This window comes from Adiantum capillus-veneris, chromosome 9 (assembly GCF_014529385.1).
Source record: "Adiantum capillus-veneris isolate H3 chromosome 9, ASM1452938v2, whole genome shotgun sequence".
NCBI classification, from domain to species: Eukaryota; Viridiplantae; Streptophyta; class Polypodiopsida; order Polypodiales; family Pteridaceae; genus Adiantum; species Adiantum capillus-veneris.
The window spans coordinates 101,054,864-101,126,952 of record NC_140939.1 but is presented as its reverse complement, the minus strand read 5'-3'; the positions used below and the strand labels follow the sequence as shown (position 1 = coordinate 101,126,952).

Below are 72,089 nucleotides of genomic sequence, written 5' to 3'. Positions count from 1 at the left end.
AGTTGGGCACCCTTGGCCTTTTAGATGACCTCAAACGGACCCCGAACAGGCCAAAAACTGACCTCGCAGTGCATAGTTGTCACCTTTTTTGCATCATCCGCACACCTGGCACTCAGCTTTCCCCAATAATGCATCCCTCAACCACATGAAGTGGCCCCAAAAAAAGGTCCTCATGATGAACTTTCTGCATAATTCTCACAAGCAAACACCCACGTTGTGTCCGTACTTCTCCGCGTGCAAGTATTGACCCCATTCGCCCTCCTGACGCCACTAGATGCCATCTGACGCACCAGCTTACCTCATGCCGTCGGCCCGCGGATAGCTTCCTCAAGAAGTTTTATGCGCTACCAAATCCTCATTATTGTAGAAAAAACACACTGGTACTGGTAATAGTGAAAATCGATGCACTATGTACATGCTGTCCTACTTGTACACATGTGGGCCCCACGTAACCACCTGGCTCTGGAAAATGGGAAATCCTTTATTCGATGCACCATGCATGGATATGTACATATGCACAATTCGTTGCTCCAAAAAACTCCTGACAGCGTCACCACTACGGGTGACACCCATTCTGAGTTTTCTACAGGATAGATGAATCCCGCCTCCAGCAGTTTCCTTACCTCGGCCAAGAGTGCCTTTTCTTGTATGACCCCCAATCGTCGTAGCTTTTGCACAACTGGTTTTACCCCTTCCTTCAGCTTAATATGATGTTCCACCACTGTAATGCCTGTGATTCTTTCGTAGTTGTCAATGAACAGGTTAGGAAATCCCATCAACATTTGCAAAAAACTATCTTTCTCCTCAAGTGTTAATTCCGTAGACAACATACCCTTCAACCTACTTCCTCCTAGGCCAGGTGATTTTCTCTCCTCTTCATTGGGTTTCCCTTTTGGTGATGGATCACCAGTTGTGCTTACCCTTTGTGGATCCTTCATAATGATACCCATCACATCAATGGAACTGTCACTTTCGTCGGTGGATGTGGTCTCCTCCTCAGAACTGGAAGATTCGCTAGTGGTTTCATCTGCCGATGTTTCCAGATTCATTTTCTTTTGCTTGCCAATCCTCATGTCGTAGTAGATTGTCTTCCCTTTCTTACCGGTCATGCGTAGAAGGCCAGTACCCCATTCCTGTTTTGCCTTCATGGCCATCAACTATGGCCTTCCCAAAATTAGTGGATAGCCCTCCCCCTTAGTAGGCATTACAAAAACATCTACCTCTACCTCAGTGTTGAAAGCTTTGATTTTCACGGCACTTACCACACCCACACACTTTACTTTTGCGTTGTTTGCCATCTTTGCCTTGCATGGAGAAGGCCTGTCAACCTCGAGCCCTAATCGAAGCATCATAGCTTCGCTCATTACACAGATTTGTGCACCTCCATCAATGTAGGTGTTTCCAACCCTCTTTCCTTTTATGTTTACGTCGACAATTGGAAGGATGTCATCCATGTTGCATCCCGAAATTGCTCCGGCTACCTTTGTTTTGGAGCGTCTTGTACTTACCATTTTAGACCATTGTCGCCTTACTTTTGGTGCAAGATGTAGCAGTTGTGTCCATGTAATCTTCGGTCCTTGCTTTGCCACATCCAATGTTAGATCATAGGGCTTAGAACTTTCCCCTAGCTGGAAGTCGGTGATGCCCAATTTCCGTCGTGGCCTGGATGGCCTCTTGCTAGTTTCTCCTCTCATGCTTCTCTCATCATCTGATTGTGTAGCTTTCTCCCTCCTAGCTCTTTTCACAGTCATGGCTTCAAGTGGTTCTAAAAAGGTTACCTTCTCCTTACCCTTGTCCCTCTCCTTTGCTCTGGGTGGATCCACTACTATGGCTTTTCCTTTATCTTCTAGCCTTATGATGTTTACAGGGCGATCAGGTGGTGGGGCTGGTGGAAGAGGTGGGATGGATGCTTGTAGTGGTGTCTGGGGTGGACGTAGAATTTGTGTTGGTGGGGGTGGTGCTCGGGGTGGGGGTGTTCTTTCTCTAGGGGGTGACAATTGGTTCCTCCTACCTCCTCTATTATAGTTTTGTCGTGGTTTGGGACAGTAGTACATACCGTGACCGTCTTCTCCGCAGTTGTAGCAATGATACTCCCTGTTTTGTTGTCGTGCTCTTCCAGGGTCTTGATCTCTTTCTTGACTCCTCCCTTGTTGTATTAAGTGGACAGACAAATTCTGCAGTTGGTCAGTAATATGGGCCAACATATCTTGTTGGTCATCTCTTACCCCAAGAGCCAGTGGTGGTGGTGGAATGGTGGTTGTCGTAGTTGCTGGTCGACGCGATGTTCCTGATTCTGTTGACTCGGTTTCTTTGGCTTTCATTCGCAGCTTCTTGTCTTTAAGGCGGGCAATCTCAACGGCTAACTCGTACGTAGCCGGGAATCTACCTTTCACCTTCTCCTTGAGAAGCGGCCATAAGCCATGCGTGAACCGATCTTTTTTTAGGAAATCGGGTGCAGCTTCCCCCCTAGCCAGTGACTCAACCCACCGTTCCCACAAATCCACAAATTTGGACTCATAGGTGGCATATTCTAAAAGACCCTCTTGCTTCAAGTCTCTCAACTTGTCCCACAACTTTTCTGAAGTGGTACCTCCCCCAAAGCGCCTCTTAAAAGCGGTTTTTAAGGGTTCCCAATCATCTTTGGTTGCTTGTGGAAGTGCATTGTACCATGATCTAGCTTCTAGCTTCATGAGATGCTTAAAAATTCTAACCCGGGATTCATTCGTATCTTTGTTTCTCACTACACATGCTACTTCAAAGTCATCTAGGAAGTCTGTTACCAAATCCTCCCCCTTCTTTCCTTTAAATGTTGGAAATGCTACACTTGCCATGATTAGTGAGAGAGAGCTAGAAAGACACACTGATTAACTTGCAAAAGTTTTTTTCTTCTTTACAAGGAGGCGTGTATACCCTCTTATACTAGGACATAGATTAAAACTTCAAACGGTACATTGCCTTGTACCAAAGGTAAGACAAATGGTTGATCTGATGCCAGAACCTCCAAAAACCGCTCCCCACCCGGCATGGTGTCAATGACGTGCTGGTAGTGAGCCTTCAAATCCAGTATTACCTTGATTGAGCGTACACGTGTTGGTATGTGTGATCTGTCTTGAGGTAGGTTGTACTGATTCATGTGAAGCTTAGAGGTGCTTAGTCACTGTCCAAGCTTGTCGGAGAGGGTGGTGTTCTTTCCTGGAACAAACTCAGTAGATCCCTAGTTTCTCTAGTGAGAGTGTGAGCCAATGCTTCCGTTATCTGTGCTGCAGCATCAGGTGCGACTTAAAAACTGACTGTGATAATTACCTCGGTGACTTGAGTTACCCGATTCTCAAAGTAGAATAGTGTTGATTCTCTATTGTGTAGAGCTCCTTCCATTTTGTTGTTGTGGGTTGGTTGTAGGTTGCGGACATGGTTTCGACCTTCTCCTTCTTCTTCTTGGCACTTGGCCTATGTATATCCACTGGGTTTGGCGTGTTGGTTGACTCTCCCACTGCAAATCGATTACCGTTACACCTGGCACTCGAGCTTCGATGGAGATGCGGAGTTCGTCTAGTTGTGCTTGGAGCTCTTCTTCTTCTGTCGTCCAATTAGCAAATCCTGCTAGCCATTCATCCATTCACAAAAGTTTAAGGGTTTCAGTCTTGTAAACTGAAGGGTTTCATGAAAAGATCCTCCGTGGGGGCACCCAATGACGGGAGCAAAGCGAACCCCGAACCCCGACGGCCTCTAAAACACCGGGGACCGAATGGCGCGCCTCGAGCCTGTCATGGTAAAGCAAACAGGGGGCACCACCTAGCTTCAGCGGCTAGGACGCAAACAACACACCACCATAACAAAGTTTTCATCCAAGAGAGATGGATGCTTGGGAGTAATGAAGCAGAGGAAAGGGAATGAGATCAAGTGAGAGAGAGAGAGAGAGAGAGAGAGAGAGAGTGAGGGAGGGGGTATAGCGGCTTAGTACTTAGGCACCACAAAAGGATGGCGAATCCGCACACCCTTCACACATACACAAGCTCACTCCAAAACACAAGACTAGGTGGCGATTCTGCACACCTCACATGGGCAAAACATTGCAAGAAAACATACTCACAAAACCTCAAGCTTTATTTAGAGAATTAGGCGATGAAATGGGGAGCATAGGGTAGGGGAATGAGAAGGGAGAGAGTGGTAGAGCACATGGCGGATAGGTGGGAGTTGATGGCGAAGACTTGCACGAAGATTATGGCCATCATCCTTCATTTAGTTGCCCTTCATCTTCCATAGCCAAGGGTGTAGAGGTCATGCTCAAGACAAGCATAGTGATTGCGGTGATGGTGATGGTGATGGTGATGGTGTGGGTGTGGGTGTGTGTGTGTGTGTGTGCACTAGGCACACACAGTGCATAGTGTGTTCTTTGGTGATGTTGTGTGTCCTTAGTGTGATGGTGACCCCTCTTTATATAGGGGAGGAGGGGGGGGAAATTCTAGAATTTAGAAATGAAGAAATCATTATCTACATAGGCCATGTGACTGTGGGCCCCACTTGTCTGGCTGTGTGTATATGTGCCAGAACAGCAGTCTCATGAGAGAGAGACTAAGAGAGAGAGATGGGTTGATGAAAAAAGTGAGAGGTGACATGGAGAATAAAGTAATTACAAGAGGGGAGAGAGGGGAGTGTGTTCAGAGGTGAATCTGTGTACAGATGGGTGTGAACACAAGAAAAATCAGGTAACCATCGGGTGGGGATGGGTCTGTGGGCACCTTTTTCAGTGAAACTAAGTGTGTGTGAGTGTAGGGGAGGTTATTTAGCTACAAGACAAGAGACATGGCACCCTTTAGAGAGAGGGGGGGTATTTGGGTCATGGGATATGATAGGAGAGAGAAAGAGGGGGTGGGGTATACTATTTTGGAAGATAGGGTAAGTTGCATGTGAGTTAGGGTGCATTATTGGTGAGTTATAATGCATTATTGGTGAGAGGTGGGGTAGCTTGAGGGGAGAGAGAAAGGAGAAAGGACAAGGGGAAGAGAGAGGGGGTTGACCTTTTGAGTGGAGGAGAGGAAAAGGGACACCCGGCGGGGCAACAGTGAAGAAAAAGGAGGCAAGGTGGGGATGGGCTACCCCGCAGGCATGAGGTGGCCTATTTTACCTTTCTTATATATTTACATAATCATACTTTATTTTTTTCTTACTTTTTCCAATGCCTTTTATCACTCCCTCCCTAAGAGGGGGTTTTCATGGGGTGGGGACGAGAGAAGAGGGATATGGGAGCTTGGCTTGTGAAAAGCCCCCATCAGTGGGTGTATCCAAGATCCACCACTTGTCCATTCTGACCAAGTCTTGCAGGATGTATGTAATGGTGGTTTCTCCTACACCCACCACCTTGCAATTTTCAACAAAGTTTGTGGGATAGGTAGGCCATAGATGTAAGGTCTCTGACCCGATCACAAGAGCACCCTTGTACCACGAAATGAATACAATGGAATAAGTTACTATTTTTAGCAGTTTTCCAGATTCTGTCAGTGCCATGATGTTTAGAATGTTATAAAGCTTCAAAATGTGAATTAAAATAATTTTTGTGAAAAATTCTAAAAATAGTAAGTTTTTGGTCACCCGAACCGTCCAGTCTCGACCGTCTCGAAAATCCGCACCCGTATCCCGAATTTGAAAAAAATGCATTTTCGGACCCTGGGGGGGCTGCTAAATATGGCAGGTACTCAGACCCGTACGTCTTAGATAGAGCTTAGTATAGCAATTTACGGCATCAAAATCCGACTCGTATGGCCTGTTTTAGCCTAAAACCAATTTTTCACAAAATTGTCCAATAGGCACCGGGGGCCCGAGGCTGTGTAGGAACAGGTTCCAACCCACTCCAGATCAGCTATAGCAGCTAGGGGGCGCCCTCTTGCTTTGTGGGAGTCCTATGAGAGTTTCCAAGCCAGCAACTCAGTCTCAGAACCAGTTAACCAAGCCAACCTGACACTTGGTGGGCAGGGAACTGGACTTGCCATGCTTAACTGGAGAAGCTCCCAGATGCATTTAGCAACCCAGATCGATTTTCAGCTTGAGGAGGCCTATTTAAAGACCTGCACACACACACACACACACACACACATATATGCTCACACACACACATTGCATACTCACAGACCTACACACTGGGAAGGTGCTGCCGGCACACACACAGCTTTTGAAGGAGAAGCAAGGAGGGAGGTGCTGCCGAAATTCCCATCTCGAGGATTCATTGCATCAGAAATTTAAGAGGATTCTCAGTCCCTAATCATGGTAATTATGGTTTGATTACTGCTCTTCGTAATCTCATCATTACCCACTCATAATTCTTGTCTACTATACCTACTTTTAGCTATAATTCTCTATAGCTGCTCTCTAAGTTTTCATAGCTATACTTCATTACATAATTATCATTCATTTAGTTAATTTATTCAGCCATTCATCATCCTTAATCAAGGATTAATGCATGAATAGGAAAGATTCTCTCTCTAGGCGGTATAGTCAATAAATTGTCAGCTAGTAATAGTGTAGATTTGTCAGAATTCAATCTTTCACTACTCAATAGAGTTGTAATTAAATTATACTTAATCTTCTCCCACATTAGATGCGATTAAGGCTGAAAATTAATCCGTTATTAGTCCAATAAGAAGAAGGTTTTTCCATCACACATGCCTGCGGTCACTCTGCACCTTCATATTGCTCTAGGAAAATGAATGAGCTTGCTTACTTCATATCTTTCGTGAATCAATTAGAAAAACTCTGAATTTCTTAATCATCTAAGCCAAGTAATTAACCTTAGAGTCGTTTCCCATAGGGTGGATACAGAATTACCCTTAAAAATTGCTAGGGCAAAAAAGGGAAAAATCTAACATCGTGCATAAGGAGGAGTCTTTAATAAATCTAATCTGCCGATTGGTTTGTCATGTTACTCTCGGACCTTAGCTCTTTTTTTTTTCAAGTCTATCATTTAAGTAGTGAGAAAAATGGCCCCGGTTAAGAGAACTCGCTTTGGTGGAGCCCACGACCGCGAGGCGGGAACAAGCAATGTCAACGGAAAAGGAAAGACTCCCATGGAGGAACAAATACCGGCCATCTCACGGGCCATCGATGAAGAAGGGGAAGAGGTAGATCATATTTTTATTCAAGTTGTTTAAACTAACATTGCATACGCAGTTAGGAATGCTCATATCCCCAAACATGTTGGAGAAATCCGATGGAAACCTCGGCATTGAAAGCATTGTACATTAAGTTCTAAAGTAGGAAGGAAATGATTGATGGGAATGTTGTTTGCAATAGGAAAGAATGTCTGCTAGGGAAAATTTAGCTCGGCATGTTCATTCTATTTCCAATGTTGAATTAGTCATGAACCCCCTCCTGATCACAGGGGCAGAGTTCCTGGTTAAGGGCTCTTGAATCCACGACTACTGGTTAAGCGGTGGATACCCATGTCTGCTGGTTAAGCGGTGGGAATGTCCATGTCGTGCTTTCTATACGGTGGACATACCTAGTTGTATGGGCAGCTAGGCGACAACGGGAGGAGTAAACTCTCGCTGGAGGGGGGATGTTGTACCTCCAGAACATTGGAATTTTAATGAATAAGTTTGAGTAGAATTTTTACTAGAATACCGTCTTGGTGTTGTTGCAATACTTGTTGAAGGGCTGTATTAACGAACAATGTGATTCGGAATTAAACAAGGAATCTTTATGTTGAACAACCTTTGTGGTAGTAATTAGGTCACACGAGGAAGTGTGAGTGTGGGGGTGGAAAGTGGGGGCTTGGCTCAGGTTGCCAATGCCTACGAGATGGGTGGTCCCGATTGGTCGAGAACTCTCTGTCTCCATTCTGCTTACTTCGATATTAGTAATACTCATTGCCCCTAGAGCGATGAAATCTCGAGTGTACGTTGTCGTGCTGTGACACGTACATAGTGGGAACGCATGCTACAAGATCTATCTTGTATTTTTTTAGATACATAATTATATTTCCTATAGTGTACATATGCATATTTAAGTATAATAATAAGCCTTCTATCTCATCCTATTATTTTTCTCAAGGGTAACATATCCTTACTTTACCATCAGAAAATACTATGGAAAAAGCATCAATAGCTCCGTCTCTTTAACTTGGGGCAAAAAGCATTGATTCTTTATTTCTACTATTTCATTATCATCTCACACCCTAGCTAGATCCTATATCTAGGGTAAACTCCAATATATATATATTCTATGTATTTTTTATACTTTTCTTATATTTCTTTTTAAATAGCTACTAGGAGAGAATCAAATCCTAGTGGGACACTAGGTGGCATGATTTCAAAGATACACTTATTTTAATGCATTATTGCAAGCATGATTACAAAACTTTGTCAAGGAGCAATGTCATGCTTTCATATGGCATGAGGTGTCCTTTGGAATTAAATGAAAGTCTAGGCTAAGGAGACCACATGAAGACTTTTGCTTCCATAAATGGACCCTATTTTGGTGAATTTTTTACACAAGGTTCCAATCCGAATTGGAAAACGATTTTCAAATGAAAATCGTAGCTAATGAGCTGAAGTTTCCGCCCATATTTTTACTTTTTTATTTGGAGCCACGGTTGAGGAGTTATGGTCAGAATACTGGACCCCAGTCTGCCCACATCATGATTTCAAAGATACACTTATTTTAATGCATTATTGCAAGCATGATTACAAAAATTTGTCAAGGAGCAATGTCATGCTTTCATAGGGCATGAGGTGTCCTTTGGAATTAAATGAAAGTCTAGGCTAAGGAGACCACATGAAGACTTTTTCTGCCATAAATGGACCCTATTTTGGTGAATTTTTTACACAAGGTTCCAATCCGAATTGGAAAACAATTTTAAAATGAAAATCGTAGCTAATGAGCTGAAGTTTCTGCCCATATTTTTACTTTTTTATTTGGAGCCACGGTTGAGGAGTTATGGTCAGAATACTGGACCCCAGTCTGCCCACATCATGCAGGGACAGCTCATTTCCAACTTTTCCAGTTTCTATTCACACTGGCTCGTCTCTTCTTGTGTAAACCTTTGGGGGCTCGCTTCACCTATAAAAGGGGACCTCTTCTTCTTTGAGAAGGAACTCAAGAATTCAAGCCATTGATGAGAGGAATTCTTGAGGGAGTGAGTAGTAATGCCTAATTGTACTTAGCCCCATTAACATAAGCCCAAGCCTACACTTTCTCCTAGAGGAAGACTAGCCATTCTTGCAACAAGATAAACTTGGAAGATCAACTCTAATCAAAGAAGGTCTTGCACTTGGTGTATCAATCAAAGTGGAATTATCCACTCTTCTTCTCTCTCCCATCAATAATGGTGCCGAAGGGTTTCAAGTAAGATGTGTTCTACATTGATGTTTTCTTGATTTCTTGTTGTTTTCATTTTCATCTCTAATCCAACATATATATATATATATATATATATATATGTATCTAATCTCATCTCCTTAACCAAACCTATCTCTCTCATTCTTAGTAATTCATCCTCTCCAGGTTCTCTTTGCTACAGGTACATCTCTCCCCGCAGTATCCTTATTGCCTATGGGCAAGAATAGGGCTTGGGAGAGAAACTTCTCATCTCTTCACTTCTCTCATATCTACATTTCTTACATACTATCCTAGATGAACAACCCACATGATGATCATTTCTATCGCTTTCACTCTGTACGATCTATTAGAATTAACGTATGGATTAGCCATAAAATACACTTTCAACAACGTATAGTGTTTCTCTTCGGCCCTGAAAGGCTCAATGAAATACTTCTATCACCGGATCCCATCATACTACCTCTCATAGACTATAATTTTTCTTTTGATGTAAGCGTAGTTATCTTGCTATGAACCAAGAGGATTTGTACACACAATTAATCCCAATCACTAGACAAAATATATATATTATGGTAAGCACAAAACTACAATTCCAAAGAACAATTCGTAGCCTATTTGGTCAGCCAAGATTGAATGCCATTAACTCATCCATTAACCCTTTCATATTACCCATGATACGATATGACCATAGCCTTGATGTTTTCATCTTCGTATTGTTTTGACATTCTCTTTTGCGTTCTTTTTTGTGTGTGTGAGTGCAAGAGAGAAAGAGTGAGTCTTCTTTGATTGCACTTATTTCCAAACCCTAGTCTTCATGGCATCTATGGTTTAACTCCTTCATATAGTTTTTGTTGAGTTCTCTCACAAACTCTCACAGCCATAATCCCGGTGCTTTCCTGGCAAGACCGCAATTTTCTCGACATATTTTTGGTGAACCCGACACGGATCTGCTAGGGTGAGAGTTTGTGGGTAACCATGGGTGATCATGTTGAGCAACAGGGTATGCATTTTGACCCAGCAACAATGCAAATGTTTCAAGAATTTGCAATGTTCATGCAACAACAACATGCTACTGAAAGAAGGGAGATTTCAGCAACGAAAGCCATACAAGCGGTCATCAACAGAATGGATCACTTCAATGGCAGAGATGTAACCAAGTACTTACGCGAGTATGTGAAGGAGATGGAGCTGCATCGCGTGTCAGAAGGTGAGATGATTCAAAGCTTTGAGCTAGTTGTTGCTCCAGAAATTAGGGAACATGTTAGGGCAATTAAAGATGGGCATGGGAGAAATTGGGAAGAACTCAAAGTAGCTTTAAAGGAGGAATATTTCATGGAGGACTCGGAGAGAGTGACCAAAAGGACATTCTTAGAATGGGTAGTCAAGCCAAAGCAAGGACTATCAATAACAGAGCTACTTAGGGAATTTGAGCGGCGCTATGCACAACTCACTAGGACAAAGGGCCACACTAGATGCAGAGAAGACAGATCTTTTCTTACAAGCTGCAGGTAAAGAGTTTCAAGAAAATTTGGAGCTTCTTCTTGAAGATAAAGATGCTGAGCAAGGACTAAAGACCGACTGGAATGAGGTTGAAGGTGTTGTCTCACTGCTTGCCAAACGACAAAGAAGAAGGGACAAGATGGTAGTAAACACTACGAGTCCTTCCACCTCAACTTCTGACAAAATGGTAAAGCCTACTTTTATCGCTCCCAAGTTTGATGAGTCCATGCTAGATGATCTTGTGAAGGGAATGCGTGACTTGAAGGTGAAGTTTGCAAAGCTTGAAGAAAAAGGCCAACCATCAGGGCCACTTCCTAGGCAAAGACAACAGCCCAAAGAAGCGTTTGTTAATAGATGTATTTGGTGTGATAGTACAGACCATGTAAGAAGGGATTGTGATGATTTTAGTGATGCTTTGTCAAAAGATGTTGTCTTTTTTAAGGATGGTAAAATCCACTTAAGAGAGACAGGTCTACCCTTGAGAACTAACTTTGGGAAGGGGGGAATGCAAACCTTAGTTGAAGATATGGCAACCAAGCATGCCACCTCTTCAGTTGAGGCAGCTACTTATGGAGTAAAAATTGAGCATTTTTGTGATGAAGAGGTGAGTGACCATCATGGTCAAATTTGGCCAAATGTCATGCAATTAGCTAAAAAGGGAAAGCTTACAAATGAGATTCTACATGAAGCAGGTGATTGCATACGTCTAGAAACAGGATGGAATGATCCAGTGGACTCATTGTCAGTGCATGCCTACATTACAAAATGCTAACAAAATGAGGCAATTGTAGAAGAGAAGCGCAGACGTGAGAATGCTGATGAAGGACCATCAAAAAGAGCTTCTAGAAGTGGAGGAAGAAGCGACTCAATGCCGTCTCAAACACCCTCAACACAAGGAGCATCTCCACCTGAAGTACTCATGGAGGAGTCTACAACAGGAAAGAAGAAAGTACTTGCTCCCTTCTTTGGATTTTCAAGTATCTTCTCCTGCTCTCGATTGGTGAATGCTATTATGGATAAATCCTTTCCCTCCTTAAAGTGATGAATTCTAATCTTGTAGTTACTCCACATGTGCCCAAAAGCTTTGCAATGATAGGTATGATGGCAACATTCATCAGACCGATGTTCTGTGGATTTATATTTTTTTACACCAGGTCTCTACTTTCTCCATTGGAGGTCTAGCCCTAGAGATCTCAGAGATCTGCTTGGAGGATTCCTCGATCTTTGTACTCCATGCTCCTTCTTCTTTCTCTTGGAAGTATCTTTTGACTCCTTATCATCCAAAGAACTAGAGTTGGTTGATGACTCTTTAATCCTTGACTCACTTGAATTGGGGCTTATTTTTCCTCTTTGGTCCTTCTTCTTAGCTTGATGTTCCAGTTTCAAAGTTCTTTGCACCAAATCATTACATTTTATGGAGGTGGTAGTCCTGTGGTAGTACTTTTTTGTAAGACCGCGGGGGATTGGACCATGAAACTCTCCACCCAACCATGCCATATATAGGCTCTTAGCCGTCTAAATATAGCACCCCTTGACCGCATGTTCGTCTTGGCCCTTGGTCTTGGCCCTTGGCCTGACATTACTCCCCCCTTGGGGAAGCGTTTTCGTCCTCAAAAATAGAAGTGGTGATATCTTTGTAAGAGAACTAATGTTTTCCATAGTGGCATCCCTTAATCGGTCCAATTGTCCATTTCATCGATACATAGTGTAGTAGGAGGCTCAATGAAACCAAGAAAACATCTTGATTTTCCAGTTGTTGTCCCTTTGCAAATGCTTGTATCCAAAACTGGATAAATACAATAGTATTTAGACTCAATTTATAACTCACTTGAGTACGTTCAATGAGTTACTACAACTAAGAGGTGTCTAAATTCTTAATCAAGTTTCAAAAATTTTGAAAGTACTGAAACATGCAAGAATACCTCGTCGCAACTTTCCATGGAAGTACCATGCTTGCTTAGGTCATTAGCACCGATCAAGTCCTTGACTTAATGCCATTTCTCAATAATAGGCAGCCTCATCATAACTGGTCATCAAGGTTGAAAACCTGACAATAACATACAGGGACTAAGCCCAGTCGCCGCATGCTTTGCATTATGATAAACAAACTCCATTGAACTTGAAAGGTAACCTTTGTCAGTTGGGTTGCTTCTCGCTAACGTATGCTTTTAGCATATCCTTTAGCACTAGATTATTACTAACCAATTGCCCATCTGTCCTTAGAAGAGTGGTAGTATGTATTATTGTTTTGTTCCCACCCGTTTACATACAGTCCTCAAAAAATGACTAGTAAATGTGGGTTCTCAATTACTCACAAAATTGTGATGCAATCCGTATAAGCTATACAAATTGTAATGAACCAACTTAGTTAAATAGTGGACTTGATTGAACAAATGTATACAATTTAATCAATATATCAACAAACACACATATCAAGTGTGCACCTTGTATGGTAGTTGGTAGAAACACTGCACCTATGATGCAATATGCTTTGTAAGTTATCTTTTCCATGAATTTGCATGTCGCTTCAAACAAGCATGAGTTAAACATTAGGGCCCATAACACTTAGTATGCATGCATTTGACACAAACCTATCCGAACCCGCATTTTTATGCCTAGGATTTTGACGATAACTACATGAAAATATCACATTAAAAGTTGGACCATAGTAGAATGTGAAAACTCAATCACATCTAGGTACCAACAATGAAACATTTTCATTATCTGAACATAGTCGTGCTAAATAAAAAACCATCCTTCAATGTTGTTTATAGTACTTGTAACCTCAACACATCTGATACATACTCATGTGTGTAAAAATCCAAACTATGCATGCATGCAGATTTGGTCGACTTTCAAAGATAGAGGGATTTTTTTTTAATGTTATCCCTTGCTATCAAGCATGAGAAATTCAAGGAAGAGTTGCTTGATACTAAGCTTTTCCCACGAGCCTTGCTTCCATTGAGCTTCCCTTGTGAGCCTTCCCTTTTCAGAGTGTGTCTTGCTGCTTTGCCTCGTGGGACCACCTTCATATAATGGGGGGGGGGGGGGGGGAAGGGGGGGGGGGGGGGGGGCAAAATTACGGTGCCCCAAAGCTCAACAAAATAATAATAAAACATTTGAATTGAAGGTCTGCAGCGATGGCAGACTGTCGGGGAGAGAGAGAGAGAGAGAGAGAGAGAGAGAGAAGAAGAAGAAGAAGAAGAAAATCCGCTTGCATGTCACTCTACATTGGTCCTTTGCAGGCGACCAAGTGACAAAACATGCTCAATATACAGAGATGTTCCTCTTCGGCTCCATCAACACCATGAATGTTTTTGGCCTCCATAGCCTCTTTCTCCCTATAAGGGTTGATTCCCATGGTCCACTCTGTTGTCGGCGAGACCTCCTATGTAAGGGATCTCTTCTATAGAATTTTTCTGTCGACAAACCCCTCTTGAGAGCCAAGAGACCATGTCTGTTGAATGTAGAGAGAGAGAGAGAGAGAGAGAGAGAGAGAGAGAGAGAGAGAGAGAGAGAGAGAGAGAGAGAGAGAGAGAGAGAATAGACAAGAGACCCACCATGTACGCTTCCAAAGATTGATTTATATTGAGGACAAAATACATATATATAGGTGAGACCAAGTTGAGTAGAGTAAGCCATATATAGCTCCAACACTCCCACTCAAACAAAGGTCTCTAGATTTGGATTAAAAAACCCTTGGGGAGTTCAAGGGAAAAACCCAAGCCACTACAAATGTGAAAATATGAACCAGCAATAATGATGTGAAAGGGCATTGTGTATCTATGTACAAATATACAAGTGACCAAGAGCTCACAATGTACAAGTGTGGAGTGTGCACAGTGCATGGTACCTATATGATTACAATGTCATATGTACAACGCTACCATAATAGCAGAGAGGCTAATCTAGAATGAGTGAGGCCAAAGCAACTCCAAGCTCTCAACGCAAGAGGAAGAAGCATGACTGATTGAGACCTTTGGTAAAAATGTCGGCAATCATCTAGTCACTTGGACAATGTTTAATCATGATAGTGCCTTTGCGTACTTCATACCAGACATAGTGATAATGCACAACAATATGCTTTGACTCGTTATGTTGAACATAGTCTTTTGCAAGACTAATAGCACTTTGGTTATCACACCGCAAGGGTGTGCTAGAAAGAGGATAATGACCAATATCAACCATCATTTGTCAAATCCAAATCAGCTCACAAGATGCAAGTGATGCGGCAACATATTCAGACTCATTCGTAGAAACTATAACACAACGTTGTTTCTTGATGTTCAAGGAAATAAGACTACCATTTATGAAGAAGCAATTTACACTAGTAGACCGCATAGATAAATGTGAGCTCGCCCAATCTGCATTTGTGTAATCCAAAAGAGAGAGAGACTGCATAGAGTCTGATGTCAATTTTTTTTTATATACCAAACCAAAAGTTGTAGTGTCTTTTAAGTATTTCAATACATGCTTTGCTGCAGACCAATGCTTAAGAGAAGTACTTGCAAGACATTGTCCAAGATAATTAGCAACAAACAAAATATCAGGGTGAGTATTCATGCCAACAAACTGAATACAACCGATCAAGTTAGCATAGGAGGTTGATTTGTGACAAGCTGACCACCATTTTCAGAAGTGTTCTTTGTAGAACTCGCAGGACAAGGTGTGTTAACCGAATGTGCAGGTTCCAAACCAAATTTTTGAATAGTATCTGCAATAAACTTTGTCAAAGGAACAAAATACCTTTTGTGCACTTCCTTTGAATCTGAATGCCAAGAAATAAGTGAAGCTCTCCAAGATCCACCATATCAAATGTTGAAGACAACAACTTTTTCACAAATTCCAAATCATTGGAAACAAGGATGGTATCATCCACATAAAGAGCAAGAATCACAAAACTACCACCTTGGTGCTGTGAGCAGGATGGAAACAGACACAACGCCTCTATAATCACCCGACACACACTCTTGGGATAATACACACACATACACTATGGGGCACCACTCGGCTTACACAACCCACCTAGCCAAGACAGGGAACACACTGATGGAGTGAGAGGAGAGGCTCTATCCATTTTCCCACTCAACACACACACACACACACACACAAAATGCAACTCAAAAGAGGAATATTTTTTATGTTTATATACAATTGAGCTTGGGCCAACACCAATGGGGCAAATAGCTCACACAATATGGATGAAATATGCCAGATACAATCACAAATTTGAACAGAGGCTTCGCTCATAGGAGAAAATTACACAGCCAAAACAGCAGGAAAAAGTGAGGAATTTGGCAAAATGGGCAGCGGCCATAGCGTCTGGAGCGGCACAATATCAAAGTGCTCAAATCCGACCTCGGATGAGCAGTTTATGGCCAAAGCAGGCTCCAAAAACAACAAAAACTGAGTTGCGACTGTTCCTCCTCTTTTCTCCATGTTTTTTCTGGTTTTTTCTCAGGTTTTTGTGAGTCCATACTTTACTTTATCCCTTGGGCACCTTTGGCCTTTTGATTGACCTCACATGGACCCCGAACATGCCAAAAAATGACCACGCAGTGCGTTTTTGTCACCCTTCTACGTCCATCCGCACACTTGGCACTCAACTTTTTCCAACAGTGCATCCTACAATCACGTAAGTGACCCCCAAATACAATTCTCATGATGACCTTTCTGCATAATCATCACAAGAAAACATTCCCGTTGTGTCCTCGCTTACCCACGTGCAAGTATTGACCCCATTCGACCTCCTGACGCCACTAGATGCCATCTGACGCACCTGCTTACCTCATGTCGTTGGCCCGCTGATAGCTTCCTCAAGAAATTTTAAGCGCTACCAACTCCTCATTATTATAGATAAACACACTGATATTGGTGACAATGAAAATCGATGTACTATGTACACGTTGTCCTACCTGTACAAATGTGGGCTCCACGTAACCACCTGGCTCTGGAAAATGGGAAATTCTTTATTTGATGCACCATGCATGTGTATGTACATATGTGCAATCACTTATTCCAAAAAACTTCTAACATAATTTGCCGATCCCCTAGACTGCTAGATCATTCATGATCAGCAGCAAAAAGAGATAGGAGACTCGCCGCGTCATAGGTCTCCTCATCCCTCACAGACATTACTTGTTCTGTAGGCAACTCATCTTGCTCCACCATCATTAATCTAGCATGATATAATTTAAGACGCAATCCATTTACCCTTGACTTATGTAGAATCCCATCCAGGTTAGCCAGCTGATATGTACCATTCGAAAAACACTCCACTACCTTGAAAGGGCCTTCCCACTTAATTTGAAACTTCTTTTGGAATGTCTTGTCCAGCGTACTGTTGTAGCGCAAAACCAAGTCATGTTTCTTGATACCCTTACTTTTGACCTTTTCATCTATCTTTTCTAAAGCCTTATCTTGCATTTGCCCATAATGTTCCAATGAGCTCATCCTATCCAGTTGAACCTCTTGTACTTGTAAGAGCCTCTCTTTGAATGCATCACTGGACTGCCCAAGCAACTTCTCTAACATCTTGACCGCAGGCAACTCTACTTCCACATGCAATAGTGCTTCCTTTCCATATATCAAATGAAATGGAGTAAACCCTATACCTGTCTTCACCGAAGTACGGTAAGCCCATAATGCACTAGGCAATTCCAAATCCCAATTCTTTCCTTGGTGCTCAGTCACTTTCAAAAGAATTTGTACCAACTCACCATTGAATCTTTCATTTAAGCCATTACATTGTGGATAATAAGGAGTGGTATGCTGGTGCCTAATCTTCATCTTCGCGCATAAAAAGTCTAATAGATTAGCTCTAGATCCTGGCCCCTTGTCCAAAAGTAGCTCTAGTGGCACCCCAAACTTGCAACATATTTCATCGTACACAAATGTTGCCACATCCTTTCCTGTGATTTTATTAACTGCTATAGCCTCTGCCCATCTAGAGAGATAGTCCACTGTAGTCAAAATATAGCTTTTGCCCCTGCTTGTGATAGGTAACAGGCCTATTGCATCAATCCCCCACTTTTCAAACACATTAAATGCCATAATGGTTTTTCGTAGCTGTAGCTTCAACATTCTCTTCCCAAATGCTTGACACCTATTGCAAGACCTACACCAATGGTGAACATCCTTGTGCAAACTAGGCCATACATACCCCTCTTGCAAGATCTTATGCAAGATGATCTTTAGAGCAAAATGTCTGTCACATGCACCTTCATGATTCTCTTCCAACACTCTATAAAGCTCCTCCCGCCAAGGTACACATCTCAACACGATATCAACCCCTTTCATGTATAAGACATCACCAATTAATTTGTATTTGGATGCTCTACGCACAGAACCATACTTCTTAGACTTGTGAATGTCCTTCGGAATGATTCCTGTTAGCAAAAACTCCTCTTCTTGAGCCAAACTCTCCCGGTCCTCAACACAAATAGCTCCCTAATCATGCTTTGAGCTACTTCATGTGCCTCTCCATTTAGAGCATGTTTGATGTGTCTGATGCTCCATGCTTCAAAATTTTTTAACAGTCCTTTAATTCTGAAACACATTTCTTTCAATGAGATGTTCTTTCTCTTCCACACACCCAACACTTTCTTCACAACTAACAAGGCATCACCTTTTATGCTCAACCTTCTAATCCCATGCTTCAAACAAATGTGTAATCCAGCTTCCAATGTAGCATATTCAGCCTCATTGTTACTACGCACATCCAATTTGAACCCTCTCTTGCATACTAGCTTCCCCTCTGGATCGTAAAGTGCTATACCCCCTAAAGCCGCATCATGGCTCTTTCTATATGAGCCATCAAAGAACAACACATGTGCATTGCTGATCTGTGGCACTTCTTCAACTACTCTTTTCACCATCTCTTCCTTAACAAGAAGGGGATTCTCCTTGTAAGTCAACGAATCAGCTAGGGTAGCTCTTGTACTCTTTCTTCCATGAAAAAAGAGAACTCAAACTCTTGCATCTCAATTACCCATTTATTGACCACATTTGACATGTTAGTGTCATTAATTAACTGTGGAAAAAAGGTGTAACTCATTAAGAAAACTAATGGTCGTGGTAGCAAGTAACGACGAAATCGTCGACCGACAAGCAAATATTACACTGACCATCACTAGCTCTACTTCACTCGGTTTGCACAATACATTGCCCTCATATAATGGCTGCCCTTCCCCTTTTGCAATAGCATGGCTCCAATGGAATCATCCCCTACTGATGGATTTACATAAAATGCTTGCTCCTAATCAGGAGCCTGCATGGCTGATAACCCCCCTAACACCTCTTTCACCTCTTGAAACACTTCTTCACACTTGTCATCCCATTGCAATGGATCATGCTTTGCCACTTGTTGCGATGGATAAAGGAGCTGTGAAGACAATGGAATAAACCATGCCATGTACTTCACTTTGTGTATAAAGGTTGCCAATTGCTTTGTACTCGTAGGTGATGGAAGAAGAATAATAGACTTAACCTTGCCTGGATCAGCCTCAATGCCATTTTCTGACACCATGTGGCCCAATAACTTCACCCTTGGCTGTGTTAGATGACATTTCTTTGGATTTAGTTTTCCTCCACATTCATCATATTGAGCCAATACCATTTGCAGCTTCTCATGGTGTTCAGTCCTACTGCTGCAGACACAGAAGTTGTCCATAAAAGCTTTAACACAACTACCAATGAATGGTTCCAATACCCAATTTGCTCTCTCTTGATAGAAAGATGGTCCATTTGAAAACCCAAATCGCAATACCGTGTAGCAGTAACAACCCCATGCTGTAATGAAAGCTGTCTTTGTTCGGTCTTTAAGAGCAATCTTCAATTGAAAATAGCCTGAAAAACCATCACACACACTATACCTCTCATAACCTGCCACACTGAATCCAAGATCTAACTGATGAATGGAAGAGGATATGGGTTCTTCTTAGTGGCTGCATTTAAGGGTTTAAAATCTACACAAATCCTCCACTTTCCATCCTTCTTTGGGCTGACCACTACTGGACTCACCGATTATGTGGTCTCCACTGGGACTATGAACCCTGCCTTCAATAACTTGTCCACCTCTTCCCTCAAGGCTTCCATCTACTCTTGACCCATCCTTCTTAGCCTTTGCTACACTGTCTTAGCACCTTCCTTCAACTCTATATGCATCTCTTCTCCTTTGAACCCTCTAATCTCTTCATATGACGTAATGAACAAATTAGGAAAACTAGCCAGCATGTGCAAATATATCCCCTTCTCCATAGCTGAGAGGTCTCGACTGATCATTTGTGTCATCAATTCTTGCTTCTTTGACAATTCAACCTTGGTTTTCATCAGCCCTTCAATCACTTCATAAGGCCCTTCCCTTTCATCTTCAATCTCATTTGCAAATGCCACTAAACCAGACTCATGGATTTCTTTGTCCATCAGAAGAAATGCAACATCAACATCCTCATGACTACTGGTAGTACTATCACTGTCCTCGTCAGACACTGTGGAATAGTCCTCATCACTGGACTCATCCTCATCTTCATAAAGCTCTCTCAATACTTTCCTTGTGTCCATATCATATAGCTTCTTGGCACTTGCCTTTCCATAGAGGCAAATTGTACCATGTCAAATAGCTCCCACTGCATGTAACCATGGTCTACCCAGTATAATAGGATATGCTCCCGACCCCACTGGCATCACATGAAAATCAACCACCACCTTTGCATCATACGCCTCCACTTCTAAGCTCTTTACAACACCCAAACATTTTACTTTCCAATGTTTTGCCAATCTGATCCGAAAGCCTCACACCCCAATGTTAGAAGCTGGACACGCCCTACGGAAATTGACTACTCGACAGATTATCATTTTTTGTAATTATTCATTTATTGAGAAATCTCGACATTTCACCTTGTAACTATTGAGGCTTACAGAAGTTTTCAGGTTGTATCCCAATTTTGATAGTTAGATTGAGTAGATGGTTGAATTGGAACTTTAGGGTTTGAGAATTGTATGGTATTTATACCACTTTTTGACCTTAATGAAAAAAAACCTTTTTTCATTTTAAAAAAAGAGCTTTGAAGTCTGTGAGTGAGCGTACTCTGTATGAGAGAGAGTGTGAGCTTCATCTCGACGCTACGTGTGCACCGGTGGTCGCAATCGAGTGCGGATAAGTGCAGCGTGTTGCCCTCGACGAGAGCTACGCGCCGATACCTACATTGCGCGCGTACGGTCTGGTTTTGCGAGCTCCATCTACGAGCTTCATCTAGTGATTCGGTGAGCATAAGTTGTCCGATTTTGCATTGCAGCATATCCACGCGTTCACATTGAGTAGAGCTACACATTAGGCACTTTAGATTTTGGAAACGAAGACCTGCAAATTTCGGCCAGACATCCAACGTGATTTTGCACCGGGTGTTTTGGGTTGGGGTTTTGGTTCATAGACCTTAGGGAGAGCAACCTATTGGTGTTAGTAGGGTCTCCTTCAAGCTTTGTGGTGTTTCCAGTATGTTTGATTGGTGTTCGGCTCTAGAAAGCGTTGTACGAAGTTTCCTCTTATGCACTCTTGAAGGCTGTGACTTAGACATTGGGTAGAGACCTCTGTACGAATTAGTTAGGAGTCGGTCGAGTGGAGGTTGACACCTTATGCTTGCTTCCACGCGCCTGCGGGTCGTGCTTCGTCCTTAGCTGACAAATCTTGTTAGGTGAGTTCTCGTTGTGCTGATGTCCGTCGCGGCGTATCCATCCAACACTGGTGCCGCTGCCGGGGACGAAAACCTTAGGTAGGTGACCGAGACTAGTCCTTGAGGATAGGGATTTTTGGCTTGCCAAGAGTCGCGTTTTTCATTTAGATAGGATCAAAGGGTGGAGGACTCTCTAGGTCTTAGAGGGAGTCTAGGAAGCGTTTGTATGGCTTAGATCCTTTGACTTAGGTAGATTTAGGTAGACTGAGATATTTTTAGGTATTAGTTGAGTTCTTGAGTAGGAGTTGGAGTGGTAGAAGCGGTGAGAGGAGAGCTTGAGAGTCCGGAGAGGTCAAAAAGCAACCAAAACACCGTTATCACCATTTCACATGATGAGTAGGAGTAGAGTAAGTAGGACATCATGATTCAGGATCTAGAGCACTTCGTGCATGTATACTTTCTTGGTAAATTCATCACAAGTTTGTAAAAGATGCAAAAAGACGCAAAAGTGTGTTTGAAAGCTGAAGTGAATTCTAAAAGTTACTGTGAGTGTTTCTGATAGAGCTACACAACATCAAGAGCATTTCTATCAAAAAAAAAATTAATTTCAAACCAGGAGACATCCTACGCGTAGGATGTCTACATGCTAATCTGGTAGGAATTTTGGGATTTTGAGTTGACCAGTGTGTTCAGAAGGTGGGGTTTACCCTATTTTCAACTGGAAAGTGGAAATTTGTCCATATCTTGACAGGATAAGGCCAGCTAGACTGAAATTGCCAGACATCCTACCCAAATTGTGCCAAAGCATTATTTTAAGACCAAAACCAGATGATGGCTGTATGAACATGATCTGCATGATATATTGAGTGACTGAGAGGGGTTTCATCTCATTTGGGTGAGAAAATTGGGTTCAAAGCAGAATTTAGCACTTTTGACTGAAAAAGGTAAGAACGGCTAAAATTATGGACTTTTGAAATCCAAACCAAAATCTAAGCATACCACTGGGTTGCTGACATCAATGGGAAGCTGTGGGTCAAGTCTGGGGTCAAACAGGCCAAAAAGACATCCTACGCGTAGGATGTATTCAATGTGATTTTACACTCCAAACCTAATTTTGAGCATACTAAAGTGATCAGGAACTCAAGGGGAGCCTGTGTTTTGAATTTGAAGCCATTCTGATGAAAAATTCATCCTACACGTAGGATGTCTAAAGCAAGAAATTGAAGCCAGATACTGACAGTAGGCATAGCAAGGTGTTTTATAGCCTGAGGCAAGCCTCCTAGTCAATTTTGGTCCAAATTGGAGCTGATTAGACTGATCAAGATCAGCAACAGGCTGTCTAAACAGATTTTTGATCCATTGACCAGCTTATAGGTGTCCAAATCAAAAAGTAAAACAGCTATGGACTCAGCACATCAAGGGGAATCCATAGTGCAAAAATCCAGGCAAAACAAAGCAGGAGACATCCTACGCATAGGATGTCTATTGGGGCCTACTGAAGAGAAAATTTAACTAGGCTTAGACAGTGAGATTCCATTTGGCTTAATGATTCCAGAACTTCTTTCAGAAGTGAATTTGGACCTTGTTTGTCCATTTGAAGGAGCAAAGACTGAATTCAGACTTTTTCACGTAAATTGACCAACATCCGAGGGAAGTACAGTTCCAGATTAGCATACCTAATCCAGAGCATCAACAGTGTATAAAATACAGTAGTGGTTGAGATTAACTCTCCAGTTATACCAATCATTACTAAGATAACCTCTAGCAGTTAAATGCTTTGATTCGATTGCCGAAATTAAACGCTTGTGTACGGGTATATTCAGCAGCCAGCAAAGCAAGAAGTTGTGCGAAGACTGATCCTTTGCCAGGTGAGTGGTTGGATTTGTGATAAACTACATTGATAAGTTTGATGAATTTAAGATTAGGAAGATACATTTTTAGAGACCAGAAGGTGGCAGGTGACCAAGGTAGCTTAGTGTCCACCGAGGAGAATGTAACTCAGGCAAGGCTAGATTCACTAGCACCGATTATTGAGGAAGGTAGTGATACTGACACTTCGTCAGACAAATCTTTCTTCATGATGGGTAGTCAATAGCCAGGAGGTTTCACCTATGACGGACCAATGCCAGGAGGAAGCACCTCCCTAAATCCTTTGAATGATTCCAAGATCATTGTGATCTTCTTAGAGGGAACAAACTTGAGGGGAGCCCTAGTCTATTCTGACTATCGAGGACGCAAGTGCATTTGTATTGAAGAAAGTCCGGCTCAGAGATTGGAGATAATTTGAGTCTATGATGATGGATATAGATTCCGAGACGAAAAGGGGAACCACTATCTGATAGTCAGTAACCCTGAAGATTACAACAGATATGGAGATAACGTAGCGAAAGGAAAAATGGTTTCAGAAGCTCGACAACCGCCACCAAACATTAATCGGCATGGAGCAATTTTTATGTATGATAAGAAAACAACTAGGGTTTCAACTAATAATGAGAACGTGGGAATCTACAAGCATGAGAGTGAGGGAATAGTCGCTTACTTTCGCAGCAAAGAACCATACTTAAATGAATTGAGTAAAGAAAAGGTTCTTTACTTATTCTCTCATGAAACTTCTATGGGGAAGGGTATAGTTTTTGTTGATAGATACAGGCGAGAATACCAACGTATTCTTCCAGAGGAGGTAGAAAAGGCAACAGTTCCAAGAGCATCAACATATGCCCCAGACAAAGTGCCAAGAGCCACCTACACCACTAGCAAGTCGACGAATCCCTTTTCAGAAGATTATGACGCTACCTCACATTCTACCCGACCGCAGACATTAAAAATCAAAACCAACAAGCAACTTAGCCATCATTGCAGGCATGGCTTCGACAGAGTGCAACATTGGAACAAGACCAAAACTGAGATGGTTATCAAGCCGCATGAGGGCTAAGGGATTTGAAAGAACCACCACTCTATTCAAGGTATCAAGGAGAGAGTAAGCCAAAGACTCAAGGGTCAACAGAGCCTAGAAGACCACCCATAGAACGAGTTCAAGGAGATGAACCATCTCTGGCAAGAACTGTTAGAAATTATGGCTTAGAAGCACCACTAGGAGAGGAACTAGCCTACTACAGAAGACCAGAGGAGGTATATCGATTAGGACGTGGAGATCCAATGATGAGGTTTGTAGACCATCGTAGAATTAGACCTTCTCAAGTGCAAAAATGAGTAAACAAGAAATACACAGGAAACAGAGATCCAAGAGATCATGTAGCAGCCTTTGTGCGTGTAATTAGAGCTGAAGAGGTGTTAGACTTTCCTACCCAATTTGCAAGGTTTGGACTAACCCTAGAGGATGATGCTGCTACTTGGTTTGACTCTGTAGACCATAGAGACTTTGAGTATGGAGGAAGTGTTTGACGAATTTATTGAGGAATTCTCACAAAGGGGGATAGCTCATAATACCGTCTCACAAATCCATAAATTCAAACAGAAAGATGGGGAATCTATACGAAAGGCAACCCTAAGACTCAAAAGATATGTTAAGTTCTGCCCTGTGGAAGAACTTCCAACTCAGTCCAGACTTATGCTTATATTCATCCAAGGACTAAGGAATGCGGACCTCCATAAGGACTTACATATGAAGAGGAGCACGACATTGAATGAGTTGACCAAGGAGGCTCTTTACCTTGTGGACAATTGTGCGATCTACAAAGAGGGGGAGTTCAAGGACCTTGACGACGATTCATCTCACAACAAAGTGGAAGCAAGTCTTCTACGACATCACCGAAAGGAGAAGTAGCTGTAAATCAAGAGCAGCTTGTAGAGGAAGTGCTAAAAAAGATTAACTTGTATGCCAAACCCTAGGCTAAACAGCCCAAGTGGTGTGCTATTGAACAAAAATGGACAAACCATGGGACAGAGGAATGTTATTATAACAAGGGATATGTGAGAGAGAGACCTTACATTCCCCAAGCTCAGGTAGCTTCTCCTCAAGTTCCACCTATGCCTAGGTATCAAGCAGGCAACCTACCAGGACCTATAGGTGTAGAAAGACCACAACCAGTGTTGGGGCAACAACCACCCCTACCAGGATTACGACCAGCAGGCATAAGATACACACCAACCGTAACCGAATCAAAGGAGAAGGCTTTGGTGCCTATGCATGCATATTATGAAGATCCCAATGGATATGCAGCAAACTTTGTCTATTATCCACCGAAAGAACCCTCGACACTAGAACCATGGAGCATGATATATAACAAGGCTTGGTGGTCCACAAAGAACACAAACTTATTGGCTAATAGGTAATGTCTATACTTTTTAACGGCATAGATCATTCCTAGTCCTTCTCTTTCAGTGGTGGTGTAATTCTTTTCTGCCATATTCAGTTGTCGGCTAGCATAAGAAATAGGAAAGTCAATTTTCCCATCTCCTGGTTGGTCTAGTATACAACCAATAGCAAAGTTTGAAGCATCTACATGTGCGTGGAATACCTTATCCCAATCGGGTGCTTTCAATATTGGAGCTGAGGTGAGAGCTTGCTTAAGCTTCACGAAAATTCTTCACATGCCTCGGTCCATTCAAAGTGCGTAATCAAGCTGTACATAGGTTTTGCAATGTGAAATGCTAATGCTAGCCGGTATGGTCCCATTGAAATAAGAGCTTGGGTGTTGTGGTTGTGGAGCATAGGTTGTTGAAACAATGGGAAGGGTAGGAGCTACATGAGTACGAGGACCTATAGGTGCATATGATTGGTGCACACTTATAGGTATTGTTGCAGGCATTGAGCTACCATGTAGCGGTGCTTTACTAACAAAAGAGGTCCATGGCATGTTTCTTGGCATGCCCATCACTGGGATAGGCATGGTAGCCGTGGTGTCATCAAGGGAAAGATGAGCTAGACTTGGAAAAGTAAAAGCTCAAAACGAGTGTCTTGGCTAGGGGATCGGCCGTGCTTTACAACCCCCGATTCGGCTACGTACAGCCCTCAAAATCTTAAAACTAGTCTTTTCCTAGGTGGGGAGAGGGTTAGAATTAGTAAGTCCAAAGGGTAAGTGTGAAGGGGATGGTGGAGGACTTGAGGAACTTGTCCCAAATGCCCTCCCTTCACTTGAGATCCTAGTCTTTATATATAAGGTAGTATGACTAGTATATCATAAGGCTGAGGACTGAGGCCTGGGGCCTAGGCTCGGGCTCAGGGCTTGGGGGAATGATCCCAACCCCGATCCCTTCCTAAAAGGGCTCAGACTTGAGGCTTGGGGCAATGATCCCAATCTCGATCCCTTCCTTTTAGGATAAGGTTTTTTTTAATTTAATTTTCAAAATTCTTTTTGGTCTCAATATTCCAGAGCGTTTTTTTCCAAAAAAAAAATTCCTGAGGATGATGTGGCCGCGTGGACGCCGACCCTCCACGCGCACACAGTAGCTCCTAGGAGCTCTGTGTAACTCCTTATAGGTAATTAATAGTTAATTAATTGTCTAACACAGAATTGCACACTCACACCACACAGTCAACTCTGCTGCTCATTGTTTGCTCTACTTCTCATTGTCTACACTCACTAATAGCTCTACTAAAACCTGCGCAATACAGATCTTGCAAAACTAACAAAAACAAGTACAATGCAATACTAATAGAGCTTACAACCACTAACAAAATCTGAAAAAACCTGCTTAAATTGCACATTACATTCACTTAACAGTAGTTAACAAAAAACTTGCTCATCTGCCCATTGCATCCGCTTAACAGTCCTCACCGAACTCAACAAAAAGCAGAAAAGAAGATAAAAGAAAGGCTTCCAAAGGTAGCATTGAGTGCTTCTCAAGCCTAATGCAAGGCTATCCCCGATAGTGGTGCCAAAAATGTACGCTTTTCCGTACGTGTCGAAGGCTGGGAACTTGCATGTGCACTGTGTACGAGCCTCGAAAGGCTGCAAGCTCAAAGAACAATGGTGTGTCACTCACCTCTCGATGCTTCCGTCATGAACGATCCTGTGCTGCAAAGAAGAAAGATCTGCCACTAATGCCACACTCTATCGACTCGTCACCGCCATTGATGTCACCGCAATGCTCTCTCTCGCTCTCTCTCCCCCTCTCTCTCTCTCTCTCTCTCTCTCTCTCTCTCTCTCTCTCTCGTATACACACACATATACACAAAGGATAAGGAGATAGAGATGGAGCAAGAGCACTTCTTAGCTTACACCTTAGAGAATGAGGATTTTTAGGTCAAATGGACCTTTTATAAGAGTTTGGCCCAATCACACATGGACGCCCACAGTGGCCGATCATTGCAAAACTACTGTAAAAATAAGATAAGTGGTGCGCCTCTCATCGGCGATCACCTACACACCTATTGAACTGACAAGCCCGGTCCATGACTCAATCAAATAAATAATATGTGTCCGTCAAAGGTGACAGGGTGTCCGTGAGGATTAACATGTTTGTTAAGGCTACACCTCGGAGGAGTAGGATTTTGACTTTAAAAGTGACTATGTAATGAACCTTAATATGGGGTGTGTCTTTTGGGCTCTTAAGTGTAGGGATGTTTATTTATGTCAAGGGGTGTTTGGCAATAAGCAGTTCACGTTACGATGATGAAGAAGATGTAATGGTGGATTCCTGCAGTATTAAGAAAGTGCAGAATGTTTTGTCAACACTGTTGTCTTCTTTCTCTTTTTGTATTCTCATCAATGTAGTATTATGAATGCATAATGGAAGCAGCGAGTCTTTTCAGAGTGTGTCTGCGAGTCTGTACTGAAGTTTGTAGCGATGGCGGAATTTTGTGAATGTTTAGAGTATTTGTCAGACTGTTTGTCAAAGTTGAATGATGTTTAAATGGGAGAGTTAAGGGCAATAATACACTGGCGATCACGGTGTTGGTGAAGTGTGTTCATGGACGAAGTTACAGTCTTCTGTGAGAAGGTGGAGTGCCAGGATGAAGTGGAATCGAAAAGGCATCGGCAGTTATTATGACAGTTTGGTTTTGAAGAGGTCAAGTGCCATTGGGTAATCAGTTCTGGATGATTTACCACAGCCATCACATTCTTATTTGACAAGGTTGGTTGCGAGGCAGCGAGAGTTGCAGCAATAGGAGGAACAGCCTAAAGCGGGACAGGAGAATCGTGAAGACAGAGGTGTCCAAGTGGACAATTTTGGAGGAATCATCAGAGCCGAGTACAGAGTATTTAGAGGACATTGAGCAATATGGGGGAATTTTCAATGAGGCTGAGGAGAATAGGCCCTTAGACCGAGGATATGTTGGAGGTGAAGTGTTGCAGCAATTGTTTTCGACAAGGAGAAGATTAGAATATGATCCTCTGGGCATTGGCGGAAGTATTCCACGGCAACCAGTAATACCGGGATCATCATCATCATCCTCAGCAGGGTAGTTATCTCCAAATCTGCAAAGGAATATGGCAATAGTGGCTAGAGCAGATTTACGCGTCAAATTCGGGACCTTCTCAGGGAAATCCAAAGAGGACCCTGATTGCCACGTAGCTCAATTTGAGACAAGATGACAGGCCAAAGGATTTGACGGAGTATATGATGCAGCAGCCAAAATGCGAGAATTCCAAGCAACATTGGAGGGGAAAGCCATGCAGTGGTTGAGAAATTTCAATGTGGGACATTTTGCGGATTATGATGCATTGAGAAATGCATTTCTCAACAAATTTCGAAAGGAAAAGACACCAATGATGTGCTTAATAAAGTAAGGGCATTAAGCAGAAGAAAATGTTTGTTGAGGATTATACTCAAAGGTTTAATCAGTACCTGAATAGGCTTACCTATGCAGAGAGGCCTACAGATGAAATGTTAGCCGGATATTATATGAATGGGTTGCAGAAAGAATTGCAGAATGCAGTTGTAGGTGTTGATGTTGGAGCAGGATTGGATAATTTGGTGGAAACTGCCACAAGGGCAGAGAAGAGGTTTGGAGTTGTTAACCCACGTTCCTCTAAAAAGAAGTCCAAAAAGAAGAAGAAAAAGGGTAAAAATAAGAAGAGATCAGCAGATGATAGTAGTGATGATGAGTCAAATTCGGATACGGATACAGATACAGATTCAGATTCTAGCAGCAATTCAAACTCCGATGAGATTTTAGACTCAGATTCTGATTCAGAGAAGGAGGACAAGAAGAGGAAGCATAAGAAGAAGGGTAAGAAGAAGGCCAAAGGGAAGTCTAAGAGTAGTACAGTGGAAATGATGGTAGAGAAGAAATTGAAAGAGTTGGGTGTCAAGCCGGAGTCATCTACCAAGAAGCTCCATTGTGACATTTGTGGGAGAGATGGTCATGTTACACCTAATTGTTGGTATAATCCAAATTTTCGAGGACCAATCCTAGAGAGGATTCAGCAGAAGATTCAGCAAAATTTGGCACAAGCAAGTGGATTCTTTCCAGGTGGACAACAAAAGGTATTTAATAATCTGGGATGGCAGAGAAATCCGCAGCCATTCTCAGGGTGGAGACCACCTTTTAATCAGAATCGACCATTTCGGGGAAATTTCAATCAAGGATTTCGACCAAGGTTTGGAGGATATCAGAATTTTAGGCCATGGAGAGGAAATTGGAATCGGCACAGCAAAACTGGCAGCAGCCACAGGGGTGGCAACAACCACAAAATTGGAATCCACAAGGGTGGAATCTGCAAATAGGGAATGCGCAGGTACCACAGTTGCCTGCACCACCAGCACAGCAGGCAGCAACAAAGACGCGTCTCAGAGCAATTTAGTTGGTGTTGAGATTTTTCTGGATCACGAAGCGAATACAATTTCGGTAGATTGTCCTTTAGAATGTAGTCCTTCAAAGGATATGTGGGAAGATTTGGATAGTTTGGCAGTAACACGTTCAAAATCATGTCTTAAACCACCTCTAGATTGGGAGGAAGCAAAGAGATGTAAGAGATGAAGCAGTTGAGGAAGTTCAGAAGTTGGGTCCTAATGAGACAATTTCTAAAAAGATGCAAAAGCAGATGCAAAAAGTGGTCAATTCTGAATTACCGTCAGCAGCATTGTTTGAAGAACTGTCAAATACTCATATGCACTTTACATTGGATCAGTTGCTTTCGTTGGTACCAATTTTCCGAGATAGGTTTTATTCTGCAACCAGGATGACAAAAGTCCCCATGACTTCAAATGCATTGGAGAAATCAATTGGGAGTTATCAAATTAATACAGATGATGTGGATTTCACTATACCAACTGTGCGGCTCGAGTTTGATGGTCGTGTGTTTCTAGAAGTTATGTTGGATGGTGGATCCGGGGTGAATATTCTGTCGAAAACTGAATTCTAGAAGATGACAAATGTGAAGTTGGAGCCTGCACCATTTCAAGTGCGGATGGCGAACCAGCAGAGAGTGCAGCCTATTGGAATGTTGAGATGTCAAACTCTTAAAGTGCATGGATTATCTTTTACTGAAAATTTTGTGGTGCTGAAGATGCAAGATGTTGGTAATGCTTATTCTATGTTGTTGGGTAGACCATGGTTTAAGTCAGCAAAGCTTAAACAGGATTGGGAAAAGAATGAGGTCATTTTGAAGAAGGGTAATAAGTCAATGAGGATTCTAATGAGTTCCAAGAAGCAGTTGTTGACATTGATGAAACCAATGTTGGCTTAGACTATAAATTTAGCTGAGGAAGTTGAAGATGATGAGGAAGCATGTTTTATGGAGGCTAATCCTACAGTGGTTCCAGTTTTGAAGTGGATGTTGTGAAGATTGTTGAGAAGTATGTGAATCAGGGAGAGTTGAAGAAGTCAACTAATAAGTTAGAAGCAGTAGATGCACATCTGAAGCCAGCCAAGAAGTCAGAGAAGAAGTCACAAATTGGTCACAGTAGTGCAGAAAAGGATCAGGATAATTCAGAAGGGGATATTGCACCAAAGGAGGCAATCCTCAAAGCAGAGTTTCTTTATGATAAATTGATGGAGAAGGTTTCCAGAGTCAAAGAGGATGATTTGCAGGATCTTGATTTGGGATCTCTAGGGAGTCTTAAAGTTTTCAAAATAAGTGTTCATTTGGATGATGCATTTAAGGAATAATTGTAGTTGTTGACAGAGTTTATTGATGTTTTTGCTTGGGATTATTCTGATTTGAAGGGCATGGATCCGGATGTGTATAAGCACAAAATCAAATTGAAGGAGGATGCAGTTCCAGTGATTCAGCAAAGATATAGAATGAACCCCAATTATGCTAAGCACGTTAAAGAGGAGTTGGAAAATCTTCTCCAAGTGGGATTTATAGTTCCAATTGATCAAGCAGAATGGTTGTCACCTATAGTGGTGGTTCCCAAGAAGTCAGGGAAGATCCGTGTTTGTGTGGATTACAAGAAGTTGAATGCAGCAACCATTGCAGATCCATTCCCATTGCCATTTGTGGATTCAATCTTGGATGATGTAGCAGGACATGAGATGTACAGTTTTCGTGATGGATTTTTGTGGGGATACAGATTCGGATGGCAGATGAGGATGTAGCTAAGACAGCAGTTATTACTGAGTGGGGAGCTTTTGCATACACAGTGATGAGTTTTGGATTGAAGAATGGACCCCCTTCTTACTCAAAAGCAGCATTTAAAACATTTGAACCTTATTTGACAAAGTTCATGAGGATTTTTCAGTATTTGGTGAGAAGATCAACCATTTGGAATATTTGAGGAAATGTTTGAAAAGATGCCGATTGTTTCGGATGTCTTTGAATCCATATAAGTGTGCATTTGCAGTCCAAAGAGGGAAGTTGTTAGGGAATATCATTTCTAAAGAAGGGATTTCCATAGATTTAGGCAAGATCAGTGCAATTCATAAGGCAGTAACACCTGTGAATGTGAAGGAGATTTCTAGGTTCATGGGACAAATTAAGTGGCATAATAGGAATTTGCGGTATTTGGCAGATGTCAGTGCACCTTTTACTCATTTGACAAAGAAGGATATTGATTTTATCTTGGGAGATGCTCAGGAAAAGGCTTTTCAGTGTTTGAAAATGATGTTAGTGATATCACCTATTATTCAACATCTAGATTGGCAGTTGCCTTTCCATGTGTTTGTGGATGCATATTATTGCAGTAGGAGCGGTGCTCATGCAAGAGAAGATCCATGGATGGTTCAGACCAGTATATTATGCAAGTCGCATGTTGAAACCGGTTGAGAAGAATTATACAGTTACGGAGCGTGAGCCTTTAGGAATGCAGCTTGCCTTGGAGAAATTTTGGCATTACTTGTTGGGGATTAAAGTGGTTTTCCATGTGAGCCATCAAGCACTTATCTTCTTAGTTAAGAAGCCATCGCTCCTCATTAGGCACACATCTCCTGATGATCTGATCTGCTCCCTTTCTATACAATGCTCCAACAATTATTAGAAATGGCCTACTCCTCAATGCAAACTTCTTCCTTTGATTTGATGACATATTAGAAGACAACACTCCATCTGCTGTCAAAAACTGCAACGTTTGGTCATACCAATTGTCAAAATTCTACCCCTGTAAAGAAAAAAAATCTGCATCTGGCAACTGATCTGACACTCCTGGTGTCTCCTCAAAATGCTCCAATCTGCTAAGATAATCCACCACTGCATGCTGATTCCCTGGTGTATGCAACACTCTATAATCAAACTCCTGCAACAAAAGCATCCATCTAGCAAGTCTACCCTCCAGCTTTGGCTTCTTAACTGAGCAGAAAGTGGTTTTATAGGAAGCCCATTATGGAACAGCAGGAGGACATTTTTCTGGAGAAATAACAGGGAGAACGATCATGCAAGCTGGCTTGTGGTGGCCATTGTTGCTCAAGGATGCACATCAGTTTGCAAGGGGATGTTTGCAATGTTAAAAGATTGGACAACCTACTTCAATGGATAGGATGCAAGATCACCCAGTTTTACCACTTGAACCATTTCAAAAGTGGGGATTAGATTTTGTTGGGCCAATATCACCGAAAGCTAGCAGAACAAGAGCAAGATACATTTTGGTTGCAACAAACTATGCTACCAAATGGGTGGAAGCAATATCTTTGAGGGATAATAAAGCAGCCAGTGTGGCTAGATTTTTGTATACAAACATTATGACGAGATTTGGATGTCCCATTGAGTTAGTGTCAGATCAGTGTGTGTATTTTTTGAATTCAGTAATTGTCGAGTTGACAGCTGCACATATGATTTTTCACAAGAAGTCAACTCCATATCATCCGCAGGCAAATGGTCAAGCTGAGAGTACAAACAAGGTGCTAAGTGAGAATTCTAAAAAAGATTGTCTCAGAAAATAGAAAGGATTGGGATGACAAATTGGATTCAATTTTATGGTCGTTTCGTACAGCATATAAGGTTGCCACAGGGATGACACCTTTCAAATTGGTTTATGGGATTGAGGCTGTTGTTCCCATGGAGTATGTGATTCCAAGTCTGAGATTGGCAGTTCAACATAGGTTGAGTCCTAAGGATTCTGTATTGCATAGATAGAGGGAGTTGTTGAAGCTGGAAGAGGATCGGATTCTTAGTGCATATGCAGCAGATATTGGACAAAAGAGACGACAAGCTTGGATGACAAGGCAGGTTAAGTTCAAAATTTTTTCAGAAGGGTGATTGGGTGATGTTGTACAATTCCAAGTTGGGACCACACCCAGGAAAACTGAAGTTAAGGTACTTTGGGCCTTATCAAATTGTAGAAGAATTAGGCCAAGGAACATTCAGATTGAGGGATGTTTTTGGTACACCTCTTGTGAAACCGGTCAATGGCTTTAGGATGAAGAAATTTTATGGCAAGATTCCCGAGATTCCAAGATGGATGGTAAACAAGGCTGAGGAAATTGAAGTGAAATGGGTGCAACCAGTGTTGGAGTTCAAGAAGGACTCTTTGGGGAACACTGACAGCCATACAATGTCCAGCAGTGGATTCATGTTGCAGAATGTAGTCGGATTAGGTTTTGACAAAAGTGCGGTATTGGAGAAAATCCGCAGTGGAATTGCATTGTGTGGCATTGTCTAGGGGTTATGTCATCAAGGAAGTCACCAGTTTACGACACGAAATGTTTTTAAGCGAGATTCCCCTGAAGTGAGTGGTCCAATCAACACAAGTGTGCGGGGTATTAACACGCAATTTCAGAATAAGGACCATCAAGGCCACACTCATTTTGCATGCAAGTATCCCACGTTCGTCGTCAAAAGAAGCTTTACCACTGTGCGTGAGTTCACTATCACCTTCGATGCCATGTCTTTTGAAAGATTCAGAAAATCTACAACACCTAAACAGCAGGAGCTAGGTGAGGAGGAGATGACACAAACGCGTTCAATGAAGATGGCCATTGCGGAGCTGTTACGCCCCCGTAGAGAAAGTATTCAGAGCGTGGAGGAAAGTGAGGGGGCAGAATCGGTTGGAGACGATGCTGTGGAGGAGATGGAGGTCGACGAGGTATTCGACGTTCATGATCGTGATACAGAGGTATGGCTGCGCCGGGTTGGCCTTTATGAGTATGCATGTTTACCATGGGCACTTTGGGAGAAGAATGAGTTTGCAGAGCCGCAGCTTGTTGACACCTTATGGATAATGTTGGCTGTATCATGGAGGGAAAGGACATAGTTGGTGGCAGAGGTCTTCAAGGTTGCTCACAATCCTTTGCACAAGGTAAAGAAAGTGACAGATGCGGTGATGAGGTCCGAATTTGGGCAGCCAGAAGGTAGTAGGGTTTATTATATGGTGCGGAATTGTGGCAAACTCCGCAATACTCACTTATTTTGGTATTTGGATAGGGTTTGTTTGTTAACAAAAACCGCCTATATGTCCAAAGAGGCGTTTGCCCCAATGTATCATGCAGAACGAGGGCAGAAGGTGGATTGGGCATCCTTCATTTTTGACAGACTGCAGCTTTCAGAGCCACAGGATAAAAGGAGGTCACCGTCTGTTACCAAAGTAGCTCCTTACTTGCAGGCAATTTTCTCCTATGTGCTGCAAGTACCTCTCACACCCACACCATCGAGCTTTGTCAAGAGTCCAGATGTGCAAAGCTTGGGTGATGCAAAGCATCGGAAGTGGGATATGCCTAGTGGGGACAACCTTAAATCTGCATTGCTGTAGACCCATCAATCTACACCAAAATTGTAAACTTTTGACATTAATTTGGGAACCTGCATGGGCATATTAGGAGCATATGCATGTAAATCACTGCATCATAATGCTTGTTTAGTATGATTTTATGACTGTTGCATATAAATGTCATTGAAATTTGGATGATTGGTCATTGTTTTGCAAGAAGCTTATAATTAAAGTGCCAAGCGTGAGTGCCATATTGATAGAGAGGACTGTGGGCCGCAAGGTTACTGAGTATGAAATTTAGGGAGAGAGAGAAAGTGAAAGAAGCCAACTTTCTTTTGGGCAGATAATGAGAGAGAGAGACGAGCCGTGAAGAAGGGTTTTAAGTCTCTTTGCCGAGTGGGTTGAAAATTAGAGGAAAGGTGAGCCCTGCTCTGCAGTAAATCGAGATTAGAGAAGAAAAGAGTTTTAACGTCCTAGGAAACTATCCCAAGAGACCTTAAAGATCTAGCGGACGAGAGTTGAACTCAAGATGAGAAGAAACCTGAGAGAGAGAGCCGAGTGCAGTAGTTTAGGAAATAGCCAAGAATTGTGAGCAACATGGGAAGCGAGAAAGTTTGGGGACCGCCGGGAAGTGCTGAGTCGAGAAGGAAGCCGAGTCGAGATTGCCGACAAGATTTCAAGAGCGACTTTTTGTGTGTAGTGGGAATAACGGCTTATAGGTATTTATAAAAAAATTTACAATATAGGTTTTTTTTATGGTTATTGAGCCAGGTCAAAACCTGAGAGGGGAAAATCAGTTAAAGGTGGGGTCGCCAGAGGGAGAAGCGGGGAGTCGCGAGAGCAAGAAGAGGTGAGAGAGATAGTTTTCTTGCCAGAGGGAGAGCTTGAGGAGAGCGCTGCAGTATACAAGCAGAGAGGGAGAGTTTTAGCGATGGTTTTTTAGTGAGAGAAAGTAGGAGAGAGAAAGATTACTCTTGGCAGTGTGTGTACGTCCATTTGCTTGACAGTGTATGTATTACCTACTTCCTGCATAATATAGATCGCTACACAGAAAAACCTGAGAGGGAGAGAATGAATTTGCTGTAGCGCAAGTTAGAGAGAGGGCCACCTGCAGTGGTGATGAGGCAGAGCCTAGAGCGGGGTGGTGTGATTCAGGAGGGTGATTGCCAGAGGTCGCAAGCATGCTGAGAAACGAAGGCAGAGAGCATGAACCAATTTCAAGACCAAGTAGGAAACTGTGTGTATCTGTGTGATTGATTTATTGAGAGTGTGTGTATCATCTTGAGCGTGAGCAATTAAGGAGAGGGAGAGTCATGAGCAGTTCGTAAAAGAACTGTGTGTGTGTGTGTTGCGCTGATTACCTGTGTGTAGGGGTGTGTGTATTCCCATGCATGGAGATCTGCCTGAAGAAGATGCTTCTTGGTGAGATTGCAAGCAGTTGCAAGAGAGTGTGAGGGCAAACCTGAGAGGGGGAGAGTATCCAAGAGCCTGAGAGAGTAGTAGGAGAGGCCGCGAGGCCGTTGTGGGCAGGGTACGAGATCTGTGAGAGTGAGAGAAAGAGAGAAAGAGAGTGAAATTTGGTAAACGAATTCAAAATTCTACTGCAGAGTAACTCACTTTCAAGTGAGAGGAGCCGCTGCTCGAATTCGAACGTAGACGGAAAACAAAAAACCCGAAATCAAAAGTTAAAATTCACTGGTTAGTTTTTCTTGATTTCTAAACAAATTCATAAAACTAGAAAGAAGTATTGCTAGTTTCATTATTTGCATTGCTAGCTTCATAATTGAAAACAAATCTGATCATTTGAAAATGTGTCTGCATTAAAAGCATGTTTGGAAATGAAATGCTGCATATAGTTGCGTGATTGATGGCATTTGGGAAAGGAAATTAGATCATTGACAGTTTTTGGCATTTCAATGGAAATTTACATTTTACAAGATTATTCTGTGCTTTTCATTGAAAAGTTTGCAAATCTATTCAGTGATTTTAGTTGAAATGTTCAATAATTTGAAGTCCAGTAAGTGATTGATTTGTGTTGTGAGTTCTGAAGTGTAGTTTTGAACTCTAGCGGTCAAGTAAATGTCTAAATGATTGCGTGTTGATGAATTGTGGTTAAAAATTCCATTAAAAATGTATATGGGAACTCAAATTTTAACCATAAATAGCATATTTGGAGAGCATACATGAGTGGTCTTGCATATTAGACAGTTGGACTACGAAACTGGGAGGGTAGATATATTTGGACTACGAAGCATAATAAAGTAAGTGAAATACGCACGCATAATTAGAAAATTGATAAATAGGTTTGAAAGCCGCATAATTATGGCAAATTAGTGCAAGTCTAGGCTAGTTAGGGGACCGTTGGGTTACATGAACGTTATTTAGAAGACTTGGAACGCGAAGTTCATTTGGTGCGTTAGCCGGGAGTCAGCTGATTGTTAAAGCTACGGGGCACCCCGGTGCATATATTTTGCATGCTGGTACCTAGGGTTTGGCCAATCAAGAAGAGGCAATGTCTGTGTAGTAACGCCAGGAGAGGCAAGTCTTAAATAGAGTTTGGGTTATCCCAATGCATACCTTGGTCTTGATGACCTTGAGGTTGCTAATAGAATATGTTAGTCAAGAGCCGTCTGCTAGTTTATAGAAGCTGAGAGATTCAAGCGCTTGTTAGAGCTATCATGGTATAAACAGAAAGAGAGGGAGATGAAGTTGGTGGAAGTAGACATAGGTGGGTGTGTAGGAGATCCTAGTGCACTTAAAGAAGAAAAGGATTTTCAAGTAGAACTACTTAAATAACAGGAACTAGTTGATGAGGCTTTCACTCAAATTCGGCAAAATTTGATTAGATTAAAGTTAGAAACTGGGCAAGCTTTGATGAAGGCTAGGCAAGATAGAGAGTCGGCCATATTAGAATATAATCTATTTCAACAAGATATAATACGTTTTAACGAAGAAATAGGAAAAACTTGTCAAATTTTAGATAAGCAACCTAAATCACATGTTGAGGAAATGAAAACCATGAGTGGGTGCATTAATACAATGGGAGAGGAGCTTAATGAGTGTAAGCAGCTTATATTTGGATGCCAAGTACTTTCCAATGATGAGAGGCCACGTGAGAGTGAGAAGCCTATGACTCCTATAGTCAATAATGACTGTTGTATTGACAATGTTAACAAATATATAGATGTTTCTTTTGATAACTCATGTTTACTGAGAGATGTAGAACGGGAGGAAAGAGAGCTAGTAGATAATAATATATCTACCTTGATAGATATCGAGAAAAGACAAGCCTTGTTAGAAGTGGGTCTTGATAGGGAGCATTTACAAATATTTCAGCAAATTTACTTTGAAACTTTAGTACCCTATGAATTAAGTGGTGCATGCTATAGTAAAGAAGAGAGATGTACTTTTCTTTTGATGGAATATAGCATAGAAAGTATTCTTACTTATAAGGATGCATGTACTAAGCACTTAGCATGTGAGCAATACTTTGAGATTGAAATTGAATTAGGTTCATCTAACTTTTAAACTAGACATGATTGTGACGAGTTAAATATAGAAAAAACTTTAATTTTGAATGAACCTGAGAGATTGAGAGAAAATCATACTCAACATGTTAGTGGGAATGGTGAGGAATGTAAGAGACATATTAGATATGAATTTCAAGTAAATGCAGTCATTTTAGGGAATGAGATTAGGCAATGCGTTGCATATGTGCAAAAGGGAGATGAAACAAAGAGAGGGAAAAAAAGTAGCATGCCTAGGAGACAAAATGTCCAAACAAAGTTTCCAATAGAGCCTAGAAAAGGCTGGATAGAGAACAAGGATAGTAAAACATATGAAAAGAGACAATCTGGATATAAGTATTACGGTGTGATAGGGCATATTGCAAAGTTTGGTGAAAAATTGAAATCAGTAAACCAAATTACCTGAGCTCAATGATGAGAGAATCATAGGAGAGAGTAAGTAGTGACTGTTTTGGTTTAGAAAAATGAAAAATAAAACCAAATATTTTCTTGTTTGTAATATGGAATAGCTAGCTCATTTTGATTGAGATACTCTTAATTAGAGAGATGTCATTTCATGTCATATGGAAGTGAGTGTGAGTTCTAATGTACTGTCATTTATGTGTGAATATTTGGGCTACACTGAGGAGTTTTTGTTGTTCCTATTTGGATGTTTAGTGATTTTATGTGTGTGCAAGATGAATTAGAATCATGGAAGTTGACTAAGTGGTTAAGTTATTGTGTGAGGACAGAAGTTAAAAAAGAGATTGTGAGTTGAGAGAGAGTGAGAAGTGAGTAAAGAGTAGGAGTGAGTAAGTGTGACTTGAGTGGTGTGAGATAAGATATAGTTGAGGAGATGGTTTCTTGTTTATTATTGCTCATATGAAAGTTATTTTCATTCATTGGTAGGAAGAATGATGAGTTTCAGTGAAATCCAAATTCAAACATATTTGGCAAAACTTTGGTGTTTGACCAATAGAATTTTAGCAAATTTTACCATGAGAGTTGACCAAATGAGAAAAATTCAATGAATAATTCTATGACAATTCAAATAGGTACTTTAGACTTAGTAGATGCCATGTTTGGTGGGATCTGTGTTTTAAAATTGAAATGCATATGTTAGTGCAAGGAAAATGTGTGTTTAAGGATTAGATGTGCATGAGAGTAATGCAATGCAAAAATATTATTGATTGTACCTAGTGAGTTATAATACATGATGTTACTTTATTTGCATATACATTTTTTGAAAAGAAGGAATTTTTCTTTTAAAAATTTGTGTATTGGATAGGGCATTATACAAGTAGGGCATTGTAGCTTTCTAGTAGAAAGTAGGTGTCTGTAGCATGTATACATGTTTGGAATCCATAGCATAATAGAAGAAAGTGGATAGGGTTTGACATACATATAGGGAGTTGTAGCTTTTTGGTAAAAGTAGGTTTCTGAACCTTATATAGATGTCTTTAACTAGGGCATTGAATACAAGTAGGATTCTGAAGCTTTTACTCAGAGTAGGCAACTGGACCATGTGTGGATATATGTAGTCCATAGCGTGCAGCACCTTTTGGCTTAGCCAATGCACCTGCACTATTCCGTCATATGTGGCGAGATGCTTAAAAAACAAGAACAACAAATATAACCACAAAAATACAAACAAATAAAAAATTTCATAAAAATCCAAAAATAAATGTTTCCTTTTATGTTTGATTTTCTGTTTCATTCAAAACAAAACACTAAAAAAAAAAAACAAGAACATCAAAACAAAAAAAAACAAATAAAACAAAAACCCATTAAAAAATTAGGAGTAGGATAACTACTGTAACATTTAATGGCCTAATAACTTATGTGTAGCGGAAATTAGCATGAACATAGTGGGCATTTCATTAGAATAGATTCCTAATGAGAATTACAAGAGTGCTTGGGTGGAGAGAGCAACAAAAAGCATAACACCTAGTTAGATAGCATCGACAATACTTTCAAAAGAGAGAGAAATTAAGCTATTGACAACAGTTGAGGACCGGATTTGCATGGAGCCGGTCCCCCCTCCAAAAGGCTTTGTATTATGGTTTCTCCCATCAAGAGAGACATTGTACAATACAATTCTTTGTGTTCCTTCAAGACTAGCTAGTGCAATGAAGATGGAAGCTTCATGCACTAAGCAAAACACTTAATCAAACACAACTTGAATTATCCCCGTTCTCAGACCCAAGACCTCACACACCTTCGAAGATGGTGAGAGCTAGCAGGGTATGAGAGTAGATTGAGAGGAAGAAGGAGTATCTTACGAGAAAGATGTACATCTCCTCACATAATCACTCATATTAGGATAGCTTAGCTTAGTAATTAGCTTGGTAGAGAAGATTAGCATGCATGGAAGCTTGGCTCTTGGTTGGATTTGCATCCACATGCCAAGAGAGTGTTGATGTAGGCTTCTATCTCACAAGCTTGGAGTAGGTGATAAGCTCTCCATTAAAGCTTGGGAGGAGATAGAGTATTCTTTCTTCACACATGGTCAAGTGTGAGTGTGTGTGTGTGTGTGTCAATGCCAAGCAAAAATCAGCCCCCTCTCTCTCTTGGGCGAGCCCTTCCTGCTAAATTGGTCTGGCTTTTGCCTCATTGGACCTCCCCAAGTCAAGCCAATGGGTGTTAAGCAGCATAAGTGATAGCCTTCTGACATGTGTCCCCCTTTCCCCTTTTGTGAGAGCTTTAGGTAATTAAATAATTAAACTAAACTCTCATTGGACCCCTTTGCCTTCTGGCCAATAGGAATCAGGCAAGCCATTGGGCTCCTGAATGCTCATTGGACCCCTTGGGAGACTGCCCAATAGTCTTCTAGGAGACTTAATTCTCATTGGTTTCTTTTATTAAATGTTTTTAAATTAATTAAACTAGATTTACTCTAGATTAATTCTCATTGGTCCACTTCAAGGGTCTTCCAATAGGAATTGGGCACACCTTGTGGGCATCTGGCCTAGGGAGCTGACATGTGTCCCTCATTCCCTTTGTGTAAAGGGAGCCTGTGTGTGTGTGTGTGGCTTTCTCTCTCATCCCCTACCTTTAGGGCTCGCCCCCTCCCATATAGGGATGTGCAAAGACTTTTAGGGCACACACAAAGCATCCAATTTTCCCTAGGGTTGACCTTTGGACACAACCTTTGAATTTTGGAACCTTAGCATTTTGGAAGTCTTAATGGGCTGAACCTTAGGGTCTTTTTAGCCCATTGTTGCACATGGCTCTTTTGCAGATGTCCCCCCCTTTGGATCCCTATTTTCCCTCGTTTGGATCCCTACTGTGGCCGGTCTGCTAGCTTAACCAATATTCTAGCTTTTTCTCCCCTGGCCTTCCCCACATTAAATGATCAGTTTAATATGAGAAAATCATTTAGGAGAATTAGATATTGATTATTATGACATTACCTCTCTCTTGAAATCATAGTCGTCCTCGACTATGGTGTAGAGAAGATAAAGCATGTTCATGAGTCCTTTTCTTCGCGGGTAGAGGATCCCTATGTTACCCTACGACATCATTCCACAATGGATGACTAGTCCATTTGGCGCTTGAGAGCCTGAGGCTGCCGCAAGCATGTCTGCACTTTAGTCCTATCAATCTTCCATAGTAGAGTGACAAGCTCTACTTGGTGTTTGGGAGAGGTCGTCTCCGCAAACTTGATCTAAGCATGCATACTACTTCATTTTTGTGCACAAATAAAGAAAAAGAGAGTCTTATAAGACAAAAATTTTGTTCATTTTCAACATTTTGTACATTTGCTTACTCTTGGGAAGCATTGTAAGCATTGACAAGGTTTAGGTTATCCTTTAATTGTATGCCTTGCATCCATCTAGCATCTTCAAAAGGATTCCTCTTAAACTTAATAAGATATCGTCGGATAGTCTTACCGCCTCTTTGTACCTTGTCTTCATGTCGGAGAATGGACTCGGGCTGCAGCACCTCTTCTTGGTCCTTGATCTCCAGTGGGTCTTCAATAGTTGGTTCTTGAGGTGGCTCTCCTTTGTAAGGCTTTAATAGGCTCACATGAAAAGCATTGTGTATGAGCCAATGATTGGGCAACTTGAGTTGATAGGCCATCTCATTGATTGGCCTAAGAATCTGAAAGGGACCATAGTACCTTCTTGCTAGTTTAGCATAGTACTTTTGGTGGCCCGTAGGATTCTTGCCCGTCGTGTGCCTCAATCGAGCTTTGGGAAACTTTAACAAGACCTAATCGTTTACTTTAAAGGCTTGGGCTCTTCTGTGCTTGTCAGCAGCAGCCTTTTGCCTTTGCTGTGAGATAGAGATAGCATCCTTAATCTTTTGAAAAGATTCTTGTAGGTCTCGGCTATAATCAACTGCAACGAAGATCTTCTCATGTACATTAAGTAGCAAGGGACTTTTTGATCTTCCCTCAATTACCTCGAAAGGTGCTTTTCCCATGGAAGTATGTACAGTGTTATTGTAAGCATACTCCACTAAGGGTAAGTACTTCTCCCATTGGGATCTTTGATCTACTTCCGTTACATAGGCTTTTAGTAGATCGAGAATGGTTAGGTTAGCTATTTCACTTTGGCCATCAGTTTGTGGATGATAGGCCGAAGAGAAGTTTAGCCTTGTTCCTAAATTCTCAAAGAGACCCTTCTAGAAATTACTGGTCATTCTAGGATCTCTATCCGACACTATGGACATTGGCAAGCCATGGTATTTGAAAATTTGTGAAATGAAGAGGGTTGCCATTTGATGGGCTTTGATAGTCTTTTTGACAGGTATAAAATGAGCTTGTTTACTGAACCTGTCTACTATCGTCCATATTCCCGTATTCCCATGGATAGACTTAGGCAATCCAAAGATAAAATCCATGGATATGCTCTCCCATGGTGAATTAGGGATTGGCAAGGGTTGAAGCAATCCAGGTTGCTTCCCTCTATCAAATTTTGTCTTTTGACATACCACACATTTGGAAACATACTCTTGTATGTTCAATTTCATGGTAGGCCAATAGAAATATCTTTCAATTCCCTTTAAGGTAGACCGAATCCCTCTATGCCCCGCATACGGGGGAGCATGAGATTCATACATTACTTTCTCACGCAGGGAGTTAGTAACGCATAGTCTATTGCCATAGAGAAGATAACCATCTTGTAAAGTAAATGGTTCTTCTTTCTTCCCTAATGCAAGGGCTGAAATCACATCTCTAAAATGGGGATCAATAGCATACTCATCTATCATTGAAGATAGATCATTGTGAGTTGCTATGGAAACCGCATTCACTCTCGGCTTTCTTGAGAATGCATCAGCTATTTGATTATGCTTGCCAGCAATGTGAGCAATATGAAAATGAAATTGCGAAAGGAAATTTGCCCACCTCATTTGTTTGTCGGATAGCTTGGTCTGCGTCATGAAGTACTTAAGACTTTGGTGATCGGTTCGCAGAATGAAAGGAGTCCCCAATAAATAGTGCTTCCATGAGTCTAAGGCATGTAGAACTGCAAGGAGTTCCTTTTCGTATATGCCTAGAGCTTGCTCAACAGGGTCGAGCCTTCGACTCTCATAGGCTATGGTGTGCCCTTCTTGGAGCAAAACAGCTCCAAGGAAATCACCACAGGCATCACATTGCACCTCAAATGGTTTTGAGAGATCCGGTAGTGTAAGCACAGGTTGAGAGATAAGCTTTTCTTTAAGATTTTCGAAAGCATTGTTCTCCTTAGCAGACCATGCATACCTAACGCTTTTCTTTGTTAGGTCATGTAATGGTCTCGCAATTTGTGAGAACTTTTCTATGAAGCGTCTATAGTATGCACACATACCTATGAAGCTTCTTAGTTCATGAAGATTCCTTGGTTTAGGCCATCCTTTTATTACCTTTAACTTGGATGGATCCATTTGGATGCCATCTTGAGAGATAATGTGACCTAAATACTGAATCTCTTGTAAGAAAAATTCACTTTTCTTTCAATTAACGTAAAGTTTATTCTCTCTTAAAACTTGAAATATTACCTGGAGGTGTTGCTTGTGTTCCTCCAATGAATTAGAGTAGATGATAATATCATCAAAGAACACTCCAGTGAAGGTTCGATGAGTCCTGAACAGCTTCTCCATCAAGAGGTTGAATGTTGTTGGTGCATTGGTCAAGCCAAAAGGCATGACAATGTATTCGTAAAGACCAAATGTAGTACGAAATGCGGTCTTTACAATGTCTTGATCAACTATCCTTATTTGATGATAGCCACTTTTTAGGTCAATCCTACTCAAGTAGGTCGATCCTTGTAGCTTATCAAATAGGTCTTCTACCCGTGGAACGGGCAACCTATTCTTGATAGTGATCCTATTTAGTGCTCTATAGTCGACACACATACAATATGTGCCGTCTTTCTTTTGCACTAATAGCACAAGTGAGCAAAATGGAGATGAGCTTGGCCTAACCATACCCTTCTCAACTAACTCATGCACTTGCCGCATAATCTCCTCTTGTTGAGCTTGAGAAACTCTATAAGGAGGTTTATTAGGCGGTGAACTTCCTAGAAGAAGTTCAATTGCATGGTCATCATTACCTCGTTTAGGAGGTAGCTCACAAGGGATGTCGTCAATAAAAACATCTTGAAACCCCTTGAGAAAATTGGATAACTCTAATTCCTTTTGGTTGCTTTTATTTTCTTTTGTTAAAGCATTAGCTTCATTTTGAGAATCTTTAACAAAAATCATGTACACGGAAATAGAGCTCTTTATTGACTTATTGAAAGCTGGTGTATGTACAATGGGGATGGTGTTACCCATTTCCTTAGCATCTATATACATGTCTTTTTCCCTGAACTTAAAGGAGATTCTCCTTTCAGGAAATTTAACATCGGCAGCCAGGCGGTCAAACCATGGTGCCCCTAGGATTACATCCTCATGCTTGAGAGGAGAGATAAAGAAGTCCTCTTTGTCCACATAGCCTTGGACATGAAGCCTCAATTTCCCAATTAAGGGAGTGACTGAAGCTTCTTGCCCCTTGAAGGCACTGTCTGCGGGTAGGACATCTCCCATCTCGTAGGATTGTATTCCTAGCTTGGTGGCCAACTCTATAGATATAAAATTGTGAGTACAACCAGGGTCAAAGAGAATAAAAGCATCATGTTCTCTTACCTTTCCCCAAGCATGGCATAGAGGAGATCCTTTGTGGTGAGTTTGGTGAGTCTCCTCCTCTTGGATTTCAACCAAGGAAGCTCTAGGAGGATCTTGGCGGTTGTTCTTTTGGGGACAAGCGCGGTACGCATGCCCTTGTTCGCCGCACTTGAAACACCGGTTATCCTTACGATAACGCTCAAGCTCTTCCGGAGAGAGTTTATTCTTACCTTTGTAAACTCCCTTCTCTTTAGCTTTGTTGGAGTTGCCCTTAGGAGACTTTTGGACATTGTCCTTCCCCTTAGGCTCATTGGAACCCTTGTTTTCCGGGGGCTTATTATTTCTTTTTGCCCCCATTTGGAAATTGATTCGAGAGGCGACCATAGTGTGGTGTATTACTGCCGATATGGTACGTGGTCTTTGGGAGTTGACATACTCCGCCATTTCTTCGGTTAAGCCCGCACAAAATTGTTGCTTTTGCTCTCCAAAATCCAACCTTTTGAAGACAGTGGCTTTGAGTTGTAGGTCCCAAAACTTGTCTACATATTTGTGGATGGATTCATTGGGAGAGAGCTTTAAGCTTCGCCATTCGCTGAGTACTTTATCTTTGGCATCGGTGGCCAAAAATTGCTTCATAATGGAACCAATGTAACATTTAATGGCCTAATAACTTATGTGTAGCGGAAATTAGCATGAACATAGTGGGCATTTCATTAGAATAGATTCCTAATGAGAATTACAAGAGTGCTTGGGTGGAGAGAGCAAAAAAAAGCATAACACCTAGTTAGATAGCATCAACAATACTTTTAAAAGAGAGAGAAATTAAGCTATTGACAACAGTTGAGGACCGGATTTGCATGGAGCCGGTCCCCCCTCCAAAAGGCTTTGTATTATGGTTTCTCCCATCAAGAGAGACATTGTACAATACAATTCTTTGTGTTCCTTCAAGACTAGCTAGTGCAATGAAGATGGAAGCTTCATGCACTAAGCAAAACACTTAATCAAACACAACTTGAATTATCCCCGTTCTCAGACCCAAGACCTCACACACCTTCGAAGATGGTGAGAGCTAGCAGGGTATGAGAGTAGATTGAGAGGAAGAAGGAGTATCTTACGAGAAAGATGTACATCTCCTCACATAATCACTCATATTAGCATAGCTTAGCTTAGTAATTAGCTTGGTAGAGAAGATTAGCATGCATGGAAGCTTGGATCTTGGTTGGATTTGCATCCACATGCCAAGAGAGTGTTGATGTAGGCTTCTATCTCACAAGCTTGGAGTAGGTGATGAGCTCTCCATTAAAGCTTGGGAGGAGATAGAGTATTCTTTCTTCACACATGGTCAAGTGTGAGTGTGTGTGTGTGTCAATGCCAAGCCAAAATCAGCCCCCTCTCTCTCTCTTGGGCGAGCCCTTCCTGCTAAATTGGTCTGGCTTTTGCCTCATTGGACCTCCCCAAGTCAAGCCAATGGGTGTTAAGCAGCATAAGTGATAGCCTTCTGACATGTGTCCCCCTTTCCCCTTTTGTGAGATCTTTAGGTAATTAAATAATTAAACTAAACTCTCATTGGACCCCTTTGCCTCCTGGCCAATAGGAATCAGGCAAGCCATTGGGCTCCTGAATGCTCATTGGACCCCTTGGGAGACTGCCCAATAGTCTTCTAGGAGACTTAATTCTCATTGGTTTCTTTTATTAAATGTTTTTAAATTAATTAAACTAGATTTACTCTAGATTAATTCTCATTGGTCCACTTCAAGGGTCTTCCAATAGGAATTGGGCACACCTTGTGGGCATCTGGCCTAGGGAGCTGACATGTGTCCCTCATTCCCTTTGTGTAAAGGGAGCCTGTGTGTGTGTGTGTGGCTTTCTCTCTCATCCCCTACCTTTAGGGCTCGCCCCCTCCCATGTAGGGATGTGCAAAGACTTTTAGGGCACACACAAAGCATCCAATTTTCCCTAGGGTTGACCTTTGGACACAACCTTTGAATTTTGGAACCTTAGCATTTTGGAAGTCTTAATGGGCTGAACCTTAGGGTCTTTTTAGCCCATTGTTGCACATGGATCTTTTGCAGATGGCCCCCCCTTTGGATCCCTATTTTCCCTCCTTTGGATCCCTACTGTGGCCGGTCTGCTAGCTTAACCAATATTCTAGCTTTTTCTCCCCTGGCCTTCCCCACATTAAATGATCAGTTTAATATGAGAAAATCATTTAGGAGAATTAGATATTGATTATTATGACAACTACATTCCTTTAGGGGGAGTGTAGTCTAATCTTTTTGCAAAATCGATCAACTTTGTGCAGAGAAGTACCTGTTACAAATTGGAGTTGCTGACTGTCAGAGCTATTTCTGGGGAAGTAGCTCTAAAGTGGAGCATTTTCAAGCAGATTAAACAGGTGGTTTACTTCTAACTATACTGTTTAGTTATTTAGTTTTTATTATTTGTATGCCTACTGTAATAGATGTGTCAGTGACAAGTTAGTACAACAGTATTCATAGTTATATTAGACTTGTTAGCTTAGGGGGTTTATATGTTCTTTTTAACTTTCCTTTATCTAGACTTAGCAATCACTGACCGGTGACCAAGCTGTTAGTGGCTGAGAAAGGTAGTCAAGGTGATTATTTAATAGAATCACTTTAGCTAAACTAGTTTTGGGCAATATATTTATGCTCTTAATGGTGATCTAACGATCCCTTAGAAGTGATGTAGGTCTCTGTGGTTGGGAGTATAGACCTTTAAACTCTAGATTATGATCGGTATGCTAGTTAATTTACACTAGTGATGAGCCAAGGGAAGAATAAAACAAAACTTATATGTTATATGTTGTGTGACCGTCGCCGTACAAGTTTGGTAGGCGGGTGGGTCCACTTTGTCTCTAGTGACAGAGACACGAGCCGTAGCCAGGGTTTGTACGGGGTGGAAGTGTAAGTGCTAATAATTCCTGCTCGATGCAGCAGTGAGAGTGGAATGTGTGCGAAAAAAAAACAATCAAGTCTGATGTGACTTACTAAAAATCAAAATAAAAACAAAAACAAGAAAAAGAATGCATGAAAAAAAAACACTAAAAACTTGGGAATTCAAAAGAAGGAAAATAGATTAAAGGCGATGACGTCCACTTAGATGTGAATACTGTATAGTTTCTATAATATAGGGGTTAATGGGTTTACCTCTATAGAGCTCTAGCGCCATGGAGAGGGGTTGTTCTTGCTATTAAACAGTAATAAATTTATGGTCTTGCCTAGGGCGGTTTATAGTTATTCCATTAACTAATCACTTTATTATTAATTTTAGTTGCTATTGGTGAGGTTTAGGTTTGTGATTTTTAAATCTTTGTAAATGCTAGTTAGTGGGGGTATATACATTTCCTGGGCCCAACAAGTTTATATAACTATGTCTAGTGTTTATTAATTTGTCACTGAGTTGTCACTGATTGACTGATTATTGGTTTTATTTATTGAAACAGATCTAGTTCTTGTTTTAAATCAAGTAAAAATGGACAAACTACTGGTGTTAGTGTCATGTGTTTGAGATTTTATGCTCACGAGGGAGTTCGCAGTTAAGGAGAGGAGCCAGTTATTTTTCAAAGTGTGGCTGCCAAGCTGGAAATGTTGCAGCAAGTCAAGAAGCTTTTTGGCAATGTCCAAGTTATTTCCTTTTTCGTCGAGGACGACTTCAAATTTTAGTGTGGGGGGAATGTAGACCCATAAATCTACACCAAAATTGTAAACTTTTGACATTAATTTGGGAACCTGCATGGTCATATTAGGAGCATATGCATGTAAATCACTGCATCATAATGCTTGTTTAGTATGATTTTATGACTGTTGCATATAAATGTCATTGAAATTTGGATGATTGGTCGTTGTTTTGCGGGAAGCTTATAATTAAAGTGCCAAGCATTGTGAGCGGGATGAAAACACACACAGCGCCTCTATAACGACCCGGCACACACTCTTGGGAAGATACACACACACACTATGGGGCACCACTCGGCTTAGACAACACACCTGGCCGAGACAGGGAACACACCTCTGGAGTGAGAGGAGAGAGACTATCCACTTGCCCACTCCACACACACACACACACACACACACACACACCCAAAAAACTCAGCTCAAAAGAGGAGAATTTCTGATGTTTAGATACAATTGAGCTTGGGCCAACACCAATGGGGCAAATAGCTCACACAATATGGGTAAAATAAGCCAGATACAATCACAAACTAGAGCAGAAACTTCGCTCATAGGAGAAACTTACACAGAAAAATAGCAGGAAAAGAGTGAGGAATTTGGCAAAATGGACAGCGCCATCGCGTCCGGAACGGCCCAAAACCCCAGTCTACAATGTTAAAGTGCTCTAATCCGACCTCGGATGAGCAGTTTACGGCCAAAACAGGCTCCAAAATGAGCAAAAACACACCTGCGGCTGTTCCTCTTCTCTTCTCCACGTTTTTTCTGGTCTTCTTTCTCTTTTTTCAGTTCCCACACTTAGCTTTATTACTTGGGCACCCTTGGCCTTTTAGATGACCTCAAACGGACCCCGAACAGGCCAAAAACTGACCTCGCAGTGCATAGTTGTCACCTTTTTGCATCATTCGCACACCTGGCACTCAGCTTTTTTTCAATAATGCATCTCGCCACCACGTGAAGTGGCCCCAAAAAAAGGTCCTCATGATGACCTTTCTGCATAATCACACAAGCAAACACCCACGTTGTGTCCGTCCTCATCTGCCTGCTAATATTGACCTCGTTCGCCCTCCTGACACCACTCGATGCCATCTGATGCACCTGCTTACCTCATGTCGTCGGCCCGCGGATAGCTTCCTCGAGAAGTTTTACGCACTACCAACTCCTCCTTATTGTAGAAAAAACACAGTGGTACTGGTAATAGTGAAAATCGATGCACTATGTACACCCTGTCCTACCTGTACACATGTGGGCCCCACGTAACCACCTGGCTCTGAAAAATGGGCAATTCTTTATTTGATGCACCATGCATGTATATGTACATATGCGCAATCCCTTGATCCAAAAAACTCCTGACATAATTTGCCCACCCCCTAGCCTGCTAGAGCATTCATGCTCAGCAGCAGCACTAGTAGATGCTCATTCCACCTGGATCAAAAGGCCAAAGGCATATTGCCTGATTCACAAGAAGCATCATAACACCACACCTACATTTGTCAACAATCAACCAAAATTCACCATAGGCATATCCAACTAACACATCCGCCTTGTCTGGAGTTCCAAACGCATAAATATTGCATGCCACATTCAACGCAACCGATAGAGACAACTCAAGTGACTCATCACCTGGCATCTTGGCTTCACCAACCATAGCAACAACCTGCAAATCATGCACCCAAGTAGCTAAAAGCATTGTGTGAAGGTAAAGTTATTGATATCCAAAGCACAAAAGTATCCCCGCAGCACACATATCCCTAGCATAGGCATCCACATAGCTGAGATTGGACTCATATATGCCAAACCCCTTCTCATCATCATAAGCATACTCATCATCACACATAACTTCATCCACATCATAATCATGGCTATCACCACTATCCATAGCTTCTAGCATGGGTTCATCAATCTCCAAGAATACAGATCCTTGATCTAAACCACAATCATGCTCATAAATTGGTTCAATCACTGCACATACATCAAAATATGGCTTCAAAATAGGCTCCACATCCAACAAATCCACAAAATGGCTCTCAACCTTGCCCTCTACCCTAATTTCCAAGGAACTAGTATCCAAAGATACGTGCTCATCATCAATAACCTCAACCTCACACTCACACCCAGAATCACAAGGTACACAAGTAGCCAATGCATCCTCTTCAAGACTTTTCAATCCTATATCCAAAGCATTACTCACCTCTTTAGGCTCTTCCATAAACCTGTCAACCTGCAAGACCTCTTTACGCTTCACAATAGACCTTGGGAAGAAACGAGAAACATCATAGGATAGGCTACTTTTCACCTGCTTAGGTTTAACATCATCTTCCATGTCAAATCCATCTTGCACATGCATACTTGTATTGATACCATGTTCCTCAAGACGCTTAAACTTCCATTCCTTGTGCTTTGCAATGCATACCGCATCTTCAAAAGACTCGGGCCTCTTCAACTCAACCTCGAACCGCAACCAAGGTGACAAACCATCAACAAAAAAACTTTTCTTCAATGAATAAGGGGGGATCTCATCCTTAAGAGCAACACACCAACGAGTCCATAAATCTGTAAAACCTTGTACATACGCATCAACACCTTGACAAGAACCTTGCTTAAAAGCATTGAGCTCATTCCATACTGCATTTGCATCTTCAAAAACCTAGAAACGCTCTAAAAAAGCTTCTATAAACTTGTCAAGACTCAAACCATAAGAAGAAGCCACTGCTTCTTTAGCTTCCAAATCCATGAACCAAACATGGGCCTCATCTTTCAAAAGCAATCCAAATAGCCTCAAAATCTTGTCCTCATCACACATTTTGTTGCTTATGCATGCCACCTCGACTTGCTCCAGAAATTCTTCCGCATCTTCACCACTTCTTCCATGAAATTCCAGATAAGAGAAAGCCATGGCTACCCAAGTTACAATGCTTTGAGAACCCCTTCGAACACACGTGCAAGAACCCAAGACTTTGGACTACCCAATCCCCAGAAACTTCAATGGATCTCAGCTTTAGATAAGGACAAACACATGCACATCAAATGAGTTTTCATAGTTGATCATCGGAATTACAACAGGCAAAGGACATTCCAGGATCTCTCGTAATCTTCTTGGCCCGAACATAAAGACTATGCATTGCTGGAAAAAAATCTTCCTGGACACATAAACATTTATCTGGATTCTTTGAGTTAAATGAAATGGAGTGAATTGAGGTCCATTTTGATCATCCATTAAAGTCAACCATACATCTCCCAAGAAAGCACACGTGTCTTATCCTCTGATTTTGCCAAAATTTCAGCAACATAACAGTATAAATGGCTCAAAAGACCAAAAAACCAGCCATCACAACTCGGAAAAATTTTGGCAGAGTTTCCCCAGAAGTAGAGCAGTAGGAACCCAAAATATAGACTGTATATGTATGCATAAACTGTCAACCATAGAACCCGAGCATCAAGTAGGACTCACTAGTACATAGCCTATGGCGAGGTCACAAAAAGGGTGCTCCAGCTACCTGTATCACCGAAAGGATCTCCACATTTAAGAATCCCCCAGCTCAATAAAAACCTCACGCTATCGACCCTCACATGAAGGATAATGCAAATCGCATATAGTCAAGTCTCAGAAATGACTATCTTCCAGACCAAGTCTCAGAAATGGCTGGGACTACCAAATAAAACCAAATATGTCTTCACAAAGGCGTACAATGGCAGTTTCCACAAGTAACGTACAATCCAACAGACAATGCGCTCAAATAGGCGCCAAGTGATGCATACCCACAACAAATGCACGTGACACCACTGCTAGTATATCATTGTACTCCAGCTACCTGTACCTGTGTGAATCACATGTACCTGTACCTGTCTCTGTAACACCTGTAAGCTGACACCTGCAACCTGTAATCCCGAATCTCGAAGCTTGACGCTCGAAGCAGAAGGTACTCGAAGAAGATCCTCAATGGGGGCGCCAAAAGAATGTGAGCGGGATGAAAACACACACAGCGCCTCTATAACGACCCGACACACACTCTTGGGAAGATACACACACACACTATGGGGCACCACTCGGCTTAGACAACACACCTGGCCGAGACAGGGAACACACCTCTGGAGTGAGAGGAGAGAGACTATCCACTTGCCCACTCCACACACACACACACACACACACACACACACACACACACACCCAAAAAACTCAGCTCAAAAGAGGAGAATTTCTGATGTTTAGATACAATTGAGCTTGGGCCAACACCAATGGGGCAAATAGCTCACACAATATGGGTAAAATAAGCCAGATACAATCACAAACTAGAGCAGAAACTTCGCTCATAGGAGAAACTTACATAGAAAAACAACAGGAAAAGAGTGAGGAATTTGGCAAAATGGACAGCGCCATCGCATCCGGAACGGCCCAAAACCCCAGTCTACAATGTTAAAGTGCTCTAATCCGACCTCGGATGAGCAGTTTACGGCCAAAACAGGCTCCAAAATGAGCAAAAACACACTTGTGGCTGTTCCTCTTCTCTTCTCCACGTTTTTTCTGGTCTTCTCTCTCTTTTTTCAGTTCCCACACTTAGCTTTATTACTTGGGCACCCTTGGCCTTTTAGATGACCTCAAACGGACCCCGAACAGGCCAAAAACTGACCTCGCAGTGCATAGTTGTCACCTTTTTGCATCATTCGCACACCTGGCACTCAGCTTTTTTTCAATAATGCATCTTGCCACCACGTGAAGTGGCCCCAAAAAAAGGTCCTCATGATGACCTTTCTGCATAATCGCACAAGCAAACACCCACGTTGTGTCCGTTCTCATCTGCGTGCAAATATTGACCTCGTTCGCCCTCCTGACGCCACTCGATGCCATCTGACGCACCTGCTTACCTCATGTCGTCGGCCCGCGGATAGCTTCCTCGAGAAGTTTTACGCACTACCAACTCCTCCTTATTGTAGAAAAAACACAGTGGTACTGGTAATAGTGAAAATCGATGCACTATGTACACCCTGTCCTACCTGTACACATGTGGGCCCCACGTAACCACCTGGCTATGAAAAATGGGAAATTCTTTATTTGATGCACCATGCATGTATATGTACATATGCGCAATCCCTTGCTCCAAAAAACTCCTGACAGCGTGAGCGCCATATTGATAGAGAGGACTGTGGGCCGCAAGGTTACTGAGTATGAAGTTTAGGGAGAGAGAGAAAGTGAAAGAATCCAACTTTATTTTGGGCAGATAATGAGAGAGAGAGAGAGAGAGAGAGAGAGAGAGAGAGAGAGAGACGAGCCGTGAAGAAGGGTTTTAAGTCTCTTTGCCGAGTGGGTTGAAAATTAGAGGAAAGGTGAGCCCTGCTCTGCAGTAAATCGAGATTAGAGAAGAAAAGAGTTTTAACGTCCTAGGAAACTATCCCAAGAGACCTTAAAGATCTAGCGGACGAGAGTTGAACTCAAGATGAGAAGAAACCTGAGAGAGAGAGCCAAGTGCAGTAGTTTAGGAAATAGCCAAGAATTGTGAGCAACATGGGAAGCGAGAAAGTTTCAGGGCCGCCGGGAGGGGCTAAGTCAAGAAGGACCGAGTCGAGATTGCCGGCAGGATTTCGAGAGCGACTTTTTGTGTGTAGTGGGAATAAGGGCTTATAGGTATTTATAAAAAAATTTACAATATAGGTTTTTTTTATGGTTATTGAGCCAGGTCAAAACCTGAGAGGGGAAAATCAGTTAAAGGTGGGGTCGCCAGAGGGAGAAGCGGGGAGTCGCGAGAGCAAGAAGAGGTGAGAGAGATAGTTTTCTTGCCAGAGGGAGAGCCTGAGGAGAGTGTTACAGTATACAAGCAGAGAGGGAGAGTTTTAGCGCTGGTGTTTTAGTGAGAGAAAGTAGGAGAGAGAAAGATTACGCTTGGCAGTGTGTGTACGTCCATTTGCTTGACAGTGTATGTATTACCTACTTCCTGCATAATATAGGTCGCTACACAGAAAAACCTGAGAGGGAGAGAATGAATTTGCTGTAGCGCAAGTTAGAGAGAGGGCCACCTGCAGTGGTAACGAGGCAGAGCCTAGAGCAGGGTGTTGTTATTGAGGAGGGTGATTGCCAGAGGTCGCAAGCATGCTGAGAAAGGAAGGGAGAGAGCATGAACCAATTTCAAGACCAAGTAGGAAACTGTGTGTATCTGTGTGATTGATTTATTGAGAGTGTGTGTATCATCTTGAGCGTGAGCAATTAAAGAGAGGGAGAGTCATGAGCAGTTCGTAAAAGAACTGTGTGTGTGTGTGTTGCGCTGATTACCTGTGTGTAGGGGTGTGTGTATTCCTATGCATGGAGATCCGCCTGAAGAAGATGCTTCTTGGTGAGGTCGCAAGCAGTTGCAAGAGAGTGTGAGGGAAAACCTGAGAGGGGGAGAGTATCCAAGAGCCTGAGAGAGTAGTAGGAGAGGCCGCGAGGCCGTTGTGGGCAGGGTACGAGATCTGTGAGAGTGAGAGAAAGAGAGAAAGAGAGTGAAATTTGGTAAACGAATTCAAAATTCTGCTGCGGAGTAACTCACTTTCAAGTGAGAGGAGCCGCTGCTCGAATTTGAACGTAGACGGAAAACAAAAAACCCGAAATCAAAAGTTAAAATTCACTGGTTAGTTTTTCTTGATTTCTAAACAAATTCATAAAACTAGAAAGAAGTATTGCTAGTTTCATTATTTGCATTGCTAGCTTCATAATTGAAAACAAATCTGATCATTTGAAAATGTGTCTGCATTAAAAGCATGTTTGGAAATGAAATGCTGCATATAGTTGCGTGATTGATGGCATTTGGGAAAGGAAATTAGATCATTGACAGTTTTTGGCATTTCAATGGAAATTTACATTTTACAAGATTATTCTGGTGCTTTTCATTGAAAAGTTTGCAAATCTATTCAGTGATTTTAGTTAAAATGTTCAATAATTTGAAGTCCAGTAAGTGATTGATTTGTGTTGTGAGTTCTGAAGTGTAGTTTTGAACTCTAGCGGTCAAGTAAATGTCTAAATGATTGCGTGTTGATGAATTGTGGTTAAAAATTCCATTAAAAATGTATATGGGAACTCATATTTTAACCATAAATAGCATATTTGGAGAGCATACATGAGTGATCTTGCATATTAGAGAGTTGGACTACGAAACTAGGAGGGTAGATATATTTGGACTATGAAGCATAATAAAGTAAGTGAAATACGCACGCATAATTAGAAAATTGATAAATAGGTTTGAAAGCCGCACAATTATGGAAAATTAGTGCAAGTCTAGGCTAGTTAGGGGACCATTGGGTTACATGAACGTTATTTAGAAGACTTGGAAGGCGACGTTCAATTGGGCCAAGGAAGTAAGTCAGCAGCTGGCACAGATGAAAAGGTGCAGTCATCACGGAAGGTCGCTTTCTTCCCTTCTATGATAGGATTGCCAAAAATCAACACCCATAGCCGTACCATAACTCTGTTTCCACGGAAGGTTCGCGAGGGTTCAGGGGAACAGACCCCGATGACACAGGCCATTAAAATAGCCCCTTTTGCTAAACCTACAAGTGTTAAGTTGGATGGGGTGTTCTTAGTTCAAGATGCTGTTCAGAGTTTGTCGAACTTGAATCGGTTTATTTGCAATCAAGAGGCTATGATCCTCACCCTCGAGATACAAAAGTCTGAGGGGGAACGCATTGATAGCTTGGAGTGTGAAGTTGGTTAGCTGCAGAGTCGAGTGGATGACGTATTGAAGGAGAAGACATTATTACAGGAGGAGTTAGCTTGGGTCAGTGCGGATATGCGTAATCGGATTTCTGAGATAGCAGGAACTGCACAAGAGTTTCAGATATGGGCAAATGGGCTTAAGGAGGCCACAGAGAAGCAGTTTCATGAAGTGGAGGATAAGATTGCACATCTTATTGCAGATAACAATTTTTGATGAATAGGTTAACTCCATTGGTGGATCTGGAGAGGGCCACTTTGGATGGCCGGGGTGTCACAGGTGTGTTGATCTCTGATGTAGATGTGGATGTTTTGAAGAAAGAGGTGTTTGATTACACCAAGGAATTGTGGCACCAAGCGGCAGAGCTTTTTCAAGAGCACATGGAGAAGCCGATTGATAAGTACAAGTCGTGGTTTGAAGCTTCTGGAGAGCATAAGGTCCGCGAGGAGAATGTCGAGCTGCGTGCACAGAATGCTGAATTGGAAATGCAATTGGAATCAATCCCCAAGCAGCTAATGGAGCATCAGACTAGTATTCAAATGGGAGCACAAGCTGTAAGTGTGCAGGAAAGACATGAGAGTGGCATGTAGACAGTTGCAAAAGGTTCACTTCTTGTGGTTGATGTGGATGCAGAACCGCTGGCAGTACAGCTACCTGTGGGAGAGGATACAATTGTTGAAGTGGAGCAGAAGCAGGGACTGAATGCAAAAAATCAAAGTGGCTGAACATGGATCAAGGGATCATGGGTCCGAGGTCAGCCTATGGCTCAACCCACCGGGCAGTGCCAAGTGTTAAGGCTACACCTCGGTGGAGTAGGATTTTGACTTTAAAAGTGACCATGTAATGATCCTTAATATGGGGTGTGTCTTTTGGGATCTTAAGTGTAGGGATGTTTATTTATGTCAAGGGGTGTTCGGCAATAGGCAGTTCACGTTACGATGATGAAGAAGATTTAATGGCGGATTCTTGCAGTATTAAGGAAGTGCAGAATGTTTTGTCAACACTGTTGTCTTCTTTCTCTTTCTGTATTCTCATCAATGTAGTATTCTGAATGCATTATGGAAGCAGCGAGTCTTTTTAGAGTATGTCTACAAGTCTGTACTGAAGTTTGTAGTGATGGCAGAATTTTGTGAATGTTCAAAGTATTTGACAGAGTTGAATGATGTTTAAATGGGAGAGTTAAGGGCAATAATACAAGGTTCCTTAACGGATTTAGAAGTAAGCAGCTAAGAAAATTGGATGCTCTAGCCCCTATGCAGAATTTCAATGATCTGGTTCAGCCAGCTCTAAAACTAGGGCATCAATCTAAAAAGGAAAGGAGCCACAAGAGAAGAGATTCCAGTGACAATGAAACTTCAATTGAAGGGTCAGATTCCAACACAACCTCCTGCTCATTTGATAATGACTTATCAGATGAAAAGGCTAAACGCTGCACACATCTCCACACCTAGGGCTCCAAGTTTGCATTCGAAAATGTTAATTAGACAAGGTCAGTGAGGAAACCTTGGGTGACACATTGCAAGGCTCTACAACTCCACAATTTGACAGTTTTCTTTCGTAGTTGGACATTGTGATAGGCTCTAAATTTTTGCACGCTGACTAGACAATTTGACAGAGGCATGCATCAACACTTTGCAAGGCTAGCTTAACAGTTAACAATTTTCAAGCCAGGTTTACAAATTTGCAGGTTCACAGTTAGCATATTTGAAGGCTTGAACAGTATGAAGGATTTGAAGGCTTACTTTGAAGGCTTGAAGGATCTGCAGGTTTACTTTATGCTTGAAAGTTTTGCATAGATTATCTTTCCGCTACAAAATTATAGGTTCATAGTGTTACCATATACATGTGGTAGTGATGTGTGTGAACACACTAGGACCGCCGGGGCATTTTTTCCCTCTTTAGGAGGTTTTTTTCCCCGAGCATTGTATATACGCCCATCCTCTACGCCTACCAATCATTCCATTGCACACTAAGTAATACACTCTCTATTGTGTGCCTTGAGCTTCCTTCGTCTTCTCCAAGCTGTGTGTGTTTCTCTGCAACCCTAATTCCAACAATTGGTATCAGAGCAGGGCACGTCCTCTCGGGCTTAATCGCCAGCTGCTTCAGCACACGCCTACTCACTTTCTCCAATTTCAGTGAGCTTTGGCAAGCGTTCGCAGGTCGACAAATATTTTGGGATAGCTCGTACAGCTTGGTCCACTCAAAATTTTGATTTGGGCTCATTTCGGCCTCTGTTTCCACTACAGGCAGTACTGCACAGGCTATTTCGTCGTTTTGTGCAGAATTTTTGTAAGTGCCGTTTTTTGCATAACAAGTGCCTTATAGTCTTCTATGGTTTGTGCTATATAGCACAGGTTGTTCTCGCTCCATTTTTCCTATTTTCGGGTAGTTTTCACATCAGGTCCAACATTTACCATGGCTGACAACAACAACACAAATGTGTTCAAGATGTTTGCTACTGAGGACAGGTTGGATGGGGGCAACTACCGTATGTGGGCTTATATGATGCAACATGTCCTTGTGTCAAAGGGTGTCTGGAACATTGTGCAGGGCATTGATGTACGTCCTGGTTCTGAGGATGTAGGCGATGTTGAGGATGTTGCAGTTCTTGCTACAAGGAGTGCAGCTGTTAGAGTTGTTTTGCCTACGGCAGAACAAGCTCGTTGGGATGTTAAGGATGCGCAGTCTCATGTATTGATTGCATTGTCTGTGAAGCGCACCATTGTTCCTCACATCCGTTCAGCAAAATCTACAAAACAAGCTTGGGATATTTTGGTTGGTCTTTATGCAAGTCGCAATGAGGCTAAAATTGCTTTGCTGCGTAAAGAGCTGGAGTCGAAGATTATGCATGAGGAAGATGATATGGACACTTTCCTTGCTAGTGTCAAGGATATCAATGAGCAACTTATTTCTACAGGAGAAGTCATTTCAGACAGTTCCCTTGTGCAGACTGTTCTTGATGCCTTACCAGATTCCTACCAGAATTTTGCTAGTACTTGGAGACTGATAACCCAAGGAAATCCTGAAGTTGTCAAGTTTGATGCATTATGCACATTGCTGTTGCAAGAGTCGCTTTCTAGAAAAAACAGGACTAGACAGTGTGCAGTTGAACAGGCTTTTATTGCTTCTCAAAGAAAGGGTGGTAACGGTAATGCAGCCACTTCTTATGGTTATGCTGCGAGTGGCAAAAATTATGTTCCTAATGCTTCTGCTGGCAGCAATTCGTCTGGAAATTCTGCTGATAAGGGCAAAAAGAAGATGCGTTGCAATTATTGTAAAGCTAATGATCACTTGATCGAGCAGTGTCCTAAGTTGAAGGCCAAAGAGGCTAAGAAGAAAGAGGGTGGTTCCACTGCAAATGCTGGTTCCACTACAAATGCAGCCATTGTTGAGTCTTCTATGAAAGGAGACTCTAATGCTGATGTTGATGCAGAATGGGCTTTTAGCGCAGAGTGCACTTACAATCCTGTTGTCCATGATGCATGCTTGTCAGTTGCTGCAGATTCACATGTGTGGTATTTCGATAGTGGTGCTACAAAGCACATTACCTCACATCGTGAATTGTTAACCTCTCTCAATTCTGTCCCTCATGGGAATTCAGTCGCTTGTGCCAACAACGCCTCTTATCCAGTTCAGGGAGTTGGAAAGATTGTGCTCACTACTGCTAATGGAAATTCCTTCACACTTGTTGATGCACTTTATGCACCTGGGATCAAGAAGAATCTCTTGTCTGTATCCGAACTTGCTAGACTTGGACTTGTAGTCAAATTTGTGGATGATAGATGTACAGTTCATGATCTCAGTTTTGGTGATGAAATTGTTGCATCTCGCCTTTTGTGCCGTGGGCTGTATAAGCTCACTTTGTATGACAAGTGTGGACAAAATTTTGCAAATGATGTTGCAGATTCAAGGGCTATTTCAGATGCAAAACTTTGGCATGTACGTTTTGGTCATCTGAATTTTGCCAGTTTGCTGCGTTTGCAGAAATCTTATATGGTTGCTTCTTTGCCACCTCTTGAAGCACCTGTCAAACATGTTTGTGAAGGCTGTATTTTTGGTAAGATGCAGTGTTCTAAGTTTCCAAAGGATGGTTCAGTCCGGGCCACATGCAGGTTGCAGCTTGTGCATAGTGATGTTTGTGGGCCCATGCAAACTCCGTCCTTGGGAAATTACCTGTACGTCGTGACTTCAATTGATGATTACTCCAGGCATGCATGGGTATTTCCGCTTAAAGCGAAGTCCAAAGTTTTTATGTGATTCAAAAATTTTCTGGCTAAGGCTAAAAATGTCTCGAAATGTACTATGGGCACCCTCCGTTCCGATTCGAGGGGGGGAGTATATGTCTCATCAATTTAATGCATTTCTGGCTAGTCGTGGGATAAAACACCAATGTATAGTGCCTTATACACCTCAGCAAAATGGTCTTGCTGAGAGGAAAAACACGAAGAAATATATCAAGAGTGCGTAGCACTTAAATTAAAGCGTAAGCTAAAGTGGTTTAGGCTGGGGTTAGGTTAAGGGTTGAGAGGGGTTAGGTTAAGAGGGGAACCAAACGCGTTTCTCTTGTAACTAAAGTATGTGAGAGAGGGGGAGACTGCTTAGTAAAAGGCAGCGTGGTTTTTTTAAAGGGTTCAAGTGCATTGCAACTGGAGCGAAGGAGAGAGAGGGGGAAACTCCGAGGGTGGGGGCTAGAGAGAGAGAGAGAGAGAGAGAGAGAGAGAGAGAGAGAGAGAGAGAGAGAGAGAGAGAGAGAGAGAGATGGTGAGGGGTGGACAATATTACCATAACAAATGTTTGGGCAGAAAAAAACTTATAGTGGAATGTAGGTAGGTGGTAATGATTTCAACATCAAGAGAGGGTTAGGGGCTTTCTTACATCCACAAGTTATAGCCAAAAAACTTTCAATGGTAAGGGGTAAAGGGTAGTTGGTGGTATGGGGGTTTTCTTTACATCATGAGATCAATGCAAAGAAGGGAGTACAATGAACCGAGGTATGTCGAGGTGCCTTGTCGGGGGAGGCTGAAAATAAACTAAGGAAATGGCCAAGTAGGGGTGGTCCAAGTATGCGAAGTTATGGGTGTATTCCTACAAAACACAAAAATGGATGTTAGGGTAGGGTACAATATAAAGGGAAGAAGTGTTCTTCAATGTGGTTCTAAGGCTCTAGTTAGGATAGAGCTTAAATTAGGGCCATTAGTCCAACAAAGGGTGGGTTTGTCAAGATGTGCAAGGGTGGGGGAAAGGCTGCATGCTAGGTGGAGAGGTTTTCCAATGGTTAGGGTAGGATTAAGTTTCCGAGTTTCTGGTGAAAAAGTAAGTTTCAAGATAATGGGGAGAACTTTTTTGGTTTTTGGAGTTTTGCTTAAAAGAGAAGGTCTCTCCTGGTAAGAGATTGAACAAAAGACTTTTATTAAAAGTACTCTAGGATATCCCCTGTAAAGAAGCCTTTGCAAGAAGAGGTTTCTTAGGCTTGAGAAGCCCTTTGAGGTGCTCTCTCTAATGATATATCATATGAGTTCTGCTTTTATAAAAGCCAACTTCTCATGGAGAGGGTGCCAAGAGATCCAAGGTATGTATTGGTAAGAGTTTAGTGGCTTTTGGTGGCAGTTAGAGTCTAGAATGCCACATTGGCTAAATCGATGTCCTTTATGAAAAAGGATATCCAGGATAGTGGCTTCGAAGGTGGAGATGACAGGGGTGATTACTATATGCTTTTGTAGAGGGGCGGCATAGGAGTCTAGTGCTTTGGAGAGTGTGCTAAGCGTGCCTGTCCAGATTCCAAACGCATCATCTATAAATCTTTTATAATAAGCCGGGTTGGGGTTGTGGATAAGAGGGGAGTGGTTTTCTAAGTGACAGAGAAATAGGCAAGCATAAACCACTGCAAAGTTTGACCCCATAGCCGTGCCTTTTATTTGTTTCCACACTTTATCTTTAAAGCAAAGATAATGGTGTGAGAGGATTAGGGTGGCAAGTGAGATGATGAACTCCGTTTTTGGATTATCAAAATGGTTAGTGATAGAACTTCTAAGGGCTAGAAGACCTTGGGATATGGGGATGCTAGGGTAGAGAGAGGTCACGTCAAATGTAAAAAGGAGAGTGTGCGGAGGGAAGGTTTTTTCTTGGAGATCTATGATGAGGGATAGAGAGTCTTTGAGGTGTTGTTTTTGTGTAAGGAGGATAGGGTAAAGTTGGCAGTGTAGCCATTTGGAGGCATTTTCTAATATGTATCCTCGGTAGGAGCAAATAGGGCGGGCTACAAGGGAAGGTTTATGAATCTTAGGAAGGAACTGGATAGGGCAAGGTTTGAAGGGTTTGGAAATTGGTGCAAGAATAAAGTTTGATTTTTCTAGAGTAAGGAGAGTGTATTTGATGGTGATGGAGTAGAGTAAGGAGGCAACGTAGTTGTGTGGTGGTATGGTAACGGGCTGATAAGTGGATTGGTCATTGAGTTGCCTAAGGGCCTCTTGGTCATACCACTCTCTAGAGAGGATGGTGAGGCCTAGGTTTTTGTCGGCCGGTTTAATGATTATGGAGGAGTCCTTAGAAAGGGTTTTAAGTGCTTGTTTGACAAAATTCGGAAATTTAGAGTGTGAAGCATTATAGCCTGAAAGTGTAGAAATTAGATTTAGGTGGTTTTGAAGTGTGATGTTTTCTAATTGAGGGTTCGGGGAGGGGGGCATCCAAGAGGGGTTAGGGGGTTTGAAATGGGAAGGTGGGTTGGATGGTGAATTTTGAAAGAACACTTTGAGTTGAAGGCTCCTAGACAAGGCTTTGTGGGCTCGGAGGATTAGCTTGGGTGGGGGTTTGGAGGGTGGGGGGTGTATTTAAGCCCTAAGTCTAAGCATTTACTTTCGTTGAAAGAGAGGGGACGAGTGGTTAGGTTATGTACAAAACTAGAGGTAGGGTTAGTAACAAGTGAGTGTGAGGGAAGCTTACCAAAGAGCATGAGTTGGTAAGCATGCGGATTAGTGAGGAGAAGCCAAAACTTTCGCCTACTTCTTCTTCTTTTGGTGGGGGGGATTTGTGTGGAGGATGGTGAGGTAGATAGGGAGAAATCAATCCAAAGGTTTGGGAGGAGGGGGGGCTTGCTAAAAAGCAAGTGAATCCAAGACAATGGATGTGAAGGCCCTAATCCCTCCTCCCTCTCCCTTTTTCCAACTCCTTGCGGTTGTCATTACACTTATCCTCCAAGTTGTTATTACTGTTGCCATCAACATTGCCATTGCAGTTTCCATCAAGGTTGCCATTGCGGTTGCCATCATTGTAGCCATTGCGGTTACCATCATTGTAGCCATCTCGGTTGCGAATGCCAACGCGGTTGCTATCACAATTGAGGTTTAGGTTTAGGTTGGTGGGTTTGTTGTATTTTGAAGGTTTGGTAAATTTGTTGTAAGGAAAAGGTTTGGCGATGGAAGGAGGAGGGATTTTAGGTGAGAAGAGATTGTGAATGTGATTTAGAGGATATTTAGGCGCTATAGTAGGCTCTTTGGACATGGGGTGCTTAAAAGGTCTTTTAAATGGTGGGGAACCTGGTGGAGAGGGGGATTGTGGATTTTTGGAAGATTGGTTAAGAGGTTTGGTAGGGGAGATGAAGGAGTGTGTAAGATGGGATGGGAAAGATCCTTACATGGTTTGTGGGTATGGTGGGAGGATCTAGGGGGGCAAAAAGGTGCTTTGAAGGGAGGATGGTGACTGAAATTTTTGGAGTAGCGGGGATTGGTGGAGGTTGCAATAGTGGGGGGTTTGGAAAAGGGGAGATATTTTAAATGTTTATGGACTTCAAGTTCCACAAGCTCTTTGATAGTTTTCTCCTTTGGGAGGTGTAGGATTCCCTCCTTCATGGTAGCAATAGAGCACTTCCTAGATTTGTAAGCTACTTCTTCCTTTGAGGAAGCCAAGTGAGAGTTAACGATGAAGGATTGCATTAGGGAGAGAAATTGTTGAAGAGAGGATTCCTTCCACATCCTTAGGTATTGGTGCCAATCACAAGAGGCTAATCGGGGCAAGGTGATACAAGTGAGATTTTTCACAAGATCGGTGAGGTGGCTTTCTACTTCGAGGTGATATCCTTCAACTTTAGTTTGTACGATTTTCACTAGAAGCTTTTGCGCTTGGGCAAGGGCTAGAGTACAATCCATTTAATATTAGATTGTAAGGGCGGTGAACTTGGCATTAAGGAGAGCTTGGGCTTGGGTATCCTCCAAATGCAAGCGTGGTGGTTTCATGTTGAGGCTATTGGGATTGGCATTGTTTTTATGAAGTTCTACCAAGTGAGTGGTGTACGAAGAGGCTTTGGTTAGTTTTAGATGTACCTTCTTGAATTCAACTAATGAGAGGTTGATGATGTCTTCGAATTCCTTGGGTTTTTCGGGGGAAAGGGGGCGTGATATCAGTGAAGCGGAGGTGGGGGCCTTGGGTGAAGAGGAGGGGGTGATCCTTGTAGTTGGTGGTGGTGGTTGAGAGGAAGGACTCAACCCGTTATGTGAGGAAGATTGGCGGTGGATGATCAAGAGGGTGATGCGAAGGCTGGGTTTGGTTTTCTTAGGAGGATTATGGTTGGGTGAGGTGGGTTCATCGTCTAGATTGGGCTCGAAGCGGTTAGGCGAGTCTTCAACTCTAAGAATGGCTTAGTGAGGGTTGGGGGAGAAGTCGAAGGATTCCTCCAAGAGGTAGTCGAGTTCGTCGGTGTTGTTCTTGTAGGGGTCAAGTGTGAGGTTATCCATGGTGAGATTATTATCCACGAAGAGGTTGTCACCATGTGGTTCCTCGATCGGGGAAGCGGGATTGTTGAGGATTGTGGTGTCGGTAGGAGTTGGAGTTGGTGAATTCATGCTTGATCGATGCTTAATCGAGGTAGAATAAGAGTTAGTTGTGAAGTCGGGGTTTAGTATGGGGCTAGGATAAGAGTTAGTTGTTAAGTCGGGGGTTTAGTATGGAGCTACTAGCTTAAAAACCAAGTAAATCAGACTGACTCGTCGCTTACACCATGGCATGGGGATTTGGCCTTAAATTGGCGCGCTTTAGATAGCACGCCTGAAGGGCTGTGCCATGGGAAATTGGCCTTAAACTGACGAGCTTATATAGCATGACTGAAGGGCTGCTAAAGGGCTGCAGCTGCGACCCAAGTATAGTTTATCTCCTATGGCTGCCTTAAGTTTGGGTTGTGAGCAAATGACGGCTAGTAGTTGGCGGCTAGTAGATGAGGTTATGGGAAGATGACGCAGCCGCCTGTGGCTGAGGTTGACGGGCTTGTATCTGAGGATGTTACGGTTGCAGTTGCAAGAGGATGAGGACGCCGCAGCTGCAAGAGGATGTTACGGTTGCAGTTGCAAGAGGATGAAGACGCCGCAGCTGCAAGAGGGTGAAGACGCCGCAGTCGCCTGTGTTGGCTAAGGTTGACGGGCGTTATGGTTGTAGTTGCAAGAGGATGAAGCGTGGTTGGGGAGAAGCTGCTGCGGTTGGGAGATGATGTCGCGCTGCAGGACAGTCTTCTCTACTGCCGCAAGCTGAGAATAGCCGAAGTCGGAGTTGCGCAGTTGTGACTATTTCAGGGTCTGACGACCAGTACAGTGGGTGGTGAGCAGGTGTTGTGCTTAGTGTTGCAGGGTTGATAAGGGTGTCGAGTAGGTGCTGTGCTAAGTGTTGTAAGGGTGATACGGGTGGTGAGTGTGCAGAGGGGCAGGTATGGCGCAACCACTTTGAGGTGGGCAGGCATGGCACAGCTTAGTAGAGATGGGTAAGGTGTATTGTGCTAGGGTGGTAAAGGTAAGGGGTGAAGCTGAAGAGTGGTGCAAGGCAAAGGGCCTGTGGTCAGTGAGTGACGATCTTCTCTCCCGGTTCTCTTGAAGAGTAGAGAGGGAGACAGCGCAACCCAAAAAAAATTTGAGGCCCTTTGTCGGGTCGGATCGATTAGCCTGTGTTGCACGTTAGTTAGTGGGTTGGTCTGAGGGATTAGGCAAGTTTGTCTGAGGTTTTGTCTGAGGGATTAGGCATGTTTGTCTGAGGTATTAGGCAGAGTCAGGTGGTGGTTCCAAGGGCGGGTAGTGGTACCAAGCGCAGAAAGATAAGAGGTTGGCCGTAAACTTCTTAAATGCTGAGGGTACTGCGTTAATAAGGCTAAAGAGTTTGGACAGACGCAGGTTTCCAAGGAGACTTAAGTTTCAAAGTTTACTCCACAAGTAGGCTGCTTATGTTACAAAAATAATGCCATAACTATGGTTCGCGGGTTAACACCACAAATAGGGAGTTTATGTTATGAAATTAACGCCATAAGTCTGGTTCGCGGGGTTAATATAAGGGGACATTAACGGAGAATCCCCATCCAAAACCGGGTTACAATGGGTTTAATGGGTTGAGAACTAGGGTTCGGGTTCGGGTTGAAAAGCGGAGGACGAGAAAGCTAGACGACGGCGGTCCCAGCGGTGAAAAAAAGCGGAGGACGGGAAACGGGAAAGATAAACGGTGGTGAACGCGGCGAAGAAAAAGCAGGGCGCGGGAACGATAAAGGGCGGCAGTCGGGGGGGGGAGGGGAAGTGCGCAACGCTTATGTTTTCAAAATTAGTGAATCAACGGTAGAAATATATCAAGCGTGCGTAGCACTTAAATTAAAGCGTAAGGTAAAGGGGTTTAGGCTGGGGTTAGGTTAAGGGTTGAGAGGGGTTAGGTTAAGAGGGGAACCAAACGCGTTTCTCTCCGTGAGGAGCTCATCAGTGGTAGGAGGTGGTAGTGGGTTGTAAAAGGAGTTCAATAGAAATAGGGGGAGTTTATATAGGAGGTGGGTTGGGGAATGACAAGAGAGAGAAGGGGGAGGGGGGAATTTATTTGGGAAATTGTGTCAAAAAGGGGTTCATAATTTTGAAGATTTGTAGAGAGATTTAGGGGAAGGGGGTGAGGGCAGAGGCTAGTATTAAGGGAGATGTCTCCCCTAAAAAGGGGGGGGGACCAGGGAGGGGGGGAGGGGGGTTGGTAAAATTATTATTTTTTACTGCTTATCTTAAAGGCTATCTGTTGTAACTAAAGTATGTGAGAGAGGGGGAGACTGCTTAGTAAAAGGCAGCGTGGTTCTTTTAAGGGTTCAAGTGCATTGCAACTGAAGCGAAGGAGAGAGAGGGGGAAAATCCAAGGGTGGGGGCTAGAGAGAGAGAGAGAGAGTGAGGGGTGGGACAATATTACCATAACAAATGTTTGGGCAGAAAAAAACTTATAGTGGAATGTAGGTAGGTGGTAATGATTTCAACATCAAGAGAGGGTTAGGGGATTTCTTACATCCACAAGTTATAGCCAAAAAAACTTTCAATGGTAAGGGGTAAAGGGTAGTTGGTGGTATGGGGGTTTTCTTTACATCATGAGATCAATGCAAAGAAGAAAGTACAATGAACCGAGGTATGTCCATGTGCCTTGTCGGGGGAGGCTGAAAATAAACTAAGGAAATGGCCAAATAGGGGTGGTCCAAGTATGTGAAGTTATGGGCGTATTCCTGCAAAACACAAAAATGGGTGTTAGGGTAGGGTAAAATATAAAGGGAAGAAGTGTTCTTCAATGTGGTTCTAAGGCTCTAGTTAGGATAGAGCTTAAATTAGGGCCATTAGTCCAACAAAGGGTGGGTTTGTCAAGATGTGCAAGGGTGGGGGAAAGGTTGCATGCTAGGTGGTGAGGTTTTCCAATGGTTAGGGTAGGATTAAGTTTCCGATTTCCTGGTGAAAAAGAAAGTTTCAAGATAATGGGGAGAACTTTTTTGGTTTTTGGAGTTTTGCTTAAAAGAGAAGGTCTCTCCTGGTAAGAGATTGAGCAAAAGACTTTTATTAAAAGTCCTCTAGGATATCCCCTATAAATTGGAAGAAGAGGTTTCTTAGGCTTGAGAAGCCCTTTGAGGTGCTCTCTCTAATGATATATCGTCTGAGTTCTGCTTTTATAAAAGCCAACTTCTGGTGGAGAGGGTGCCAAGAGATCCAGAAATGTATTGGTAAGAGTTTAGTGGCTTTTGGTGCCACCTCTTAAAGCACCTGTCAAACATGTTTGTGAAGGCTGTATTTTGGGTAAGATGCAGCGTTCTAATTTTTCAAGGGATGGTTCAGTCCGGGCCACATGCAGGTTGCAGCTTGTGCATAGTGATGTTTGTGGGCCCATGCAAACTCCATCCTTGGGCAATTACCTGTAGTTCCTGACTTCAATTGATGATTACTCTAGGCATGTATGGGTATTTCCGCTTAAAGCGAAGTCCAAAGTTTTTATGTGATTCAAACAATTTTTGGCTATGGCTGAAAATGTCTCGAAATGTACTATGGGCACCCTCCGTTCCGATTTGAGGGGGGGAGTATATGTCTCATGAATTTAATGCATTTCTAGCTAGTCATGGGATAAAACACCAATGTACAGTGCCTTATACACCTCAACAAAATGGTGTTGCTGAGAGGAAAAACAAGTCACTGACGGAAATGGCACGATGTATGGTCAAAATTCAAGCTTTACCACATTCTTTCTGGTTTGACGCCATCATGTGTGCCACTTATGTACTAAACAGGTGTCCTACAAAAGCTTTGCAGTCTATTACTCCATATGAAGCATGGCATGATAGATAGCCTTCTATTGAGCACATGCATGTTTTTGGCTATTTGGCATATGCTTTGGTGCCACAAGCGCAGCGCAGAAAATTGGATGATAAGGCTGTCAAATGTATTTTCATTGGTTATTGTGCTGAAAGCAAAGGTTACAGGAGGTATCATCCGCAAACAAAACGTATTCTGGTTTCACGGGATGTAGTGTTTGTGGAAGATTCTGTTCAGCCCTTGTTGTCATGTACTAGAGACAGTAATGTAAGCTCACAAGACATTTATGACACTTTGTTGCCTCTTTTCAGTGGTGGAAATACAAATGTAAGTTCCAATGAGGCAAATGTACAGCCTATGGGGGTTTTTGAAAATGTTCTAGATCAGCCTATTACTAATGCAGATGTACATGATGTACTTGATGAGGAAAGGGCTGAAAATGAGCAGGCTAGAGGTATGCCAAAATGGTTGGTGCACACTTTGTGTGACAGTAAATTGGATGCACCTTTGTCTAGTCGTACTCGTTCAGGCTCTCCCCATGCATCTTATGCATCAGATTGTTATGCTTTGGCTGTGTCTAGCTTACACGATGTTGAGGAGACTCTGTCTTTTGATGAAGCACAGAATTCAGAAAATTGGATGGCTACCATGCAATCAAAATATGATGCACTCATAGAAAATGACACATGGACTTTATGTGATTTGCCTCCTGGCAAAAATGCCATTGGTACGAAGTGGGTTTACAAGTTGAAACGCAAGCCGGATGGTGAGATTGATCGCCATAAGGCTCGACTTGTTGCAAAGGGTTATGCAAAGCAAAAAGGCATAGATTATGAAGAGACTTTTGCTCCCACTTGTCGTATGACTACTGTGCGTTTTCTATGTGCATTGGCAGCTCATTTTGGTTGGGATGTACATCAATCAGACATTGTTACTGCTTTTTTGAATGGTGACATATTTGAGGAAGTTTATGTAACGCAGCCTCGCGATTTTGTCATAGAAGGACAAGAGGACAAAGTGTGCAGATGTAAGAAGGCTTTGTATGGGTTGAAGCAATCTCCTCGTGCTTGGTATGAGAAAGTTGACACTCATTTGGTTAAACGAGGCTTTTGTAACAGTCCAACAGAAAGCACATTGTATGTAAAGCATGAGGGTGATGTACTTCTCATTGCGGTTCTTTATGTTGATGATTTGCTAATCACCGGACCAAATGAGAGACATATTGCTGAATTTAAGGCTGATTTGAATGCTACTTTTAAGATGAAAGATTTGGGGCTGTTGCATCATTACTTGGGTATACAGTTTAAGCAGTGTGATGGTGGTATTGCCTTGTGTCAGAAAAGTTACATAGAGACATTGCTATGTAAGTTTGGACTTGAGGATTGCAAACCTATTGCCACTCCCATGGAAATAGGTTTGGAGTTGAGTCTACATGATGCTAGCGATCCTGCTGATGTCACTCTTTACCAAACTGTTGTTGGCTGCCTTATTTATCTATGCAACACAAGGCCGGATATTCAGTTTGTAGTCTCATAGGTCAGCAAATTTATGCATAGCCCAGGGTCTAAGCATTGGCAGGCTGTCAAGAGGATTTTCCGCTACCTTAGTGGCACTTTACATCTTGGCTTGTTTTATCCCAAGGGGAAATCATTGCCGCCAGACTTACATGCTTTTTCGGACTCAGATTGGGCTGGTTGTTTTGACACGCGAGTGTCCACAAGTGGTTTTTGTTTCATGCTTGGCAGTTCATGTATATCATGGTTGAGCAAGAAGCAACCTACTATGGCCACTTCGAGTTGTGAGGCTGAGTACAGGGCAGTCTTCATAGCTACGGTTGACTGTGTATGGCTCAGACGCCTTTTGGCTAATTTGGGTGTTGGACAAGACACTGCCAACACTATCTACACTGCCAACACTATCTACACTGACAGTCAGAGCGCATTTCTTTTTCATGCTCGCACAAAGCACATTGAGGTGCATTACCACTATGTTAGGGAGAGGCTCTCAGCATGAGAGATCAGCTTGGCTTATGTGCCAACACAGGACAACCTTGCAGATCTTTTCACAAAGGCATTGTCTCGCG

The 72,089-nt window shown here is 42.3% G+C and overlaps 2 pseudogenes; both read left to right on the top strand.

The window, feature by feature from the left end:
* The first annotated feature begins 34,202 nt into the window (after positions 1-34,202).
* On the top strand, positions 34,203-34,719 carry LOC147450900 (uncharacterized; annotated as a pseudogene).
* Positions 34,720-57,835: 23,116 nt separating this feature from the next.
* Positions 57,836-58,180, top strand: LOC147450899 (uncharacterized; annotated as a pseudogene).
* Positions 58,181-72,089: the final 13,909 nt, after the last annotated feature.